The sequence below is a fragment of the Mytilus edulis genome, chromosome 9, assembly GCF_963676685.1.
Source record: "Mytilus edulis chromosome 9, xbMytEdul2.2, whole genome shotgun sequence".
Classification (NCBI taxonomy): domain Eukaryota; kingdom Metazoa; phylum Mollusca; class Bivalvia; order Mytilida; family Mytilidae; genus Mytilus; species Mytilus edulis.
The window spans coordinates 50422533-50479366 of record NC_092352.1 but is presented as its reverse complement, the minus strand read 5'-3'; the positions used below and the strand labels follow the sequence as shown (position 1 = coordinate 50479366).

General features: G+C 32.4%; 1 protein-coding gene across 1 annotated transcript; it reads left to right on the top strand.

The window, feature by feature from the left end:
* Positions 1-12275: 12275 nt before the first annotated feature.
* On the top strand, positions 12276-42062 carry LOC139490017 (NADPH oxidase 5-like). The gene is made up of 14 exons (XM_071276869.1): positions 12276-12361; positions 21679-21784; positions 22155-22305; positions 23234-23444; positions 25068-25456; positions 26674-26846; positions 31315-31506; positions 32396-32528; positions 33147-33320; positions 33835-33896; positions 34838-34894; positions 35777-35986; positions 36580-36849; positions 41541-42062. The coding sequence occupies exons 1-14, from the start codon at positions 12276-12278 to the stop codon at positions 41670-41672; spliced, it is 2346 nt and encodes a 781-aa protein (XP_071132970.1). The 3' UTR covers positions 41673-42062.
* Positions 42063-56834: the final 14772 nt, after the last annotated feature.

Below are 56834 nucleotides of genomic sequence, written 5' to 3'. Positions count from 1 at the left end.
GAAAAACGTGAAAGAAGAAGAAGAGAAAAAAATATTAATGAGAAAAAAAAAATAAAAAAAAAATAAATAAATAAACATGAATTATAATTGTAATGTATACAGTGTGCAATGCTTGGATTTCTATTGAGTAATGAAGCATTAACATCAAGGGTTAAAACATTTACTTTAAATAATATATTTCTGCACCAAACTAAATAAAAGACTATTTTGCTCATTACTGAGTATCGTTGATTCAAAAAGCAAATTGTGTGTGTCAACTTGGACAGGAAGAACTGAAACAGAATCTAATAGTTCACGTCTTAAACCATTGTATATTGGACAAGATAACAGCAAGTGATAATTTGTTTCTACATCACCACAACGACAATTGGGAGAGTCTACTAAATTACGAACGAATAGGTGAGAACTTAATGAACTGGAATCCATACTTAAGCGAGCATATAGAATTTGACCAAAACGATGTCCTAAATAATAATACGCTGGGGCCTTACTATTTTGTGTACTAATTTGGTTTTTGAATAATGATAGAGATTCACATTTTCTTGTGTTTAAGCTAAGAGTGTTCCATAGTTTAGTTGTTGCGTGGATGAACGATTCAGAATAGAGTATTTGCATCATTCACGTATCAGGATACATGTACGTGCACGGATCGACGTATACGTACCGAACAGATTTGTTTACAATAATGATTTTACCCAGATCTCAATCAAAATAAAATGCATTATATAATATTTTCATCGGGACCAGCTTTACTTAATTTATCCTTTCCTCATATACGTGTTATACAATACGTCGATACGATACGCCAGCAAATACTTGATTAATGCAAATGCTCTAATATAAACTAGTCTCGATCATCCAGCCGCTTTATTTTTCAAAGTAGAGCGTCTGGATGACAAGTGATATGAAAATGGTAATTTATGACATTCGGAATAGTATCGGCCTTTTTAGTTTGTTGTTAGAGATAATGTCCAAGACGAATAACCAAGAAGATGGTTATTAAATTCGGAAGAAATGCCATTACGATAATATTATTGAAAATCCCCGAATGTACCGAATGTTGTTTAAAGCTATTTATATATTTTTGTGACGACATGCAATTCATGGAAAACACCATACATCATGGCCGCGAAGGAAAACATCAGCACATCAAATCTTGGTAAGATTTTATAACAAACCACACTGTAACATATATTTCAATGCAATCTGATACACTGAGTATTTATATTCGTTCATGCATGTCTGTGCTTCGAACGAGTTTATAATTTTATAATTATACAATAAATGTCAACTTGTGGCCCGAGAACACAGTTATTTCGTAGTGCATTTCTTTTAGACAATAAATTCAAGTTAAAAAAATCGCACCTGCTCTTTCTCAAAAAGATTTTTACAGTGTAGTGTACTACCAGTGAGACAAATAATATCAAAATTATAGAAACTTCTACTAGCTCTAACTCAAAATATTCACAATTTTGTTTTAAGGGGGTGTAAAATTCAGTTTGACAGCTTCAGAAGTGATAAAATTTGACCTTTTTGAACTGGACCAAATGACTACTTAACAAAGATTCAGCACCCAAAATTTTTTGACATGTAAATACACCCCCCTACTTAATATTTCATGCATTTGATATCAAGAAATAAATTGGGAAAGTGTATCAAATAAAACATGCAAGTTATACACTGTTTACACTAAGGACTATATTCGTAACACACGAAAACCAAAGGACGATAACTGTGTCCTTGGACCTTGTGTGTTGACTGGGACCACTCAAATAGTCGTATACGCTATAATACATTTTGTGGTTGATGTGTAGTATCTGTAACATTATGAATACTTGATTGAAAAGGGCTATGACGCCGAAACGTTTCCTTCATTTAGAACTGTTGTATATCTAAATAAAGGAGCTTACATCTTGATATGTGTAAAAGAAAAAAGGGGGAGGGGAGGAGGGATACACAATGATGTACACATTCAAAGAAAAACAAAGAAAGTGCATCTAGAAGATGCCATTTTTTTTACATTATGTATACAAAATACAAAATAGTCAGATAAAGGCAACAGTGGTATACCGCTGTTCAAAACTCATAAATCTATGGACAAAAAACAAAATCGGGGTAACAAACTAAAACTGAGGGAAACGCATTAAATATTAGAGGAGAACAACGACACACCATTAAAATGTAACACACACAGCAACGGACTAAGCGTTAGACAATATCCGATGAGAATAACCAATATAACATCAAAACCAAATACATGAAATTGGGATAGAAAAGTACCGTGACACGTCTTATAGTCATGTGAATTCACACTCAGAAATAGGAGAAAAAAAACGACACAATGGAAACACAACGTAAAAATGTTACACACACAGAAACAAACTATGATATAACAATGGCTATTTTCCTGACTTGGTACAGGACATTTTTAAAGAAAAAAATTATTTTTTCAGCGATTTTTTTTTTTTAACAAATGCATTTAGCTTATACAATACAGATCAGTAAAAACTGGGACACGTTGTTATGAACAGTAATTTCGTTTTACTCATATTTCACTATCTAAAAATTGAACTATACTGTTAGTTTTTAAATTCTGGACTGGTCAATTTAAAATAGAAAAATGCATTTATTTGCACTTTTTCGTCATTTAGCATCAATGAAAGGAGGTGTTAATGAGGCAGCAACCGGTTAACCCAATGACATAAATTACCAAAAGTAGATATCATCATGATATAGAGTTAATCATGTATACTACAAAAAAAAAGAAGATAAAGGTACAAAAATGTCAACATTACACAAATAAGGAGATGCAGTATGAATACCAATGAGACAACTATCCACCAAAGTTCAAATGAAGTGGATGTGAGCAATTATAGGCCTTCAACAATGAGAAAAATCCACGCATTGATGAGATAGAGAATACAAACAGGGAATGTATCAAAGAGACACCAACCCAACCAAAGAGCATGAAACAGAATAATGCCACCAATGGGTCGTGTCTTCAACGCAGCGAGATAATCTTGCATCCCGAAGCGGGGTTCAGCTTGTCCCAGGACAATTGTTTATACAATATATTTGTATGATGTTTTTTTTTCAAACAATTTGTTTTTCATATAATGCTATGCTGTGATCATTAATCAATATGATTTTAATATTTACTTTCTTTTGTAGACAAACCAATGTTGATTTCTGGACACAGATTTTATGAGTAAAATATGAAGAATTAAAAAAATATGTAATATTCAGGATTTTCATTGTATCATAAACATGCTTCAATTCTACAAGAACAAGATTCAAACTGAATGATTTTTTTAATTACTGAAGCACCAAACAGTTTAAATAAATCACTGTACCAAAAATGTAGGCTAAACATTTTTTGACAGCAACCACAAAGTGAAAAATGTACACAGACGTATATTGACTAATAAAACAAAAATCAAGAAACACATTGTTGTAAGCTATGTCAGGGAAAATGGATTCAGTTTTTACGTCTGAATTGTATCCCATTTTCATGTTGCTCACTTTTATAGTTGACTATATGGTAGAGAGTTAAAACTTATCTCAATATCAAATGCCATGCATGCAGTGATTGCATTTGTGTATATCAATGTCATTTAAACTCTGCTAGGTTGTTGCCTCGATAGCAATCATACCATTTTCCTTAAAAGCTTATTTTTAATTTTTAAATAAAGGTTCCAAGGAGAAGTTATTGTTCTTGTGAAATTGTCCTTTATTGCATGCTAATACATGATGGATATTATATGAGTTGGAGAAGTAGAATACACCTTTGAGTTATTCTTTTTTTTTACAAGCCACCATGCACTACGGAATAAATCCCATTCAATCTTTTCCAGGTGCATGATTTAAACATGCAGTCAAAGAGTATATACACAATGTATATATTGAGTTTCATGAATGACTAGTTAAGTTCTGTATTTCTCTTTAGAAACGGGGTACACTGGTAAATTTCTATTGTGTGACGGTTGGTTCCTAAATATTTTCTTCCCAAAAGGATTGGGCGATTATTGGTGTAACAGCTAATAAACATTCAGACTGTTTTGTCGATTGAAATTTTAAGATCTGATCTTAAAATTTCAATCGACAAAACAGTCTGAATGTTTATTAGCTGTGACAGTTAATTCTGTGAATGAAAATTGAGTTGGCTCATTGTGTGATATCACTGATCTGCCAGTTATAATTAAGAGATTTTCTACATTGCAATTTGTATGAAATATTTTTCTCTACATAGACGTAACTTGATGTGTGCTTTTTTGTAAGGTAAGTGCATCAGATATCTGACAGAATATACAAAAAGGACAGCATAAATTATAACAGGATTTCCAGAAATGAAAATAATAGCTAAAACTAAGAAAAATGGATAAAACAAAGAATAGAGACTAACGGAGATAAAATATACGGACGGTTGGTTGCTTAATGTCCAGTGGCAAATATTTCATGCATGAATAAGACAATGATACAGTATACAGAATAGAGAAAAATGGTGTGCTATAATATGACAAATAGATAATAATGGTATTTTATAGTATGAAGATATAGCCCTTTCAGGATACAGGTCGGAGAAATTATGACTCGCTTAAAATAAAGGGTATATTGAATTGGGGCAGAATTATAGATTTAAGTACAACAGTCCACCTATGGACCCCTCTTTTAACGCGCAATGAGCGTGCATGGTATCCTCTATACATGAATAGTGGCGGATCCAGAACTTGTTATTGGGGTGTGGGTGAGGGCACTACACTCACTCATGCTACAGTGTTTCCCTATATAATCCAACTAAATTTTTTCTACAAAAAAAGACGGGCTAGATCCGCTTATGACTAGTGCCAGGCAGAAAATTTTAATATTATGGATCGAATTATTTTACATCCGTTTTTGTATCATATGTACAGTGTTTGTAACGAACAACTGCATAAGGCTAGCTTTTTTGAGCAGGCTGACAGATACTTGCCTACAATCGTGTTCCATAAACTATGTATACATTTAAGAGGTTTATGTCTGAACGTAGAAAAGGCGGGAGCCCGGACAAGTGTGTGTGATCAACACTTCATTTAAAGATAACACAAATGTTCAATAACACTTTTATAAATAAAGCCCACAGAGTGAGTCCTAGTTATTGTCTATATGATTGCTAGTTCGATCTTTCTTTTTCAGTTTTTAACCCATTTCTCTGACGTCAGTCTATTGTTCTAACAGTGGATTATTTTTCAAGAATCCACTGACCATCGTGTTAACTCTTATATCATAACTTTAAACTTTTAACTTGATATGATAACCCCTCAAAAACGAGTGACTAATGAAAGATTCGAACTCGCGCCGAGTATTTTCGACTGTGAAGTCTGTAGTCTATGCATGATATACCACTAGACCACGAGTGCTGACTTAAATTATTAATTTAAATATCACTCTTATAGCGTATATCTGTCAATGCATGTCAATAAACTTTCTATCTTTTTGTTATCTAATAAAATATATAAACACTATAAAACTAAGGAATCATAAATAGTACTTGTGAGTACAATTCATTGATAAAATAAACATCCATGTACACATTACACTTGTTACTTTTGACGTACACGGCCTTTCCCTTTTCATAATAGTAAATACTTACTTTTGGTTTTAGGATTATAATGATATCATCACTATGATCACTTAGTTTTTCTTTGTTTAGTTATAAATGGTACGATTAACTGAGTCGCTCGTTGATTATCGTTTACGAATCCACTACTTCTTATCAATTCTCTACTACAGAAAAAAATGTACATGATTTTTGTTTAGGAAAGCTCACCGTTAATTACTGTTTTTGATCGGGTTTTTTTTCTTCAGAAATTTAAACCAGAAAAGTAGTAAATTAAGTATTAGATAAAAATCATGACAAAAAAAATAAAACTTATGTGTAAAAGTACTTTTAATCAACGAAAAAAATGCCCGAAATCTGAATATTTATAAGAATTTTCACTATAGATTTTGTTTTTGCATGTTTATAAATCACTCAGACAAGAACTCTGAACACTGCAGGAATACGTGTGAAAACGTGTTTGAAGCTGTTTTGTATGTATTAAAATTGCCCATCAACAAGTTTTCCAACATATTAAGGTGCGCTACAAAAATGTCATGTACATATACTACGACACTGTTAACTGTTGTTTTTTTTTAAAATTATACTGGGGATAACGGAAGTGCTATTTATATATTTTTCTATATTTATGACTTTTGAAGTTATGTAGACTTACCTTCTAATTCTAAAAAAAAACCACACTACTCAGAACTATGTCTAATTCACTTTGACTACCTTAAAACAGAAAATATATCATAAAATAGTGATTGAAAGATTCATAACACTTTGAAAGGATAATTCAGACACGTGTTACACGGGGAGCATGTTTGTTTACAAATAATAATGTCACGTGATCGCGCAGACCTCACACCCTTACAATCCACTAATACATAACCCATTATCATGCAAACATGCAACGTGAATGTGATTGGTTATCAAATAATACCGAAATAATGCATGTAATGTTTAAGAAGAAATTAGTTCATCAAATAGATCGATTTTCACTTTAGACACGAATAGGTCGGGTTGACATTTCTGTCATCGGGGATAGTGTCGAGATAAATGGGATAAAACTGACAGTCAAAAAGGTCTAGAGAAGCACATCAGTAGAACCTTAACATTAATAAGTAATACTTACCAAAATTTCTCTAATTAATAAACTATATAACTGAAATTTCACAAAGATAACGGTAAACAATTTTGATGATGGTGGTGGTGCTGGTTAAATTGGCGCGAAATAATATTCTTACTCCTATTGCTTTACGTAAAAAAAAATGTATAGAATTGAATTTTACTAAAGTTGAAAAAAAAAACGTGAATATGCAAAAGCCTGGTAATATATTAATGATAAAGTGTGTATAAATTTCCGTAAACGAATTTAACCGTATACTTCACTAAGAATTACATTTGAGCGCAAGGAGATCTTTGTGAATCGTTTATTAACCCCGGTTGAACTCAGGGTCGTATTAACGGATTTTTTTGGCGTTGCTTTTAAATCATTTAGGCCATCTATTTTTATTACGGGTTTCCACATCTTTAAATCGGAATTATAGAAAAAATGGAATGTTGTTAGCAGAATCAAAACAGAAATGATGAACACTGCAACATTTTCAGCAAAACATAAATAGTATGGAGGATCTGTGTATTCACATTATTTGTAAAACTCTCCTTATTCCTGTGAAGCGTGTGCTTTACACATGTTACATCGAGGCTTTCTATGCTGATCATCGACGCCACAGTACTTCAACCAATCAGACAACGTTTATTTGGGGCATTCGACCTATTTGAACTCAGATTTTGGATTTTTTTTAATCGAAATTATAGAAAAATGGAATGTTGTTAGTACATATCTATGATACTAAAATTACGACGTCCAATGTGTCAGCCGTCATCGGGTAAAAACGACAAATCAAAGAATTCAACTCTATATATAACTAATATAGGACAATTGTGTAGATTAAAAATTACACCACTCCAGACCCTTTTGTTTTCCACATAATTAATATTGCCAATAATTAACAAGTTCCGGGTCTAATCCGATACCGATACCAATAGTATATTCACCTGTTAGCTTTTACCTTATCTGTACGTTCCGCATTTGACAGGCGCACCACCAAACGGTGTATTTAGGATTTTGCTATATACACGGGTCATAATCAAAGGGCTGACACTACTAAATTCAATCATTGTCAAATTGATCCCTATTGTAGCTTTATTCAGCAATCAGCAAGACTTTCTAAGATAACTAATATAGGACAATGCTGTTGATTAAAAAATACCCCATTCCTGGATAGCCTGGACCTTTTGTTTTCCAAATAATTAATATTTCCAATAATTGATAAGTTCCAGGTCGACGGGTTCAAACAGAAAGATTTGAAAGCAGAGAAAACTGTGTATCTTATAATCGACATGACTTTATCAGATGACAATACCAATTACTAAAATAAGCCTTAGGCATGCATAGTTATATACTTTAATTCAGTCACGGACCCACGATATCACGGGTGTGTACTTGTAAAATAGAAAAAGATGAATACTATTAGCTAAAGCAAGTTTAGATGGGGTTCTGTGTATTTACATTGTTTATACAACTCTCCTTACTGATGCCATATTTTGGAATTTCCGTGACCTAAATGGTTCGCGAAAATTAATATTTTTATATATAGTATAGTAATTATTGTTACGCCCCCTATAAATATCTGACCAGTTCGGTTAATCATCCAAGACGGCCCAAGAACACAGTTATTTCGTACTTGCATTTCTTTTAGACAATAAATTCAAATTAAAAACATCGCACCTGCTCTTTCTCAAAAATAATTTTACAGCGTAGTGTACTACCAGTGAGACAAAGAATATCAAAATTATAGAAAATTCTACAAGCTCTAACTCAAAATATTGACAATTCTGTGTTAAGGGGGTGTAAAATTCAGTTTGACAGCTTCAGACGTGATAAAATTTGACCTTTCTGAACTGGACCAAATCACTACTTACCATAAAGATTCAGCACCCAAATTTTTTTAATATGTAATAACATCCCCCTTCTTAATATTTCATGCATTTAATATCAAGAAATCAACTGGGAAAGAGTATTAAATAAAACATGCAAGTTATACACTGTTCACGATAGGGACTATATTCGTAAGACAACGAAAACCAAAGGACGATAACTGTGTCCTTGGACCAGACGCTATGTGTTGACTTGTGTAATATTATTTCTTTGTCTTGTAATATAATGATAATGCCTACTTCCAACTGAATCGGGCAATAAGTCTCTTAAATACTCTTGAGTTTTATTATTCAAAATTATGTGATAATGAATGAGTCTATGATTGCGTCGTCTTTCAGATATTTTTTCCATCTAGTTTCAACATATAAATTGTTTATACTGGTAAGTTTAGAGACTTGGATGGAGATTTTTCAAATAGGCACTCATACCACAACTTCTTATATCTAATTAAAGAGTACAAAACTGAAAAAAACAAAATCAAGACCCTCAAAAAGAATCAAACATGTATCATTTTGTTTAAAATTTAAAAACTATATGTACCTAAACTTTTCATGAATGAGGAAGAATCAATGAACTACAGTTTGATATCAAAGTAAACACACGTGATAACAACCACTTGATAACAACCTCATGCTGGGTCTCGGGTGAATATTTATCTTAATAACACTCTTACCGCATGTCTTTATTATCTAATATTTATAACCTTTTTTCAATGTATATTAAAACATTCTTACTTTATTTAAACAATACATCAAACGGTTATTTTTTCGTTGAAACAATAAAATTCTCTTATTGGTCCTTTAAATAAATGAAGGAAGCGATTTTCACTTTCTACTCTAAAAAATTGATAAATGTATTGCTGTCATAAATAAAACTGTACGTTATTCTTATCAGGGTATGACTTTTAAAGTTTAGTATTTTTTATTAATATTCATTTTTTCGTCGAAACAATAAAACGTCCTGTTATTGGTTCTTTGAATGATATAAGGAAGCGATTCCTACTTTCTATTCTATAACCTTGGGAAATATATTGCTGTGATGAAAAGCTTTCTTATTGTTTATACATGATATTTATTTTAAAAAAAATGATGTATATTTAAGCATTGAATTTCTTAAGTGATAAAAAAGACAGCAACCTTTAAAAAAAAAAGCAACTATTTCTACTTCAAAACCTGATAAAATTGTTGTACATAATAAAAAAAAAAAACTGTCAGTTTTTCCTTATAAACAATTATTTATATTTAAAAGTGTGTTTTCAATGTATTTATATTTAAACATTCATTCGTAATTTAAAAACACATCAATCGGTTATATATTGTTTGATGAGGGGAAAAAAACAATGTTCTCTTTTTGGTCCTTCAAATAAATGAAGGAAGCGATTTTTACTTTCTACTCTAAACATTTGAAAAATGTATTGCACTTTGCAGTCATATATAAAAACTGTCCTTTAATCTTTATCAGGGAATAATGTATTTATAGAGTGCTATTTATTATCAATTATATCTTTATTAGCTTATGTAATTCAAAAACATACTAACATTCTTTTTTTTCTTTTTTTCGTTGAAACAATATAACGACCTCTTATTGGTTCTTAATAATAATGGAATAATACAAGGAAGCATAGCTGTCTGCTGTAATAAAAAAAAAAAACTATCAGTTATTCTTATATCATAATATTTATAAAAAAAAAAATTTCAACGTATATTCAAACATTCTTACGTAATTTAAAAACACATCAATTGGTTATTGTTTGTTGCTGAAAAAACAGTGTTCTTTTATTGGTCCTTTAAATAAATGAAGGAAGCGATAATGTCTACATACTTATTTAAAATATTGAGAAATATATTATTGTCATAAAAAAGAAACTGTAAGTTATACATTCTATATGTACAACGTGTTTTTTCAAGGTAAATTGTATATGTATATAAACATTCTTACGTTGAAACATTATACTGCTTAGTTCTGATTGGTCCTTTAAATAAATAAAGGAAGCTAAAATTTCTACTTACTACTCCTGAAACTTGAGAAATATATTGCTGTCAGAAAAAAAAACCCACAACAATCGGTTATTTCTGATTTTCTGATTGAAACAATTACGTGTTCTCTTATTACTCCTAAAAACAATCAAGGATTCAGAAGCGATATCAACTTTCTATGCTAAAAACATTAGAAAAAGTATTGCTTTGAAATTCATACCTTATTTTTTTCAAATTATATTTAAATCCTTGTACGTAACACAAAACCACTTTAATAGGTAATATTCTTAAGGGGGAGGGTAACAATACTATATTATTGAAAAGACAAAAACGGAGTCATTTCTACTGACTAATTTAAAATATTGAGAAATATATTGCTGTCCAAAACAAATAATGAAGTAGTTGAAACTGTCGAATATTGAATAACAAATGCATGTAAAAAATCAGGATTGACATCAATGGGAATAAACTTAAACCATGTCAATGTTTGTACTTCTTTTGCATCAAGGCTACATTTTTACACCAGTCCTTCACTTTCGTAAAACTAATATATAAAAACTAACGTAGGTCCAGTAAGACTCCTCGCATACTATCCTCTCACCCAATCTCTCTCCATCACACACACTCTGTCTCCTCTCACATACTCTTCTCTCCTCTCCTCTCACATATACCCACTCTTTCCTCTCACACACTCTCTCTCTTTCCTCTCACACGTACCCACTCTCTCCTCTCAAACACACCCTCTCTTTCCTCTCACACATACTCACTCTTTCCTCTCACACATACTCACTCTCTTCTCTCACACATACACACACTCTGTCTGCTCTCACATACTCTTCTCTCCTCTCCTCTCCTCTCCTCTCACATATACCCACTCTTTCCTCTCACAGACTCTCTCTCTTTCCTCTCACACGTACCCACTCTCTCCTCTCAAACACACCCTCTCTTTCCTCTCACACATACTCACTCTTTCCTCTCACACATACACACACTCTGTCTCATATCACATTCTCTCTCTCCTCTCACATATACCCACTCTCTCCTCTCACACACTCTCTTTCCTCTCACACGTACCCACTCTCTCCTCTCACACATACTCACTCTCTTCTCTCTTACATACTCATTGTCTCCTCTCACTCACTCTCCTCTATCTTCTCACACATTCTCTCCTCTTCTTTCCATTTGCACACACACACTCTCTCTCTCCTCTCAGACACTCTTTGTCTCCTATCACACATTCTCTCTCCTCACACACAATGTCACTCCTCTCACACACAGTCATCTCCCCTACCACACACACACAGTCTCAACCTTTCGCCAAACCCTCAAAACTCCCAACTTTAGCCCAACCGTTATCTTTAGCCAACGCTTAACTTTAGCCAACGCTTAACCTTAGCCAAACCCTTGACTTTCGGCCCGCCCTGAATTCCACCCGACCTTAACCTACTTCACTATCACACTCTTAACTATCTCAACCCTTCGCATACCTATCCCTATATACCCTTTACTATACCTACACATAACCATACTTACCCGTAACTACCTAACCCTTAACCCTACTTATCCCTAACACCAATATTACACCCCAGAATTTACCCATGCCTGCAGGACACTTAACCCTTACTCCTATACATGACGCCAAATCCTTTCCAGTGAATGCTCTGTATATGACTATTTCCCATCCACATGAGAAATATCAATATAACACAGATTCAAAATGGCTATAGGTGTTCTACTCCTTCAGGGCTGTGGAAACCACAGTCCATCGGGGAGAACGCCACTGTCTACCATTGTCTGGGAAAGGTTGGTACTCGTCCCTTCAGTTGACCTTCATTAGGTATGAGTACAACACTAAATAAGAAAATCTATGCATTTTATTGCAATGAAAATATCATACTTCACCGGTCTTTAAACATTTTACAATTTGCAATATAAACCTGTATGAAGAACCAACTTTTTTGTTTTCATTTGCATATCACTTTTTTAATATTCTTGACCCTTTTTATTTTCAGTTATCTCAACAATTTCTTAGATTTTGTATGAACAAAAAATATTAAATGAGATAAAATAAAGGGTGCTAACTGTGACAATCCTTAAGTCATTGTTAATATATAAAACGTAACAAGTATACATGTACGCTAATTAACCGATTGCACAATGTATGTAATTATCAGTTTACTAGTATTCATAGTAATCACTGAACTGTAGAAATATCAACTGAACATTAAAATATCTTAAATTTTAATTTCTATTATAAGGATTTTTCTAATGATTAAAGTGGTTATATAACATTTTTTTTAATCTGACGCTCAAAAACCTTTGCGTTAAACGCAAACCTTTGCGATATAACGCACACCTTTGCGATATAACGCAATCCTTAATAGTTATCCCATAAGGACGCGGTGTGTCAGTGTAAGATCACCCCGATGGCCGGAGGCCAGAGGGTGATCTAACACTGACACACCAAGTCCGACTGGGATAATTATTTTACATCCCAGCTGTTTTAGATTAGACGAAAAACCATTTACAATTCATAAAAACAACCATAACAATATACTTTATATATTACTATATGATGTATACCCTTTTTGACCCCTAAACACGATGAGTAGATATCAAACAATGTCAACTCGCCCCACTTGCCAATCGGCCCACGATATATCGCCACTTTATAAAAATATCGTCCCAATCTTGTTTACCGACTTGCCCCACTTTGAAAAAGTGTAAAATCAAATTGAACAATCAGTCTGAAAACTCACAAATTAACGTAAAAGGTTAAAACCCCACTGAATAAAGGTTTGACAACTCGCCCCACTAATAAAAATATCTTGCTTTCTTTAAGTATGTCAAATTACTATTATTTCGTATCAAGTCGTCCTGGTGTAGTGGTATGTGTCGTGGCTTGATATGCTAAAGGTCTTGAGTTCGAATCCCAGCATATCTACTGGATTTTTTCTACGTGATAGATAGTCTGTTCCGTAAAATTAATTATAAGTTTTATAGTGGATTTGACATTCCCGCCAAAATGTTACAGAACAAAGGAAAGCATACATAACAAAGAAACTCAAACTAGGGTGATCTGGCAGGGGTGATCCGGCTCAGATCACCCCTGTTAGAACAAAGGAGCTGGGATGTAATTTGCGTTGTAACGCAAAACTTTGCGTTATAACGCAAACATTCTTTTTATCTTATTTCTTATTCAAGATCCAAAGGAAACCATAGTTATTAACGGAGGAGTCTGTATATATTAAAATCTATCACCTTTGTAGTAATTGCGTTAAACGCAAACATAGGAAGAAAAATAAAAAAAAATGTGTGGCGCTAATACGCTTCCGTCAAAAGTGTTATTTTTACAGATTCTTATCGAAATAATTTGAAGGCAAACAAAATAAAATATATGATATACACAATTTTTAACAGCGAAAGATGCAATAGGTTAAAACAGATATTTCATATTTTTGGATAATTTTGCGGGGTTTCGTGAGGTTTTTGTCGGGGCTTTCAACAAAAACTATGGTATCATTTACGAAACATCTCAAAACTTTCCAAAGATATGAGCTATCTATAACTTGTACTATTGATTTATCTAAAAACAAAATCATGTACCGGACTTTAAATATATTAAAATGCAATAAATGTGTAATCCCCAACCGTTACATGTAAGTGTTAATTCGGTTTCTTTAGTGCGGAGGTGTAAATAAAGCAACAAAAATGTGTTTTTGTAAAGCAATAATTATATACTATTTTTTTTTCTTTTTGAGTCGAAATAGAAAATAAAAAAAGGTTTGAGTACATGTATCAGTTATATAATTTAAAAGATTGTATCCGGACTTCTTTTACATTAAAGAGTATAAAATACAAGGAGTGTCGTCATGCTATCCGTTAAATTGTTCCAATGCGGATCCATACCAGTAGAGTGGGTATGAATTTTTAAAGTATAACACTGTAAACATTGCGGAACAAACGTCAATTTGACCATTTAAATGGTATAATAATTTAGCACAAATACCCGGATTAAGAAATCAAATAATTTGGAAAGATATATGATATGACGGGTTACGGGTATTGATATATGTGGTCAATTAATCACATTCGGTGTATAAATATGACACTTACGTGTTGTAATGATTTCGTTGTGGAAAAATCAAAATAGATACCGAAATATGCATCAATTACATTAAATATATACGTCAAAATTCCAATGTATATTAATAACAATGAAGTCATTTGAATAAACGTTCATATAAAAACGTATGGTCATTTGTTATTAGATTATCTTGTAAGTTTATGATGAACGGGATTACACGTGTTAGGCCGCTTACGATCTCAGAATTAACTGAAAGTACATGCATAGATATTGGTGATACGTATAACTCGAGGTAAATTAAATGTTTAAATTTGAATATCTACTTTTTATAATTAATTGTTAATGATCTGCTCTTGATCGTGAATATGCATTAAATATTTTGCTACTGTACATAAGAAATAAATATTTGTATTTAACTGAAAGTGCACTAACGCAAAGAGATTGGAGATTCTTAGACCTGCATGTATGTTTCCCTTAAATGCCTTAATTCTGTAATTAATTGAAATGTGTGTTCGATGCTAAAATTCATGACATACAAATGTATTTGCCACTAGACATTAAGAAAGATATCATTAATTTTGATTTCGCTTAAAGTACACACATAGTGTTTGGAGTACTTATAACTCTATATGTTATGTTTTTTTTTATTAATTCTAATTAATTGTTCATATGATTATGTTCTTGATCCTGGATAAGTAAAGTATGCAAATTCGCCATTAGACATTCAGAAAGTAATGATTTTATACATCTTGAAGTACACATTTAGATGTTAGAGATACGTATACCTCTATGTAATGTTTCCTTTCAAATATCGTTATTCTATCAATTGAAATTTGATTTTGATGCTAAAAAATGAATGTCATATTTGCCATTGGACATTAAGAAAATTATGATTTTATTTTACTTAAATTATACACATACATATTCAACATATTTACTCCTCGACGTAATACTGTTACGATAATTAACGGTTCATATGTTCTAAGACTTGGTCATGAATATGCATGAAATATTTGCCACTAAACATTTAGAAAGCAATAATATTAATGAATGTTTCAATCTAAAAACCTGAATTATGTTATTGCTTGATAATCTGTTCTCGATCCTAAAAATGCATGAAAGATTTGCCACTGCCCATTTAGAAAGCAGTAATTTTATTTATCTGAAAGAAAGCGCATACTAGTTATATTATGCGTGAAATATTTGCCACTATATACACGTAGTTATATTACTTCTGTAATTAATTGTTGACCTGCTTTTCGATTTTGATTATGTATTTGCCATTGGATATTTACATTTCTCCTGTTATAAATTGTTAGTCTGTTCTCGGTCCTGAATGTGCATTAGTTATTTGCCACTGGACATTACGAAGACAATAATCAGTCATTTTTATTTTTTTATTTTTTTTATTTTAAGCATTTAAAGTATGAGAGTAGACAATACATAAAATATAATCATTGCAAAAGCATTGATTATTGCTTTCGTAATGTCCAGTTGCAAATACGAATATAAAGGCAGCATTCTTTCTTGATATAATAGTATAAATTTGTTTGATGAAACCAAAAATTTCTTGTTTTCATAATGAAGTCTTATGTACAGTGCACCAATTTTATTTCTGGATTGTTTGAAATGTGAATATACTAGAATGTTTGATATGAATTGTATCCTCCATTCAATCAACTATTGTACTAATAATGTCTTATGTTACTCTGCTTCCATATTGACCAAACGATAATGTGAATATCTCTTTTTCTGTGAGGGGTTAATTTTGAGGTCCTCTTCGTGGTCCGCATTTAGGTTGTGACGTTTTCTTTTTTTTAAATCAAGAGACAACTAATCAAGTTTCATCAACTGAACCTTAAAGTGCCGGGTGTAAACAGTCTCGCTTTTCGTCTTGTTTTTTTTATGTACGTAGAAATGGTTGTTTTACATTGTCTTCAATTACATTCCTTATTTAGCATGTAAAAATAAAGTCAACAGTAGTATACCGGTGTTCCAAAGTCACAAATCGGTATAATTTTCGAGTTAATGCTAACTTTGAAAACTTCAACTTTTGAACGGTGACGAGGTCAAAATATATCATCAACTTTTAATTTTAATATATATACTTGTAACTATGTAACTATGATTTGTAAAGTAAATGATAAACTTATATTAAAAATGTTTAGGGTAACCGTGGAATGTCAAATATTTAAGGAATCATTTTTTTTGACAAGTAGGAGGCAAAATGAACTGTATGAGACAAACAACTACAACTAGTATAGAATAATTGGTTTTATTCATTGTTGAAGCCCATACGGTGAACTATTATAGTTGTTGAATTGTGTCATTTGTTCTCTTGTGGAGAGTTGTCTAATTAAAAAAAAATCAAACCACATCTTCTTATTTTTATATGTCTGTCTGATATTGACATTTTATCTAAAAAAAAAATTAAAACAACACTTTATAACGCATCTGAAACGCATTTTTGGAATGACTAACATCAAGAACACCAGAAGCCGAATATTGGAAAGTCGGGGACAAAATGCTTGATAGGAATTTCACAAATACAACTTTTTTTTTAGATTTGAGAATTATCTCAAACGTTAAATAAATGTATTATTCATGTTAAGTAACTGCTATTTTCACAAGTATATACGAGTCTTGTCACTGATTACCAAAGGAGTAGGTCCGGTAAGGGCCGATTTTGGCCTCAAATTTCAGGTTCATCTGAAGAAAGATTTTGAACACTTTTTGAACACTTACATTTGTAAGTGTCTACTTTAGTAGAATCAATTAGTACGTGCGATAGATTTTAACTGATTTAGTCACTAAAACCGCTCCAATTCAAGCCTAAATATGAAAAATCTATCAAATATGCCAAAATATGTCACTTTGCAGATGTTTTTTGTCTAGTGGCTAATATATGTAATTTATTATCATCAAATACAGTTTCCACTTACATGTTAAGAATGAACACAAATGCGGCCACTTTCATTTCAAACGGAAATCGTCTAAAAATTAATCAAATGCAAACATTTCGAGGATTTTAGTAATTTAGAATGACTTAATGATGCAAGTACCCGATATATTTGCATTGTATTGTCAAAAACAGCCCATATCTATGTAGCAGAAGTATTCTACTTTCAAATGAATAGCTAAAAGTTTACATTTTAACAATTTTGTAAAACTGCTATATTTTGGGGTCAAAAACGGGTCTTACTGGACCTACTCCTTTGACTAGAATGATATAGAGACTTGCCTCGAAAACGGCAAACTCGGTCATCTTTTCGACTCAATTAATATCGGTGATAAATATCATAATTCTATGATTTGTGAACCTTCAAAGATTTTTTTAACAAGATTGTTGCAAAAACAAAGACTTTTCTTTCTTTCACTTCTACAATTTTGCGGCCATCATCAATGAACTGATTATTTTGACACTTTTCGATTTACCTGGGCATAGATTGCTCCAGACCGTTTGGCTGTGCAGTATGCATAAATACAGAGCAATATCAAGTCACAATAGTGATGCATACTTAAAAAAAATATCAGTTTAAAGTACACATTTTCATAACGATAATAAAACTTTGACCAACTCGCTTATCCCGGTTTGTCTGTTCTGTAGATTTGTTCTCGTCATGAATGCGCATGAAATATTTGCAACTGGACATTTATCAAGTAGCAATCAACCAAATACACAAAAATGCATGCATTCATAACTCTGTTTGACAAGCATAAGTTTTTACAGCAACAATTTGAACATTACAAATCTTCGATTCATTAGTCTAAGGGCAATTTATCCAGATGTGTTCACCTTTTCACAAATCAGCGTACAAATAACCAATTACAAACATATTGTACTAGGGTTTAATTATTGTAAATTGTAATTAGCTGTAACAAGGATCCTTTTAAAGAAAATACGTTTATTACAGAAATTTTTTAATTACTGTGTTTTGACTCCGGTGTACAAATGTACATGTATACAATTTTCCATCACGTTGCCTTCTGTGTGGACGGACATTATAGAAATTGGTCTAATAAAAATTAATGATTGTGTAAAATCAAGCTTACATTAACGATCGGTGCATTTTCTTGGGGGGAAATACATGTAGTAGTTTGATATTCGGAAAACAGTTTTATATTGTCCCTTCATTTCACTGATTGAAAGCTTGGTTTAATTATTTTCTCAATCCTGCAGTTTTGGTGTATAATTATTCTCTACTCTGTAAAACTGTAAAACTCCAACCAGACTCTTGTTTAATTTAAATGAGGAACCATGTTCAGATTTGATTGGCTCTCGTATTACAGAAAAACGTCTCAAATAAAATATGACTTTTGTACTTGTACATTATATGAGGGTCTGTATGGGCTTTACAGAATAGCTTAAAAGGAGAGAGAAAAGACAACTTAACATGCCTAAGAATATGAAGAAGTAGTCTAAGAGACCTTCTGTAGTTTGTATTTATTTTTATTTTGTCGTCATAAAACCTGTTCTGGTCGGTGTCTTCCTGGCACTGTATAGTGTGAGGTATCTTTTTAAGTCGTTATAACTTCTGCTCTCTTCAATGTCTCCCTGACCATGTAATACTCTCAGTTCGATCAAAAAAATTTAACGGTAGTATTAATGATAATTATGTTTACTTTCAATTACAAATAAAAGACTTAAAGCTATAAAACGATTTAAACTTTAAATCAAACAGATGTTAAAGTTAATTAACAAAGTTCGTTTATATATATATTTTTTTAATTTAAAATAATGAAAACATTGATAGATAATAAATCCGATATAAACATAAATTAAAGGTACAATGCATACAGCTACTAGTACTGTACATGTATGAAAAGACTTGAGACCCGTTTAGTCGATCTTCATAAAGAAAAATGAAAGAAATTCCGAAATTATGTGTCCAATATTTCATATCTAAAATGAAAACCGTTAATTACATGTATAAACCCATAGATGAGGATAACGACAATTCTTCTGATGAAAGGTAGGCAAATTAAATTTCAGTTTTTCAAAGTACGAACTGAAACCAGTATTAGATTTTTAGGAAAACCAATCGTTAATTGCCTTAAAGTACCGTTTAGATATGCTCAAAACCTCATGCGAAAAATCGAAGATGTAAATGCAAGTCTTTCATGGACATTTCAAAAAATATTTATTGATTGATATGATATGTGCTTAACTTCCATTGGCAAATAGTTCATGCATATTCAGTAGTAAAAGTTGATTATAAAGTAATCTATATTGAAGGCAGTCATCTTACAATAGTTTTTGGATTTAACATCCCAGTTCTGACCGGACGAGGCTGCGTACTTTTACATCACGAACAGCAAAACAGACGCTATATTTGGCAAAGGGCTTTTACAATCGACCGGAGGACTGAAGACCTATTAAGTGATCATATTTATTTTCTCATGCTTTGGAGTAGGACAATAGATAAAACAGTAAAAAAGGAAAGAGTTAACGAAAGATCAAATTTGTTTTTAAATAACAATACATTACACACTCAATATTGGTGGACAATAAATTTTTATCTGAAGGCTTAAATTCAATTTATATAATTAATTAAATGGGCATTTACAAATAAGGACTATATTGAGCATTCATACAAAAAACGTTTAGGCTTCATATTGACACGTTCAGTGGAATGGAAATAGTTGGGCTTTCTTTAAAAGTACACGATTTAGCGCCCTTTAGCAACTAGACAAGTCATGGTTATGTATTGTAGTTCAGTGACAATGTATGGGCGCGTTATTTATTGACACATCGGACACGTTTGAGGTGATGGACAGGTTTCTGGGTGTTTCATATATATTCCAGTACCATTATTTTACAGAACTTGAAAGAACATGTACCTCCGAAGTATGCTAGTAATATGAAATAAGGAATAAAATTGAGAATGGAAATGGGGAATGTGTCAAAGAGACAACAACCCGACCAAATAAAAAACAACAGCAGAGGATCACCAACAGGTCTTCAATGTAGCGAGAAATTCCCGCACCCGGAGGCGTCCCTCAGCTGGCCCCTAAACAAATATATAAGGAACACTGCATTATGTAGCACTTTTGTGTTTTACTATAATAATTTCATCGTAAATATACTGGACAGGTACACAGAAGTTTGTACCACACAATACAAGTTTGTATAAATGTACCCCACAATACATGTAGAAGTACAAATCCAGTACAAGAAAATTACAGTACAGTAATAGCGGTTAAGTGTGAGCATATTTTGATTAAATTGAGTATCTCAATAGGGTCCCATATGATCATATATGCTAGCTTCATGATACATGATCTATTATATATATTATGACTGAATAAATGTACTTTAAAAAATAAAATTAACAGACTAAAAATGAAAAAAAAAATAATCAATCAAAACAAAAGGAGTAGGTCCGGTAAGGACCGATTTTGGCCTCAAATTTCAGATTCATCTGACGGAAGATTTTGACCACTTTTTAAACACTTAAGTGTCTATTTCATATGATGCAATTAATTTATGTGAAAGATTATAACTTATTTAGTCATTAAAAACGATCCGATTCTGGCTCAAATATGAAAAATCTACCAAATATGTGAAAAACTGTCACTTTTCAGATGGTTTTTGTCAAAAACGAAAGTGGCCGCATCCGTGTTCATCCTCAATCTTTATATATGTTATGTATTATCATTATATACAACTTCCATTTCAATATTTTGGATGAACACGAATGCGGCCACTTTCGTTTTACACGGAAACCGTCTAAAATTTAACTAAAATGCTGGAATTGTGAAGATTTCAGTAATTTAGCATGAATTAATGGTGCTAGTTCTCAATAGATGTGCATTGTATTGGCAAAAAGAGCCCATATTTATGTAGCAGAACCTTTCTACTATCCAATAAATGACTAAAAGTTTACATTTTAACAATTTTGTAAAACTGCTATATTTTGGGGCCAAAAAGGGGTCTTACTGGACCTACTCCTTTCAGCGGAGACGGCAGTTCTATCAAATTGGTAAATGAGGAGATATTTTGTTTACATTAACCAAAAATTTAATTTTTCAGCGAAGATGAACGGTGGGTCAAATTGGTAAACAAGGAATTTCAAAAGTTTGCAGAGAATGGAAGACTCTGTACTGAAAATTTTAAGAAAGCATTACGACTTAAAAAGGTAAACGCACGAACCAATTTGTTTTATATCGTATTTGATTGAAGGTGTTGAAAAACTAAAAAAAACATTTATGTTAACGCTGTGCGCGAAACAAAATAGAATCAGACAAGAATACATACCCCCTCCCCCTTGGAGTTAAATTGTTGCTCCATAAAGAGTATACAGAAAAAAGACCAAGCATCTAGACCCTTATGTAAACTCGCACGAGAGCACGTCTATATACAATGTAATGTATGTATACAATGTAGCAAAATGTGTTTTGTGTCTCTTTTTGTTGCCATCATAGTTTCGTTTGAATTAATTTAGTTTTTATATTTGTTTGTGTTTGTTTAATTACTTGTGTTTATGTTTTTTGTATTTTTTGCTGTAGTCATTTTTTGGTGAGAGGTTCTTTGCACTGTTTGACACTGATGGCAGCGGGGATATTGAGTGTGAAGAGTTAATTAACGGACTACGCATGCTCAAGAATGGAACACTAACGCAAAAATTAAAATTTCTCTTTGATGTTTTTGACGCAGATGGTAAATATTTGTTGAATAAGCAAAATTAAAATATATTTAAAGAAAATATTTTAGGGAAGAAAAAAAATCAACATAAAACCATTTTATTGATGATTCCAAACTTCTTTTTATTTCATTTTGTCACATGTGCAAATAACCCCGAGGACGAAGGTTGAATCTAAGTCATTTCGTACCTGTAAATGCAAACTCGCGCTTAACCTACTCGTACCTTTACAAGTCGTTCGTTACTAACTCATATTCAATTTTAAATCACAAAGTATATACACATTTTTTTATTACAATGAACTAGACGATGTGGAAATTTACTGCAGACTTGATCGCACCTGCCACCTGTTAAAATAGCATATAGCATGTCTGTCATATTCACTGTGGCTTTGTCTTTCCCTTCCATCAGATTCTTCTTCTTTTGTTTTTAGAATTTTTACGTAATAAATCAAATTATTTTTTTTACACTTTAAGATATGGGGAAAATCTGGATTCATATAATGTTTTATTTGGTAATATTTCATAGCGGGTTGCTATCTTCTCATCGATAAAATACGCTTCTGGTTGAAGTTGATGTACTAGTACATTGTATTTAAACGATGTAAACGTGCATGTGTGTGGCTGAATGGACGCGAGAAGATTATCTCGTCTTTTAAGGGGCGGATCCAGCCATTTTTGTCAAGCATGCGACTTCTGTCGAAGAAAGCCTGACACAAGTTTAACAATCCGGTTTACTTCTTAAACGCTTAATATTTCAGAGGATAGAAGACTTTGATCCTTCATTCTTTGTATATGATGATTTAGGGATCAGAATAGTTTAGGAATAAACCATAACCTCCCCCTTGAAGTTAAATTGTCGTTCCTTTATCCGAAATGCATGTTATAAATTGCGTTGTGTTTGTTGTTGTTTTTTTATAGTCACCAATTATTTTAAACATTTTAGGAAGTGGTACAGTGGACAAGTACGAAATGCGGATGGTTTTGAAATCATGTACGGAAGAAAGCTCACTGACTTTGTGCAACGAAGATATAGATGAGTTGACCTCGGTCTTGTTTGAAGACGCGGATGTTGATAACAGCGGTGAAATAACTTTTGATGAATTTCAATCGTCCCTTGAAAAACATCCGGGTATGATTGATGATATGACGTTGAGGTAAATGATTAATTTTGAGGTCGAGAATAGATTGGACTTGCGATATGCATTCTTACAATTCGCCTTTTCAGAATCTAAAGGATTATGGGTATACTAATCTCATTGTTCTTACACCAAAATGAAAATAAAGTTACAAATGCACGTCATTGGTTGAATTTGTATTGTGTATTACGTTTTAAACCAATCACAACGTTTTGGTGTACGCTTTAGGGAATATTACCCAGAATGTTTTAGATTCTTCAACGGCGAACATGGTGTCTTTTGCTGAGCAAAACAATATTTTTTCAAAATAAGTAACATTCTCAACTTAATTTATACAACAAAACATAAATAATATTACAGTTATATGTAGCCAAAATTAATAAAATGCCGACATATTAAGGTCTAGATTTTCAATCAAGTTATCACAAATTGATGAGGAATGCAGATAACTAATGTGGATTTTCATTTAAAAGAAACACATTTGTAAGATTTTAACTGATAATTATTATTATTCCATATTGGTATTATTTTAGTAGGTTTCTCTATATGAATTAGATTTTGAATAAAAAAGCTGAGAAAGTGTTATTCACCGCGCTAAACGTCACGCGCTTTTACATGCAACGTTATGGTAAAATGTTTCATGTAAAAAAAAATGGTATATGTTTGTCATTAGATACATTTTCTTCTCTCGGACTATGGAATAAAACAATTACTGTCTTTTGTTTCGGTAAATATGGGGTTTTATTGACTTTTGAAAAACTGATATTCACTTCGGCCGTCGGCCTCAGTGAATATCATTTTTTTTCAAAAGTAAATAAAACCGCATATTTACCTCATCAAAAGACAGTAATTGTATATTATTTCTACAAGCTGAGATCATCTTTGTTTGTTTTCTAAAGTTTTAAATTGGCATTTTAAGGGAAGGTTACTCTGAAATATTGCATTTTCGATGAAAAAACGCTCGGTGACCCTCTTTTTTCTTTTGATATTTTCATAGCAAAATTTTAAAAACTATCTCTCCGTGTTTTTTTTTTTTTTTACAATTCTATCATTTAGCTCAGCTTTTAATCACATAGTGATGTTTTTTCCTGGATAATCCATACAACATGTGTCATTTTGTCACAACCTGTAGCTTGGGAAAATTATTATATTTTTGACATATCACAATATATACCACGTTTTGGTAAAGTATGAAAAAATAGTATTATTTAATTTATACGCCCATACCAAATTAAATAATCTAATATTCCTTTTTATGCATTATTCAACTATACAAAGTCATGTACGCAACGAAAAGATACAAACAAGCATTTTAAATTTTATGTTAGACATAAGTTAGATATGAAAGAAAACAGACACACACAACAATTGGGTATCGTATCACCTTCAACAATGAGAAACCCCTTTAGCCATTGCATGACAAGATATAAAACAATTTAAAAGATAAAACCACCGGACTTATTTTTGCTGAGACATTAAACGAAAAATGAAAAAATGGCGGACAATAATTTAAAACAACTCTTCTTTAATTTAATGAATCGAGTTTGATTAAATTAATATCATTTTCGTAATAAAGATAAAAAGTTTGTTAAAGTTAAACGATGTTATAACATTAACTTTTCTTTTTTTCTTTTAATATAGTGCTACACATTGGTTCGACATTCGAAAGAGTAACACATGTTCCCAAGGTGCTCGATATTGTTCTAAAGTTTATTGGGAACACAATACTTCAAAAATAGTGTTCATTATACTCTACATAATTGCAAATTTAGGACTTGGTGCTTTTGCTGGCTGGAATCACAATAAATCAAACGGGTTTTTAATTACAGCGAGAGTCTGTGGAATGAATTTAAATTTTAACTGTACTCTTGTTCACGTTCTAATGTTGAGACAGACAATAAATATCGTGAGATCAACGAGAATTGGACGTTATCTTCCATTAGATGAACATTCAGTATTTCACCAGTTCGTGGGAGCTATGATTGGTGTTTATGCAGTTTTTCATACAATAGGACATATTGGGAATGCAAGTGAGTAAAGTGTAACACTCTGTCCCTCCCAACCACTAAAAAACAAACAAACAAACAAATAAAATTAAGTTACCATGAAACTATCTGAAAAGTAATACACAATAAAACTTAGACACTTCACGAGAAAAACGTTAACCAGAATAGTCGACGGTCCTGTATTAAGGATTAATGATCGAGTTGAATTCTCGGAACATTACAAAATCTCGCAAATTGAAACACAGGTATTTATTCGAATTGAAAAGTACCTTATCAAATGGCAAAATCAAAAGTTCAAACACGTCAAACGACTAGTAAACATCGGTCATATTTCAAACCATTTACCATTTTTTAGTCACCGAATTCTTAAAAACGAGAAGTTTTATTTATACGAAAATGGAAGACAAGAAAGATAAAATTTAAAACTATTCCCATTAATGGAATAAAACAACTATAAGCTATATGTATATATAAAAAGTAAAATCACAAAAATAATGAACTCAGAGGAAAATCCAATCGGAAAGTCCATAATCTCATGGTAAATTCAAATGACAAAACACATAAAAAACGAATGGACAAGAACTGTCAGATTCCTGACTTGGTACAGGCATTTTCAAATGTAGAAAATGGTGGATTAAACCTGGTTTTATAGCGCTAGCGCTAAACTTCTCACCTTGTTAACAGTTTCATCAAATTCCGTTATATTCACAATGATGCGTGAACTAAACAGACATAATAAATAATATAGTCAAACTATGGGTACAACAGTCATCATCGTGTTGACGTCAGAAAATAATATACGTCCCACATTTTTGTCGTTCAATGTTTAAGTACGTCTGATCCAGTGACACCTCCACGACAGATGTTATACATCGGATCACCAGTGATGTTGATACAAGGCTGAAAACACATTCTGTATATATAATTCGTCTATATATCAGTCCAACAATGTTAGATATGTCAATTTGCGTAAGTTATTTGTTTGCTCTTCCCTGGCCGGGATTCAAACTCATTCTACTGAGATATCGTGGCTTCGAATCGCCTTGCACTATGTCCGAAGCTCTAGACCACTCGAAAACCTAGCCTCTAAAATAATAAAGTTTTCGATTGCCGGTGCTCTGTAGATAGTTGTATAATTTATTTACGGTCACAATACTTGTCTTCTTATTAGATTATAATTAATATAAATGACGAAAGTACACAGTAATTAAAAATGGTCAATGATTTTGTCCCTTTTGTAGTCTTATTATCAAACGATAGTGTTGCCTTGCTAGCATGGAGGATACTTTTGACAGATATCACAACGTTTGGGTTGATAAATGGAACAGCCTTCATTACTGGGTGGATATTATTGGTTATCCTCCTTATCATGTGTGTTTTGTCGTACCCATCTGTCAGGTCTAGGATATATCAAGTGAGTCGCCATTATATACATGTATCTATATTAGGAAATCCCTCCTTCAAAGGTGCACTTTGTTGCGAATATACATTCTTAAAAAATACAATACCACTGTATTGCGGATTTTGTCGTTATAATATAAAAGAAAAACACTCGCACGACATTTCGATATACATTAAAATCAGAATGACTCTATCCATTGCTGCATAAGACGTTTGACTGCTAAAGATATAATGTATACGTTCTAGGCAATATGAGTTGTCTTTCTTCTTTTGAACAACTTGAATATATAACACTCAATTTAAAATCCAATTATCTAGTTGATTGTGCAAAGAATGAACAACTTTGAAAAATAAGATGATTAATATCTGCGTAAATAAAAGTAAAACTTTGCAACTCAATTGAGTACTTCATTAAATTATATAGCTGGCAGAGGATTCTACTTAAAACAGTTTAATTCGAGGGCAAATTATGTTCCACATCAATTTAAAAAAAAATGAGTGTCGCATGACGAGGCGAACACAAGTCGGTGGAGAGATCTAGAGCACGTTAATGAACAACATAGCATTAATGTTAAAGTACAGATGTATGTTAATCGTAGTTTTTGTAATACATATCACACGGCCGACACTCGGCTAACCGAGAGATAGGTCGGTTAATCTATATTGAGTATGCGGCTATATCGGCGGTTGGTCTGTTAATCGGGTTGGTTATACGTCTGTTAAGAGTAAAACGCACAATTTTACTATTAAAATCTATTTAATATACAGATTTTAGGTACATTATAAGAATCAAATCAAAAAAAGAAAAGTGTCTGACAAAATGATATATATCATAGAACATTTTCCAACTGTAAAAACATTTCATAGTCTGCGCAGTTTTCAGTAAAACTAAAAGGCGTCGCGCAAGTATGTAGTATTTATGCTGTATTTATGCTTATACGCATAGCAATTTTTGTAATGAAAGGCGACAAAAACAATTTTAGATATCATTTAAAGGACACAAAATCGTACTTTGGTTCTAAAATATAAATTGAAATTAGTAAATATTTCATAATTGTAATATAACGTGAGTAATACCATGTTTTAGTGACCATTATGGGAATAAAGTCTGTTAATGGGTTGGACAATTGAAATTGTGTCAGTTAAGAGTTATTTAGCCACGACAATAGTTGTGCTACCTTTATATTTTCCCTTTGAAAAAGTGAAGAATGAGATGCTCTTGAGTAAAAAAAATGACAATACGCTGCAACAGTATCCTTCTAGTAAGAATATTTTAATTTGACTTCCTTTTCATTTTATTAAGGGGTTTGTCACTTCAATATATGGATATGGATTGCCTGCTGGAATATGCATGAATCTATTATTAACGTTTTCTTCAGCCTTAATTTTTGTGTCTGTTCAAAGTAGCACGTTCTCAAATCCGTCCGAAAGTGTCTTTTTAATACAACACAGGGTACATATAACATGTTGTCGTTCTCATATGTACATGATATTTGTCACTGGACGTTAAACTCTAAATCGTCAACATCATCCGATTGGTTCTTTTCTTCTATTACTGAATCATCTGTTGTTTACAAATCAGTCTAAAGAAGTAAATGAAAAGGAGCGAATGCAGCTACATTTGGTTATCTTAAGTTTTAATTCATTTTATTCCGTTTAGTTCCTTTCTACATAAGTGCAGAGGAGAACTGCAGTTGTCCGCATGTAAACTTTTAGCATTTATTACCAATATGAGTACATAGCAATCCGTTACTGTTTCAACACCCAGGGGTGTTTCATGTCTTTATTCTCAAACAGTTATTATTTTTTTCTATCTTTTTTATGCCCCACCTACGCTAGTAGAGGGGCATTATGTTTTCTGGTCTGTGCGTCCGTCCGTCCGTCCGTTCGTCCGTCTGTCCCGCTTCAGGTTAAAGTTTTTGGTCAAGGTAGTTTTTGATGAAGTTGAAGTCCAATCGACTTCAAACTTGGTACACATGTTCCCTATGATATGATCTTTCTAATTTTAATGCCAAATTAGAGATATTACTCCAATTTCACGGTCCAATGAACATAGAAAATGATAGTGCGAGTGGGGCATTCTTGTACTGAGGACACATTCTTGTTTATTAATGCATCACTTCCTACTGTCCTTATTTATTATTCTATATATTCTGTGTTTCCATCCAGATTCTCGTGTATACAATGAGGGTCTGGATTGGGGGTGTTGTTTATTTCTATATTCTTTAAATTGTCTGTTACTTTTCTCTACATTTTATTTTATCTTACTCATTATTATTTCTTTATTCTTTATATATGCTAGCATCCCAATATATTTTACTTACTGATGTTTAGTTACATTACGACGTTTATCTCTGATTTATATACTGGTTAATACCAATTTAGATACAAATTAGTGTCATTCATGACAACCTAAAAAGAATCCACATGATATATGCGACCATTCTTGGGTGAAATCAATATGTGTAGATTATAACATGCCCTTTTCTATATTAGCCCTGGTATCATCCCGAGACTCCCATATCGGCCTCGAGGCTTTAGCCGAGGGCCGATATGGGTCGAGGGATGATACCAGGGCAAATATGGAAAACTATGTTATAGTCTTTAAGCTATTTATCACATATTTAAGTGTTGCAGAAAAGAGGGAAAAAAGGTCAATTATAACAATTTAATGAAACATAACAGGTAAATCTTAAAAATTTATCCGTATCCGTAACAAATATGTGATAAGATATAAATATTAACACATAGCTGAGAGGGTGATAGAGCAGATTGGGTCCTGAGAAAACATTGTCATCCGCGGCGAAGCCAAGGTTGTCAATGTTTTTTTCGAGGGATACCGATCTGCTCTATCACCCTCTCAGCTATGTGATATTTGATTTATTATAATGAATGTCCTATCATCATTTTCTTTAACAGATGAGTTTTATTATAAAGTATTTTCTATGTAGTCACGTACTTGACAGCGTAACGGGTATTTGAAAAATCATCAGAAGTGAAGTAAATAGACAATAGTAGTGCATTGACTTGACATATAAACGATACAAGGATTAGGCCCGAAACGGGAAAAAAAGCTCTGCTATCAAGAAAAAAAATATTTTCAATTGTTGTTATTTTGTTATTGTTATTTATTTTATTTAAATTTTGGGTAAATACCCCTTTCAAAAGGCCTCATATCTGGCTGAGAAATATACATCACAATGAACATGATAAAATGTGCATCACCAGTTGAAACCCATCGATGGTGAACGAATGCATTTAATATCAACAATAAGCATAACACACACTGATTTATAGGTTTTAAAGTAAAAATATTAACAAGTGAAATACGTTTTTCCAACAATTGTAAAAGAAATAAGTTGAGTCGTTCCACGCTTCGTTGTATAGTAAATTAGAACTTTAAGCATTGTCTATAAAATAACTTGATGTAGATTCAATTCATTGTCGTTTAAACTGCCGATTTTTGATTGCTCTAGCCGAGAGGGTGACATTCCAAAAAATTGTCACCCGCTCAGCCATGTGATAGAGTAAATTAACACCTTCGTATTAGGCAATCAAAATATGGCATTTTAACATGATGTATAATAATACTTTAATAATACACTTTTTTATATCAGTTTTCAATATTCATGGCCTAAATTCATTGTTCATGTCAGTGTTTCCGTATATATTATGTTTCATTGCTCATGTGTTGTTTCCGTATATTTTAGCCACTCGTCTTGAGCCTACCCATTTGATCCGATAACACCCCATACAGCAATAAAATTATACGTTTATTGCCATTCATAACTCTTAACAGACCAATTAACAGACCGGGTTTTATACATCCGACCCATTAACAGACCAGGTTTTAAATAAAGATTGATTTATGTCACCAAAGTACAAATTTTTGTGTAGATTTTTCACACAATGATATCAATTTGGTTGACAAACATAATGCCTGTCTTTGTTCGATGTTCAAAATATCGTATATAAGTAAATTCAACCAACGTGTCTTTTTGTGTACATTTTGTGTGTGTAAAATGTGTATAAATTTATTGATGAGTAACACGCCTTTTCATTTTATAGATCGTACATCGAAGCTAGAAAAATGATAATTACACCACTGGATTCAGTACATTGAATTGTTTTGTTAGACATGAATTATTTTTATGATAAGCATATATTTAAAAAGTTATACAATGAAACCTGCAGAATTTCCAATGATTTCCTCGATAACACCTGATTAACAGACCTTAGCCAACCCGATTAACAGACCCACCTCCGATATAGCCACATACTCAATATAGATTAACCGACCAATCTCTCGGTTAGCCGATTGTCGGCCGTGTATCAGAACTAATTAAAACTGACATATTCCGAAGCATACATTCTTACGTAAAATATTGCCGACGGAAAGACGCTTGTTTACTGTTTCTAAAGGTCATATAATTAAACTTCTTTTCCTAGAATACAGACTGTATAATTATATGATATTTCAGGTATTTTTCTACCTCCATTTTCTGTGTATACCATTTTGGATTCTGTTGATAATCCACTGTAAGCATTTTTGGATGTGGATTTTGGTACCAGGTACTATATTCCTAATAGAACAGATCTATAGAGTCAAGTGGATAAAACAGCTTCGTTACGGTGTAACATATATAGAGAAAGTTACGTTACTGCCTTGTGGGGTAAGTGTATAAAATGCCTTGTAAGTGTAGTTAAGGTGGTACCTAACACTACAGGGAGATACAGTAACTCTGTAAAGTCAGCTAAACGTTTTAATTACGTTGTGTTGTAAAAGAAATATTAAGCTTCTCAATGATCACAATTGGTGTTTGTCAAATTGCTAAATAACCAGTGTATTTTTTTCTGACAAAACGATTGGTTCAAAATTTTTTAAATGTTTAAATTTTTTATTAAAGTCTCAAAGTAAATACTTTGACAAAATTTTATGAAAATTAAACGAGCCTAATTAATTTTAGTGAAAGTGTTGGGTACCACCTTAAGACATCACACAGTTACTGCCGTGTGTTGATTATAACGTTTAGCAAGTAGCGTACATTTAACTGCCTTTTATTGTAAGATCACAAAGTAATGCAAGTGCTTCGTGGTGAAAATTTCAAAAACTTGGGTTACTACCTAGGTAGGAACGTTAAAGTAAATGCGTGTTTGTCGGGAGATGTAGATGCGAACAAATAATTTGTTGCTGATTGATGGAGCTAACAATGGCTACAGCATTTCAAAGTGTAGATGTAACCTCATCTTAAACGGATGTCGTGGAAATGGTTTAAAGTTACATTTAACACTGCTCTGATAACTATGGTAGTTTTCAAGAGGTATATTAACAACAAACCGGGAAACGAAAATTATTTATTGTCGTGTGGGATGTATAAATTCTCTGCTACGTCCGGTATGTTTTTGTTAGATACTTTGATGCTTTGTATCGCTGAATAAGTAGATTCGTATATATGTATATAAAATCACTTTTTAATATGACAAACATTGCAGATTTATTTTTTATATGTATCTTACTATGAACGTATTTTAAACCATTAACGTATTGCATATATTTTATAGGTTACACATCTTGAGATATCGAGACCTAAGATATTCGACTTCCAGCCTGGTGACTACATGTATTTACAGATTCCTGACATTTCACCGTATGAGTTCCACCCCTTCACGATCAGCAGTGCGCCAGAAATGAAAGGTATTTCCTTAATTAAATCTGAATCAATAATAGTCCAAATATCTGTCAAAAACAAGGACGAGCGACCATCCTTAGTGGGGTATTCAACACTTTGTCTACACTAGATTTGTCTCACTGAATTTAAAAGAAAATCTTAACAAAACATTTGTGTTTGAAAGATTTGGGTGTTGACAGAGAATTGAAATATCTTATTATTTGGTTATAATTGATAATTTTTAACATTGCTATTCTTGAAAGATGGAAACACGAACACTATTAAAAAAATGCATGGCCTTTTTCTGATTGTCACGTATCTTATTGACATAAAGAGATCAAATATTAAAGTCAAATCTTATAATTTAATTCTGAATCAATGGCAACAGAAAAACAATCATAAAACGCTAATGAAGTCACACGGTCACATGACACAATTTTATCTATGGGCTGATAGACAAAAAACTTTCAGGCAAACTAAAGACGTGTCACATTCAACATTAAAGTATTTAGAATATGACACACGACTACACTGAGGCAGTATCCGACTACACTGAGGCAGTATCTGACTTTATAGAAACAATAAACCAGAAAATAACAATATTCTAACATGCTTATTAATGAGTGCCTTTCTTAAATTTCCAGACAGACTATGGTTACACGTGCGTACAACAGGAAATTGGACAAAAGATCTGTACCAATACCTATCTAGGTACGATCCAGGAGAGGAATGTGAGGTTGAGGCTGAGACGCCTATGATGACGACATTGCAAATGAAACGAAAAGAACAGCAGCCTAATAGACGAAAGTCGATTATAGGTCTGCATTAAAAATGTGTCTATATCAAAATTTGAAAAAAAGAGATTTCTTAAATATATCGTTTATGATGAGATACTGGGGTTAATTATAAATGTGTGCTGTTACAAAGGACTGTTTTGTTGAATCGTTTTTTTACAAGAATTTGGCAGCTTCGTCACAAAATGATATTCATAAATGTACAAAATGTATAGTTCACATGGGCTATTCGTATCGGCAATTTGATTTTATAACTGACTATGCGGTGTGGGCTATGCTAATTGTTTAAGGTCGTACGGTAACCTATAGTTGTTAATATCTGTGTCATTTTGGTCTCTTGTGGAGAGTTATTGCATTGGCAATCATACCACATCTTCTTTTCTTATAAATAAATAAGTTCTGACGAAGGAAAAAAACATACCCCACCCCCATTTGAAGTTAAATAGCTGCTCCATATCATATCTTATATTTTGTTCTTACCCATAAATTATATTTTAAAAATAACATCATTTGACCTTCAAACCTTCATCTGTTTCAGATAGATTAAATGGTCTAATGACAAACATAAGAAGAAGAGGAACAATCGGGAGTTTAGACGGGGTACGTATATAAACCACGGGGTCACAGTAATTAGACTTATCAGTGACGCTAGGATAAACAAAAAGTCAAAAGGGTCAAATAAAATCGAAGAGTATAGGAATACATAAGTGCTGACTACCGGCCGGCTGATATACTTTTCACGCGGAAATCTCCATCAGCAATGCCATCGACCGTGTGGTTATCAATAAACTCAGTGTAGGTGTCCTAGGATTAAAATTGTGTACTATAGACTAGCACTTCGTCTTGATAGCGGTCGACTGAAGATATTTTTTATATTTTTTTTATTTAGCGTTGACTTTTATTACAATAGAAGGTAGATTTCACGGAAAGACAACGTTAAAAATCGAACATTTGGATATGCATGTAAACATATTGCTCTATATATGCGTTTATAAATACCGATTAAAACAATATTAACATGGTAACCCCCGCCAATGGAGGATTTGAAGAGATTTTTTTAAGTTATTTTATTCATTATTTACAAGCTTAGATGGATGCTTTCAGTTATCGACAAGGTTTGAAATAAATCATGCAAAATGAATGATATGTGTCTAACAGCATACAATCTATGAGGTGTGTACTTAGCTACCAGGTGAGCGATACAATTATTGTCGGGGAGACAACCATACATTCACAAGCGACAAAACGCATAGGTATTAGTTACTATACATGTAGGTCATCGTACGATCTCCAACTTCGAAAGCCTAGTATACTACATAGCAAGCTGTAACAGAAATCGACAAGACACAATGTAAAACAATTAAACGTGAAAAAAAGTATGATTGCCAATGAGACAACTCTCTACAGAGACCATATGACAAAGAATTTATCAACTATAGGTCACCGTAAGGCCTTTAACAATATGTAAACCCATACCCGCAGCAATTATCTGTAATATTTACATTTTTGAAGCATTTATTCAATCTGGAAGTATTTTGTAGGAAGAAATAGCAAGGCTAAAGAGAATTAAAATGAAAATAAAATCCGTCAAAATAAGAGTAAGTATATAACGTATGACTATCAATGGATATCCTTGTTTTAAATAGGTTCGCTTGATTATAAAGGGCAATATTCTTTTCTTTCTGCTGAAGTATAAGATAAACTGATTAAATACACATATGGATATTGTACTACTGTTCATCTATTACATTGTAATATAAATACAATTGAACGGCTTTTAATTCCCATTATTTGACAGTCACATATTTATCATTGCTTTCTCACATTGATAACCCCCTTCCATATTGTATGTTAGATGCACAAACCACATTGAATTTACTTCAAACAAAACACTTTTACATAATGCTTTTTTCAGTACAATATCTTTTTTAAAACCAGAATTAAAGGATTTCATTCGTAATTACTGGACTTGTACATTTGTACCATGTCAACTGGAATCCTATTGCAATAATTTAACACAATAAGATATCGATGCAACCATGTTATCCTTTACGAATGTAGTTTGTCTTTGTCTGAAATCCAATTGGTTTGAATTATAGGACTCTTTTAATCCACTCGTTATAACACCATTAGTGTGTTTTTAGAACCACACACTTTATTAATTTCATGAACAATGAATATATATATATGAATCATTTGTAAAAATGAATGCAAACAAAATTAAAAAAAAATTGTATCGGAAAATACTTTCACCAAAAACTTTGCACACCATATGCTATAGAAAATAAATATGTGATCCTTCAACACCAATAATACTCTTTTTTAAATAAAAAACAATTATTATCTGAATTTGTGAGTTATTGGAATCCGTTGCTTAAAAAGCACAACTCTCAAAAACAATCGAAAAAATTTCACCAATCAAAACTCATCTTTTTATTCTTCTTAAATGTTCTTATTATCAATACAATTTATATTACTAGTGTTTCCTAGATGGACCATTCGGAACAGCATCACGTGAAGCCTTGACTACAGAACACGCCATTTTGATTGGTGCAGGAATTGGCGTCACACCAATGGCTTCCATTTTACAAAGCATTATTCATCAGATTAAACGAAACAAACGGAAGTGTCCCAAATGTACACATTGTTGGTATGACGATAATCAAGAAAATATGTTAAAGATGAAAAAGGTAAACTTCAGATTGCGCATGTATGATATATGTTTCATAAAATCCTACTCCTCCTTCAAAGGAGCACAAACACAATTTCATGTTGAGCGGGGATATTCAGCCAACTGAAGTGTCCAAATGATATGATAGTTAAGAGAATATGATAGAGGGGAACACTTGCCTACAAATTTCTTTAGTATCTAGATATTCATTGTAAATTTAAACTTTGTTTGATATAGTTTTTTAAGTTCGATAAGGTTTATAAAATGTTTGAAATGGCGTTTAACATTGTTTAATAAAACTGCAAGATAACATTTCAAGTCTTTCAAGCTTTTCAAGCTATTCCAAAAGTAAAGTCTGATGGATGTTATTTTTTCCTTATAGGTTCCTTTGTTATTCTGTGGTTAACATGTTGTTATGTACTATCATATTTGTTATATGTATGGTATGTATATTGGCGTTTGTTTCCAGCTCAGTGTTTATGTTGTTGCATTGTTTTCCTCTTGTAGATGGCGTTTCCCTCGGTTTTGGTTTGTGACCCGGATTTGTGTTCGCGTAATCTATGTATGGCTATTGAACAGCGGTAAACTTATAATTGTTGCCTTTATTTATAGGTAGATTTTATTTGGATAAATAGAGATCAACGTTGTTTTGAATGGTTTGTACGTGTTTTAAACAACTTAGAAGTGGAACAGTCTTTAGCAGGCTGGGAAGAAGACAAATTTGTTGACCTACATCTTTATATGACCTCTGCAGTAAAAAAGACGCATATGGAAGGGGTTGGTTTACAACTGGCGTTGGATTTGGTACATAAAAAGGAGCGAAAAGATTTTTTCACTGGATTAAAAACAAAAACTCAGGCAGGGCGACCTGACTGGGACAAGGCAAGTACTTGAAGTATATTATGAGACAGATCAAGATTATTCAGACCCCCTTACGGCTGAATAAAAATATTTTTGTTTGTTTGACTGATTTATACTGCCGATAGCCCTAACTGTTTTACGGACTATCCTCTGCCAAACGATCCTGGATCCTCACAGATAGTATAGCTAGATGATTTAGGAAATGTTTAATTAAGTCTTTCCACTTTTCTGTGGAAAGACTTATTGTTTTTGTTCTGATTATTATTAAGTCTTTCCACTTTTCTGTGGAAAGACTTATTGTTTTTCTTCTGATTATTATTTTTTTTTTTTTTTCCGCCAAATTTTGTTCTTGCGCAAAATGTTTGTTTCGCAATATGTCGCTTAGATATTTCTCATATGGTATCGTATAGTTTATGCGCTTTTAAATTTCACCCTGCTAAGGCGAACCATTTTCTATGTAAGAGTTATCTCCCATTTCACTGTTTATCCTCTGTGTGCATCTCCTCCGTAACAAAAAAAGATAGCGACAAAATTCTTTTTACAAATTGTTCGTTACATCCTCAGTAATTTTTGGCGTATTTGGATCGAAGCGATTCGATGAAATTTTATAGGAGTTATCTACCTTTACAAAATAAATTTGTCGGTATGTTTATTTAACTCATAAACAGTTAACCGTATAACCCTGGAATGTTTTTATTTGAGTCCCCTAGGTCCTTACTTAGAAAATGAGGTCAAGGTCAAAGGTCAAGGTCAAGTTCTCAATTGTGACTTTTGCTTGTTTTTGCATTTTCTCTGACACTTTGAGAGATACATATAAAAGAACAAGTGCAAAATGTCAGCTTTATTGTAGTGAAGATATGCTACATTTAGTCTTATACAATTAAATGGCATCTTATAGGAGTTGATGCCCCTGAAATGTCTTGATATGAGGTTATTTAATAATAACTTCAATTAAATTCATTATAAAGACATTTGACCTCATACAAAAGGTTAAGTGACAAATGACCTTGAAAAATGGCTACCGGAAGTGACCTTGGGAAAACCGGAAGTAGCTTTTTTTGCAATTTTTTCACATAAAAGTACTCAGAATCCATATATTTTGTCATAAAGATACATGAACAGATAACTAAAGACTAAAAATGACTTCCAACAAACCGGAAGTGGCCAATTATCTCCCATTCTACATTCAAAAGTATATATAAACTATATATTTTTGGAATCAGTGTGAAAGAAGCTATCATATGAGACCGGATGTGACATTCATTTCACCGGAAGTAGCATATTATCTCCCTTATATCACTGAAAAAGATAATTAAACCATTATTTATCACATCAGTATGAAGAAACTACCTTCTTATCCAAATTTCTTTGGTGTGGAAAGACTTTCAATTGTTCTCTGAACAATTGGTTTTTAATTATTATTATTATTATTTTTTTTTTCTTCCGCCAAATTTTGTTCTTGCGCAAAATGTTTGTTTCGCAATATGTCGCTTAGATATTTCTCATATGGTATCGTATAGTTTATGCGCTTTTAAATTTCACCCTGCTAAGGCGAACCATTTTCTATGTAAGAGTTATCTCCCTTTTCACTGTTTATCCTCTGTGTGCATCTCCTTCGTAACAAAATAAGAAAGCGACAAAATTCTTTTTACAAACTGTTCGTTACATCTTCAGTAATTTTTGGCGTATTTGGATCGAAGCGATTTGATGAAATTTTAAAGGAGTTATCTACCTTTACGGAATAAATTTGTCGGTATGTTTTCTAAACTCCTAAACCGTTAACCGTATAACCCTGGAATGTTTTTATTTGAGTCCCCTGGGTCCTAACTTAGAAAATTAGGTCAAGGTCAAAGGTCAAGGTCATATTTTAGATTTTTATAAGTTTTTCATTTCCATATAATTCTTGAACGGTTATAGATACAAAAAAATTAAGCAGTGAAAAATGCTTGGTACTTTAAGGGGCAACTTTTTTACATTATGACTATATTGATTTTACCATCATATAAGGGACATAACTCCCATCGATGGTTTTTAAAAAGCCATTTTTAGGCAAAACTCTTAAACAAAAGGTCCTTGACCCATAGGGTCTTTTGCAATGACCTTGACGAAGGTCACAAGGTCAAAGGTCAAGGTCATCAAATTATGTGGTTTTGGCACTATTTAAACAGTTATATGAGTGTTTGAATTTCAACCAACCAACCAATCAATCAATCAATCAATCAATCAATCAATCAATCAATCAATCAATCAATCAATCAATGTTTCCGTTTCATGTGTTTGATACGGGATTCAAGGTTTCTTTTTTTCCGCTTGTTTTAATTGAGCCTATCAAACGTGTTTAACCAACATGTTTAACCAACATGTTTAACCAACGTGTTTAACCAACATGTTTAACCAACATGTTTAACCAACGTGTTTAACCAACGTGTTTAACCAACCAACCAACCAACCAACCAACCAACCAACCAATCAATCAATCAATGCATGTTTCCGTTTCATATGTAAATACGGGATCCAAGATGGTTTTTTTTCGCTTGTTTAAATTGAGCCTATCAAACGTGTTTAACCAGCCAACGTGTTTAACCAACATGTTTAACCAACGTGTTTAACCAACCAACCAATCAACCAATCAATGCATGTTTCCGTTTCATGTGTTAAATACGGGATCCAAGATGTTTTTTTTTCGCTTGTTTAAATTGAGCCTATCTAACGTGTTTAACCAGCCAACGTGTTTAACCAACGTGTTTAACCAACATGTTGAACCAACCAACCAACCAACCAACCAACCAACCTATCAACCAACCAACCAATCAACCAACCAACCAATCAACCAACCAACCAATCAACCAACCAACCAATCAACCAATCAATGCATGTTTTCGTTTCATGTGTTAAATACGGGATCCAAGATGGTTTTTTTTCGCTTGTTAAAATTGAGCCTATCAAACGTGTTGAAAGTACGTGTTTAAACTACGTGTTTAACCAGCATGTTTAACCAACGTGTTTAATCAACCAACCAACCAACCAACCAATAAATCAATGCATGTTTCCGTTTCATATGTTAAATACGGGATCCAAGATGGTTTTTTTTTCGCTTGTTTAAATTGAGCCTATCAAACGTGTTTAACCAGCCAACGTGTTTAACCAACGTGTTTAACCAACATGTTTAACCAACGTGTTTAACCAACCAACCAACCAATCAATGCATGTTTCCGTTTCATTTGTTAAATACGGGATCCAAGATGTTTTTTTTCGCTTGTTTAAATTGAGCCTTTCCAACGTGTTTAACCAGTCAACGTGTTTAACCAACGTGTTCAACAAACATGTTTAACTTACGTGTTTAACCAACCAACCAACCAACAAACCAACCAATCAATCACTTAATGTATGTTTCCGTGTCATGCGTTTAATACGGGATGCAAGGTCTCTTGAGGTCTTTTTCCCCTTGTTCTAAGTGACCCTATCAAACGTGTTTAATCAACCAACCAACAAACCAACCAACCAACCAATCAATCAACCAACTAATCAATCAATCAATATGTATGACTGTTTATTTATGACAGTTTATTGAAGGAACAAACTCTCAATTATTCAAGAAAATTTTTATTTTATTATTGTTCTTACGCCTCTTCTGAAAAAAAAATCCACATATTCTCTGAAACTACAAGTCCAATCGACCTGAAAATTTGCAGTCAGCAGGGCATACATGTACTGAAGGTTCATAAAAAAACTTTTTGCAGATATCTCTCAAGACTTTTCCTAGAAAAAAGAAATGGCAATGCAGTAAAAATCGCTTGCTAGGTCCGTCAATCTCAGTAAAAACCTACAATAAAATGTCCGCTCCGAGATTGAAATACTAATCTGTGTTACAAACAGGTGCTGAAAAATGGACATTATCAAAAAATAATCATTAAATGTGTTTTAAAGTTACACCGGATCGATTAAATCCAAAACATGCACTGCTGGTGAACTGTGATCAAAATGTCAATTTCCTACAATGACAAAAGAAATTACATTGTGTACATTCCATCTCTAGACTTGTTGTCTGTTCAAGGTCCCGACCTAAAATGAAATTAAAAGACTAAGTTTTTCTTAATATAAACCCGCGTCACGTGATGTCTCCTCAATCTTGCGCGCGCGCTGTATCTAAAATAAAAGAAAAACTTTCCAAACTAAACATGACACTTCTCCGGTAACATAATAATATAGACCCCATACCAAAGCAAACAAACAAACAAATAAACAAATACCCCCCCCCCCCTTTTTCCAAATCAATCAATAAAAAAAAAATCAATTATCCATTCATCAGAGGGGAAAGACTGCCTAACAATTGTTTTCAAAACAATTGCTTTATATTTATAATAATAAATTGTTTAAAAATATATTCTGTGTATGTAGAGATAGATGTTTTTGATTGAAGTTAAACATACTTTTTATTTGAAGAAAAAAAAACGACCCTATGCAGGCCTCTACCCCAATACAAATTGGTTAAGTTATAAATCTGTACCAGAAGTCAAAATATAAATGAAACACTGAAAGCAAAAGGCACACACAGTTAACTTTAAACGAAATTGTTGTAAATCATTGAAACTATGAATGTACATTAATCTTATTATCACGACAAAAATGATAAAAAACATAACATACAAGACAAATTCATGTATTCTTTCAAGTTATAAATGAGTTTAACTGAACTGTTCATTCTATTGCAGCTTTTTGGAAAGTTTTCTGGACAAAATAAAGGAAAGAAAAAGGTTTTCTTCTGTGGACCAAAAGTAATGTCAGATACTCTTAAGAAAGTTTGTGAAAAATATTCATTTGCTTTTGCAAAAGAAAATTTCTGATGAAATACATGTATAACGATAACTCACAGCGGTGCCCCTACGAAAGGAAAATATGTAGAGCAAACAGACATTATAACTACTAAGTAGTTGAACAAAAAGTTGGATTATATCTAAGAATGGAATACTGTAAATTGTAATTTTATTTACAATGTAGGTGTAAAAGGCTATTGTGTAAAACAACTTACAATGATTAACCAATCGGTTTGGTACTCGTGTATAGCTTTGCATACTGTTTACGGGAGTACCACTGGGTGAAAGCACGGACAACAAGAATTAGGGAGATAACTGACATTAGTCGTTATGTATATGTTTTGTGACTGTATTGCATTGTTTTACATGCATGTTAATTGTATGCATGTACTGTATTATGATAAAATATTTTCTTATTTATTTATCTTATATATCTATGGACTCCTTTTGCACATCAAAAGAGGGACGAAAGATACCAAAGGGACAGTCAAACTCATAAATCTAAAATAAACTGACAACGCCAAGGCTAAAAATGAAAAAGAAAAACAGAAAAACAATAGTACACATGACACAACATAGAAAACTAAAGAATACACAAAACGAACCCCACCAAAAACTAGAAGTGATATCAGGTGCTCCGGAAGGGTAAGCAGATCCTGCTCCACATATGGCACTCGTCGTGTTGTTAATGTGATAACAAATCCGGTAACTTGTACTACTGTGAGTTTTATTTAAATAAAAATCACAGTTTACAAGTTAAATAGTAATGGGTTTGTAAGTTTACAAGTTTACAAGTTAAATAGTAATGGGTTTGTAAGTGTTGTTTATTCTTTAGTTTTTTATGTTGTGTCGTGTGTGCTGTTGTTTGTTTGTCTTTTTCATTTTTAGCCATGGCGTTGTCAGTTTGTTTTAGATTTATGAGTTTGACTGTCCCTTTGGTATCTTTCGTCCCTCTTTTGTAATAGTCGTGGTTTTATCATGCATATTATTAAGCATTTTCGACACGTATGACACAGTTTCACAAATAACGTCAATATGAAGCATTAATTTATGATAGGAGTCAACCATCTCGAATATTTATATAATCATGTTCGACATCTTCCTTCTTCATATATTACTGCTGTATAGCCATTGTAATCTTTGTAAAATCATATTTGCACTCAATCAGAATCGATATTTGTCAAGTTACATTTTCAAGATTGCGTATATATCGAATGAAACTAAATCTCTGCACCATAAAAACTTACAACCACATAGGCAAAACAAAACCAACGGATGTCAAAAATGCGCCACACGAATTCAACCATAAAACGAATATTGAATCATGTTCCACTGAAGGGGTCATTAGTTCTTACCATCCATTTTTAAAACAAGGCAAACAATCTAGGAACACGATTAGTTAAAAAACGAAGAAAGAAACGAGACAACTGCAGGACCCCCCAAAAAAACATATACACATATACAAACTGTTACCACACCCTTAACCTATGACAGTTGATAGTATAAACATCAATTTAAACCAAGGGTAATATCAGGTTCTCGAACAGTAAAAATAACCTTATTAGCATTGCATGGATACTCGTTGTATTTTCAGATTTGAAAAGATGAGAATCGCCTTTTTTGTGTAATGACGTTAGGTTTACATCGAGGTGTGGATATTGAATACTTTGATAGGGAAATGTTTGAACGAACAGTGAAAAAGTCCAGTATATACGTTGTCAAAACACCGAGTAAACTTTTGAAAATGGGTCTTTGTATTGAATTATCGAAAATATTGCACCAATAATCTACAGGCATAATTTCATTTCTTAACTGTTTGTACATTAAAAAAAAGGATACTCCATTATTGACCAAATGACCATAGAAGTTAGCAACAATAGCTCACCGTACGGCAGTCAGAACAACATCTATCCAACATACATTGTTGTTTTAAAATGTTTTGAAAAAATATGTAAGGAGAACTATCTTTTCTTGGAAAATTAAAATGTTATACGCTTTACTTAGAATTGGAATTATATCAATAAACTGCACTGTGATATGGTCACGTTGGTCTTTTCCTATCGGTAGTAAAGTTCTCACTGTGCCATAGTCGAATGTCCGTCTTGTCTATACAGGATGTACAAGAAAATGCATGCAACCACAATCGGTCTTAGTGGGTACGTTTAATCCAGTGGATGTGTTAAGAAAGTGCCACACTCTGTGCACGATAATTGCAACAATTTTTTGAGGTCGATGCCACGGGTGGTGGAGATTTATCTCCCAGAGGGTATCAGCAGCCCAGTAGTCAGCATTTCTGTGTTGATTTGAGTTATCATTGATATGTTCATTATTATAGATTAAGTTATAGATAATGCATATTTTAAGGTTTTTCTTGTCGTAGAACACACCGAGGGGTGTCAGGATCAGACTTGGGGTAATTGTAATTGTAATCGTTAATCAGCTGTAATTGATTACAATTTTTCAAGTAATCATTGTAATCATTAATCAGCCCAAAATCTGATTCCATGTAATTTAATTTAATCAATTACTTTTCAAAATGCCCTGTAATCCTGATTACATTTTGATTACATTCTGATTACAATGAAAAAAATCTTGAACTGTGTTTATGGTCAATAAATGAACCTTTTTGTTATTCTTATTTAATAAATATTTAACAAGTTAAGATAGTTTGGTTTACTTTATCAAGCATGTGAATTGATTTGTATACTTCAGTAAAAATAAAATATTACAATATTAAAAAGTCATCATTAGCCTAAGAAGGCCTTAGTAAAAGATATTGTACATATATTCACAATTTAAAGATGTACATATAATAAAAAAATATATATATTTAAGCAATTTTATACTTTTCTTTAACCCTGATTTATATTTTTTTTGTTAATATTGTGATAATTGTCAACTTTGAATTGAAAGGTAGGAAACCAATTAAGGTTTATTTTTATTGCAATTTCCAATTGAGTATACATGTATATAGCTGTAGGCCAATATATTTGATAAAAGATTAGTCAAACATGAGAAAATTTATCTAATTAGCACAAACTAAATTAAAAGTTGAACACATATCTTGTTTAAAATAAGCAAATGTTTGTATGTACTTGGACTGGACATGTAAAATGCATTGACTCATAGTACTTGTATTTTGTTTCCAATTTGTTAAAACAATTCTATTAAATTTTTATATAATTTTTATCTGGTAACTTTATTTCATCCATATTTTAACTTCCAAAAACTGCACCTTGAAATACATATGAAGTCTGGAAGAGGTCAGAAGACAAACAACAAACTCTTTATAAAGCCATATTCAATTGAAGTCAAAATAATTCAAAGATCAATGATGATAAAGTCTAATGGGTGACACAATGTTCATGTATGTCTTTAGTGAACTTTTGTGGTTTATTAAATAGATGAAGTTTGAAGTTATCATTTTAAAATATATAAAACAAAATCCTTTTTAAAAAGAATTATAGTTATATATAAAAACGTTAAATCATTCACATCATTCAAAATGTTTTTGTTTTTTTCAATTCATTGTAATCAGATGTAATCGTGATTACTTTGCCAATGTAATCATTAATTAAATCAGACACTTTCAGAAATGATGTAATCATTAATTTAATTTAATCGTACAAATGACAAAGTAATTGTAATTTAATCAATTACATTGAAAGTAATCAGACCCATCTCTGGTCAGGATTAATCAAATGAAAGACCGACCGTAGGTTTCTTTTACATCTATCATCGATTGAACTTTTAAAAATAAATTTCCAAATCGGCAACAAAAAACGACGAATAAAATTTTTGAAGTAAATTATAGATTGCATTTTTATCAAGGAAAATAATGACCTCACACAGGTCATTATATTATGCCTTTGAGCATATTTCATTGAAACATGGTATCGTCCTGGTTGATTCTGAAAAAGAATGACCTGTCGTTCTGAAAGAAAATAACTCCATATAGGTATATAATTGTTAACAAAACTTTGAATTTTAAGGCTGTTCTACCTCAGGAGTAGATTACCTTTGCTGTAATTGGCAAAACTTTTAGGAATTGTTGGTCCTCAATGCTCTTCAACTTCGTACTTTATTTGGCCTTTTAAGCATTTTTTGGATTCGAGCGTCACTGATGAGTCTTTTGTAGACGAAACGCGCCTCTGGCGTAAATATTACATTTTATACCTGTTATCTATGATGAGTTTATTTGCGGGGTTTGTATGAGGCCTGTTGCAAGGCAAAATGTCTATCTTATATACCTTCATTTTCCGAACTTCGTCGACCTTCATACCGGACGGCCTCTATTAACTGAATTACCTATTGTGTTTACTGTTAATTTATTCTCTTCCTGAATAGTCCGGCGGCTACAAGCATGAAAGTTTGTACCAAATATTATGATAATAGTATGTTAAAAACACCTTTTTACACACTAGCCTTCGATATTGGGCTGATTTAAGTATGATGTCCGCCATTTTGGATTTTACCGGAAGTGAGACACTTTTTTTCAAATGCCTCCTTATCTGAAATAAAAGAGTAATAGTTGAGGAAGGTCTATGCCAAATCGCATGCTTGTAGCAGGATGTGCACAATTCGTCTGAAATATGCTTGTAGCCGGCGTACTAGAACAACAATGAACATATTTGTCACTGGACGTTAAGCAACCATCAATCAATTATGGAAAATGTGAGAGGACGAACACCATACTTTTCAAATTAATCTCATCGGTCGATTCTGAGAGGGTTGATTGCAATTGATAAAGATGATTCTGACAGTTTTTTGTGTACTTCCGCTTTTTAAATAACCTTGGAGTTCGGTATTTTTGTTCAAAATTTTTATTTACGCACAGAAATTTCAACATCGCAAATAACATATCTTTACCGAAAGGATATTGCTGTGTATTTATACAACATGAACATATAAACAAACGAACGACATCGTTAGCATGCATACTTAACAATAATGGGAAAGATCAAAGGAATATTTTCTCTCTGGAGATAATCGACAATATCTGCTGTAAACGAGGAATTCAAATTCAATGGTACGAAATTATTGATTAGAAAGGTCATTGAAAGTGGTGACAAGGAAATCTACAGTCTTATTAGTTCGTCATTTACATACTTTTGTGTACGCCTATTTGCTCAAAATAATATATTATGAGTGAAAGAATTATAAGCAAAGCCCTTTGAAGAGCATAAAACTCAATTCATTAAAGTGATTTTTCTATAACAATGCAACTTTGTAATTCATAATATGACAAAAATAAAGCAATCGTTTTTCCAATTTATTAGAAAGTTTTGATGTGTTGTAATATCTACAATCTGCAGCATCGTCCGTATTTGCTTTGTATTTGTCAGTCAGATTTGTGCACCAAGAAAACACTGCTTTCAATATAGTTAAATATCATTGAATGTTATAATATACATTTAGGTTTAAAGTGCTGTTCTACTGCCCCTCTGGTATCTTTCGTCCCTCTTCTACTCCTGCTATTTCATATTTAAAAAAAGTAGTAAATTACATTTATACCAAGTATTAGTCTTGCATTGAGTCCGAAAAGGTTGTTAAAAAGACACCAAATTAGTTAAAAGCAGAATCGTTTCAATTCAATTCATATAGTTTACATTCAAGGTGCATTTTCCACAGAAGATTGTGATTTTTATCAACGGCTTTCTTTTGTTTACCAGAGCGGCCGGTTCATCACTGTTACCAGTTTTGAATTTTATCCTCCGAGTACCGAGGAAGCTTATTCAAGTTATGGCCTAGCATGCTCCTCGTTCACTCTAATTTTCCTTAGGGGAACTTTTGTTACTTCTGTTACCAGAAGAACACTTACTTGCCAATATTAAAAATGCCGGTGGTTTGTATCGTCTAGCCAGACCTCGTTTACTGTTTTTCCCTGAGGCCGATTTTACTCCACTTAAGATTTCTTTAATTATTTAGTTTTAAGGCGTTGCGGATTGATCGTCTATGAGACAACTCAATCGTACAAACAACGCTGGTATTATCATCCTACATGTCTAAAGGTAGCAGTACAAACTTCAACAATGAGCAAAACATTTACCATAAGCGGCGGGTTTTATTCCACACATTAGTTCTTGAATTATTATAATCTTTAATTAATACAACATATGATATCATTATGGTTAAATGACCATTTTTTCAATTATCTCCAGTACCTGTTGAATGCTGCATTATTCCTGATAAAATGTTTTTTTTTTTATGGGGTTCATGTTGCTGAGTCTTTAGTCATCGATGTTGTGTGTTGAGTACTATTGTGTGTTTGTCATTTCCTTTTTAGCCATGACGCTTATTTTCGCCTTATAAGTTTTAGAGTCCCTCTGGTAAAGTCCGCCTCTCTTCTACACAAAGTTCTGGAACGACATCGTTAATTTGTTTTTCTACCCGAAACAATTAATATTGCACGTATTGTGCGTAGGTGTTTATCGGTTGTTTTTTCTTTACGTTTTTTTCTGTCCATTTAAAATTTGTCAAGAGTAAATTTATAGCTTGGATCGATCTGCACGGGACTTTTAAACTTTTGTGATACGGTCTGGACACTTTGATTGACCTCTGTTTGTCATTTTCTTTTCTGTCTTTTTAAAATAAGAAATAATGATGTTTGCAATTTATATTTACACATACCATGTTTATTAATTAGCAAATAATAAATGTGTTACTTGTGGTCATAGTTTTATACGCCGTTAATTAACCCAGCTCTCCGCCCCTTATTTTCCATCCCGTTTGAAAGTAACCTTTGTGGAACCCAAACCCTACTCCCTCATTTACTCATTTTTCTGTATATATATTTTTCTAAGCGTTTACTTAAATCAAATGGATACTTATATTTCGAGGGTTTGTATCATGATACAAACCCTCGAAATATTGTGTTTGTTTATATATTGATTAAGATTATAACACAATGTTGACTGCCGACCCCTATTTTTGACTTCGTCGCCTATTGTGTCCGTTTGTTTTGTTCTCATATTGTAGTCTCGAATGTGACATTTGTATTCTATTTGTTTGATGGATACGAGCATTTTATTTTGCCATTTGACCTTTCGTTTAAATTGTTTCCTTGCATTTCAGCATTTTTGTTGTTTCAATTTTTAGATATTCAGAAACCAGGATTCCTGCCTGGTCAGTAAAATTGCTCTATTGTGTTCGCTGTGACCATAGCATTTTGACTTATTGTCAATTTGCATGAAGGGTAAGACAAAGAGAAGCCTATCATTTCGACACAATGTTCTTTCTTCTATTAGAGTTTTTATTATTCCCTCAGGTTTTGCCAAGATTTGCATATATATTGTTCGATTCGCTCGTTTATGTTATAACGTATTATATTATAAGGAAAGAAATCTATGCATAACTGAAAAATCATTACACTAGGGTTTTCGATATCACAAACTAGTCAAAATATTTACTAAATTTTATCAACGGTACAAGGACACGGCCGACACTCGGCTAACCGAGAGATTGGTCAGTTAATTTATATTGAGTATGCGGCTATATGGGCGATTGGTCTGTTAATCGGGTTGGTTATACGTCTGTTAAGAGTAAAACGTTTAATTTAATGTTAAACTCTATTAAATATACAGATTTTTGGCATGTTATAAGAACCAAATCAAAAAAAGAAAAGTGTCTGACAAAATGATATCTATCATAGAACATTTTGCACTTGTAAAAACATTTCTTAGTCTGCGCAGTTTTCAGTAAAACTAAAAGGCGTCTCGCAAGTATGTAGTATTTATGCTTATACGCATAGCAATTTTTTTTAATAAAAGGCGAAACAAACAAATTTAGATATTATTTAAAGGACAAAAAATAGTACTGTGGTTCTAAAAAATAAATTGACATTAGTAAATATTTCATAATTGTAAAATAACGTGAACAATACCACGTTTTAGTGAAAATTATGGGAATAAAGTCTGTTAATGGGTTGGACAATTGAAATTGTGTCAGTTAAGAGTTATTTAGCCACGATATAAATTTCGCTACCTTTATATTTTCCCCTTGAAAAATTAAAGAATGAGATGTTCCTGAGTAAACAAAAATGACAATACGGTGCCACAGTATCCCAGAAAGAGCATTTTTATTTTGACTTTCTTTGCATCTTATTGAAAGGTGTGTCACTTCAATATAGCGTGATATGGATTTGCCTCTGGAATATGCATGAATTTTTTATTGACTTTTTCAATCAGCCTTAATTTTTGTGTCTGTTCGAAGTAGCACGTTCTCAACTCCGACTGAAAATGTCTTTCTAATACAAAACAGGGTACATATAACGTGTTCTCGTTCACATAAGAACATGATATTTGTCACTGGACGTTAAACCCTAATTCGTCAGCATCATCCAATTGGTTCTTTTCTTCTATTACTTAATCATATGTTGTTTACAAATCACTCTAAAGAAGTAAACGGATGCAGCTACATTTGGTTACTTTAAGTTTCAATAATTTTATTCCGTTTAGTTCCTTTCTATATAAGTGCAGAGGAGTACTACAGTTGTCTATGGTGGCCGGTGAAGTCCATTTCGCGTTTTCGCGATTTCGCCTTTCATATTATATAGGGCGAAAACGCTAAAACGCAAAATGGCATTAACCTGCCACCATAGTTGTCCGCATGTAAACTTCTAGAATTTGTCACCAATATAAGTACAACGCAATCCGTTACTGTTTCAACAGCAATCGGTGTTTCATGTGTGTATTCTTAAACAAGTATTATTTTTCTCTCATTTTTAGCAATGTATCACTCTCTACTGTCCTTATATATTATTCTATATTCTACGTTTCCATCCAGATTCTCGTGTATACCATGAGGGTCCGGATTGGGGGTATTGTTTATTTCTGTATTCTTTAAATTGTTATGTCATTTTTTTCTACATTTTATTTATCTTACTCATTATTCTTTCTTTATTTTTCATATTTTGTCATCTCAATATATTTTACTTACTGATGTTTAGTTACATTACGACGTTTATCTCTGATTTATAAACTGGTTACCAATGTAGATGACAAATTTGTGTCATTCATGACAATTAAACAGAATCAACATGATATATGCGATCATTCTTGGATAAAATTAATATTACTTGAATATTACACTTTTGAAACCATTTTTATCAATTTTCAATTTCATGTGTTGTTTCCGTATATGTTATGTTTCATTGCTCATGTGTTGTTTTCGTATAATTTAGTCGTTCGTATTGAGCCTACTCATTTGATCCGATAACACACCATATAGCAATAAAATTATACTTTTATTGCCATTCATAACTCTTAACAGACCAATTAACAGACCGGGTTTTATACATCCGACCCATTAACAGACCAGGTTTTAAATAAAGATTGATTTATTTCACCAAAATACAGATTTTCGTGTAGATTTTTCACACAATGATATCAATATGGTAAACAAACATAATGCCTTTTTTTTCGATGTTCAAAATATTGAATGCAAGTAAATCTAACCAATGTGTCTTTTTGTGTACATTTTATGTGTGTAAAATGTGTATAAATTTATTGATGAGTAACCCGCCTTTTCATTTTATAGATCGTACATCGAAGCTAGAAAAATAATAATTACACCACTGAATTCAGTACATTGAATTGTTTTGTTAGACATGAATACTTTTTATGATGAAAATATATTTAGAAAGTTATACAATGAAACATGCTGAACTTTCAATGATTTTCTCGATAACACCTGATTAACAGACTTTAGCCAACCCGATTAACAGACCAACCGCCGATATAGCCGCATACTCAATATAGATTAACCGACCAATCTCTCGGTTAGCCGAGTGTCGGCCGTGAAGGATATTATTCGTAAATAAAATCAACATGCAAACATCTTATACGTTCAGGTATTACACATTCAATCTTTTATGGTAATATTCTTAACAGAGCAACAACATGCTGACATCTGATACGTTCAGGTATTACAAATTCAATCTTTTATGGTAATATTCTTAACAGAGCAACAACATGCTGGCATTCACATCAAAAGTTAACAAAAACTTTAATCAGACGTTTTAAGAAGGGATGTAGTTTAAAGATTCTGTCGTCAGGTCATGAAAGATAGCATATTTTGGCTTTTATATTGATTCACTTATAGGGTCTTTGCATCGGGAATAAACACATTTACCCTTAGGCCAGTTGTTGGCTGGATATTTTCTTCTCATATGTTTTTTTTATTATGTTATGATAGTATGATACTAAAACCCTAACGAAAGGTAGTGTGCTTAATATTCATATGATGAAGACATAATCCTTCAATCTGTTTCATTGAGGTCTGAAGCTGGCATGTCAGTACATTGTAACTGCTAGTAGTCCTTTGTTACTTTAGGTATCACCGTCATTTTGTTATCTTTCGCTACCTATTTTGACAGCGGACTCTGACTTCTTGTAAACTCGGTGTTAATGTGCGTTTTGCTGTGTGCATGTTTTTCTTCATTAGCTAGAGGTAAAGTAGATATCTCACAAAACATATTTGATCCAGCCGCAATTGTTGTGCCTGTCCCAAGTCAAGAGCCTCTGACCCTTTGTTAGTCGTGTAAGAATTTTTTATTCTAGTTCATTTACATATTTCGGAGTTTAGTATAACGTCCATTATCACTGAACAGGTACACATTCTTGTTTAGGGCAAGCTTAAGATTTTCTAACTTTTTTGAAGACCAAATGGAGACCTTTCGGATGTTTTCTGTTTTTTGGGTGGAGTTGTTGTCTCTTTGACACATTTCCTATTTCCATTATCAATTTTGCATTAGATGTTCATGGATCATGAAAGTTTGGTGGGGTTCCTGGCCTGACACCTTTCTACCAATTAGTTGCCGAGAACATTTATTTCACAATGGGTTGAAAAATGTGAGAATAGGGGGGAAATAGAGAATAACAATTCAGATACCTTTCTTCAGCATGTAAATGTTTTCAATTTGTTAAAAAAACGAGAACACAGATTATCCAATTTCCCTCTTTCCATTACTGTAATTTTTGTTTACAATAATGATTCTTTTAGAACTTTTATAATTGAAAGAATTACAATTTTTTTAACTTTTCTATCTAAAGGCTGAACAATCGATAATTGTTTGCATTGCTGTGAATTTTTGAGGTAACAGTTTGCAGTTATGCTTCTCTTGGATCTTTTATTATTAAAAAGGTTAATCAACCATCAATGCTGTCGGTATAAAACAAACCCGTCAACTCATGTTTACTCCAGGCTATTTTCGTCTACCACTAAGGCAAATAGGTAAGTCGACAATAATTTACTGTATACACAATAAATCTTTTTTTTCACGGCTATTGAATTATCTATAGATATTTCGGTATGAAGAAATGATGAAAAAACAGAGAAAGAGGTAATAACAGAGAGAAAGAGGTAATAACAGAGAGAAAGAGATTATATGACATGAAAAAATATTCACAGCAATTTATATTTTTATTCATGTCTTTATTACACAAAAGTCTTTTGTTAAATATAATTTTGAAAAGCCTGTGACTCCTTGGCTGGGTGCTGTTGAAAGGATGGTGTAAAATCCTGACGTCTTCGGGTATGTAAACATCCTTAGTTTCGGATTTGTTTTTAAAGCGTTCTGATCAATGGGAAAACAAAATACCGCTCATAGTTCAACACATTTTTAGTGATCTTTTCTCTTTAATAGAATCACAAAACAATCTACAATTATGTTCTGAGCTATTTTGTTCTTGGTGCATGTACGGGTATACCTTTATATCTCATTTTATTCATCGACACAAAATGCAAATATCCATCTCAAACAAAGTGAGAATTATAAAAAAAAAATACAAATGTAAAAACTAGGAGGTGAATAGCATTTAAAAAAAGTGAAATAGAGCCGAAATATACGTACCAGAGGTACATTAAAACTCATATTTTTAAGTTGAAAATAAACTGACAACGCCATGGCCAAAAAAGAAAAACAGACAATTACTTGCACACAAAACACAACATAGAAAAACTAGACTAAGCAACACGAACCCCAACAAAAAATGTAGGTGATAACATCATGTACATGTGTTCCGGAAGGGTAAGCAGATCCTGATCCAGATCGAGCGCTCATTGTGTTGCTTATAGGGGTTAATTCAGTAAAAAAATCTCCAATTAACTTTAATGATAATCTATGTATGGAATTAAATTTATACCTGATTTACCTTTATAAATTAGAAACTTTCATAAATCATTCATAGAAGTACAAATGTAGCCCTATATTTTCCAACAATAAAAACATAAGGTCATGCGGCATTTTTGGGCATTCACATGACCTTGGTTACAAACAATGTAGATTCGAACTGAATTCCTATACTGACCACCATTACTTTTTAACCCTGTAGTAAAAAAAAATAGTACATTCAGCATTTATTTTTTTATTTTTTGATGTTTTGATCCATCTACCAAAAAATATTTATTACAAACATTATCCACCAATCAGAAGAGCACATGACTTCAGTTTTATACTGAAAGCTCTCCCCCAAATAGGCGGTCCCTGATGACATATGTTTATTTACTGAATTTACCTCTATATCAATATAAAAGATAATTACAGTTTCATTTTTTATAATTTTTGTAGAATATTTGTATGAAGATGGCACGTTTCTCTCTATTATCATTGATTGTAAGTAAATTTACAAGCTTACATTTCTTTTTAAAACAAAGAATTGAGCATTTTCATTTAATTTATTGATGATATTAGTCATTGATTTTTGGTGTCAATCGCAAACATAAGTACTTAGTCTATTTCAAATAATGTTTTGGTAAGTTTTAAGTGGTCAAGGAGGTCGGAGTTCCCAGTGAAAAACTACCAACCTTCAACAGAAACAACTGTAAATCTTTGTCAATTTAGATTGAAACCCCATTGTTGACAGGTTATTGTCTGTGATACTGTGCATAACCTACTTAGACAGCTCAGCCAACATATAGGAAACCTTCTATCCAAAACTTCAGAAAAAGATTACGTCGATCAAAAATTACTTGACCCGCAGCTTTATCTTTATGTTTACTGTTTCATTTTATGACAAGAAAATCCGATCTACAGTACATTTATTTTGTGTATGCAGAAAATTGGACCGTTTCATATAGGATTACGTCATACAACTATATGAAGATTCCTTTCTATAAACTTTATAGTATTTTAAGAGCATTGGAAAAACATGTTTTTAATAATTCAATCATTGTTTTTGCATCCACAAAAAAATATTGTATAACTTCGAAGTTACTATAACAGGTCATCAGAGAGTGAGCATAGACGTTACTATGTTAATCACAATCTCAAAAGAATTTTCGTATGGCATTAAAATCCACATCTTATTTCTATTTTCAGGTGTGTTGTATTTTTCTCTCCTCGTCGTCATCAGGTACATATGTTTCTGTCCAAGCAACATATTAAAGTGGTTTGGAACACATATGGTAGTTAACTCTTAATTAAGTTATTTAGTTATGTTAGTTAAAATCAACCAAACGTTTCAATCACAAAATATAAGTGAAGAGAAATTAGGCTTTTTAATGATCAAAATTAGTGTTTGTCAAACAGATATGTACATGTATTCAATGAAATTTTTATGTAAATCATGTGGCTCAAATTTCCCGAAATTTCTATATTCAGGTCAACAGGTCAAAATAAATACTTAATTTCAGAAACATTACACGAGCCTAATCCATTTAAGTCAAATTGTTCTGTATCTTCGCTACAAGTCGCAATTTTATCATGTGGTGGAAAAGAATCTCAAATGTGTCATTTCTTATTTTCTTGATTGATTTTGACTGGAAGGGATAGACGGCATGAGCTTATCGATGCTAAGATTCTATCAAACGACAAAGAAGATAACAAAATAACACTGAAGAAATAACATAAGCGCTAACAGAACAGAAACCGATTGCATCGATATTCAAAGTGCCTCTCACTATATTTATTAACACTCAGTCGAAATATCCCATTCGGAAAAAGAACGAAATCATTAAAATTCAATAGCCTACGACTACTTTCGTATCTTTAGATCTTAGACATTGATAACTTTGTTTCCTGATGTTAACTATCCATTTTCAGATGATGACGTTCCCTTGTCACCATCGTTTGGTGTTTACATATCTCAACTTCTTCGATTCGCACGTGTATATAGTAATGTATTTGATTTTTATGAAAGAAATCGTTGTATTACTGAAAATTATTGCACCAGGGTTTTCGATATCATAAACTCGGTCACAAAAATTCACTAAATGTTAACATCGGTACATGGATTTCATTCGTAAATATTCATCAACGTGTAGACATATTACATGACATGAATATCAATTATATGGTAACCTTTATAAATTTTATGTTGACATGTAACCTTAGCCGTTTTTTGGCACTACTTTTTGGAATTTTGGGTCCTCAATGCTCTTCAACTTTGTACTTGTTTGGCTTTATAACTACTTTGATTTGAGCGTCACTGATGAGTCTTACGTAGATGACACGCTCGTCCGGCGTATTAAATTATAATCTTGGTACCTTTGATAACTGTATACCCTCAGGTATTTCACATCCAATCTTTTATGGTAATATTCTATCGAAACACGTATAAGTCGTCATTTACATCACAAGTTAACTAAACCTTTAAACAGGGATATAGTTACGACAGTGTAGTCAATTAATTAATGATGTGAATGATGGTATTTTTGGGACTGAATATTGATTCACTCGTTGAGTCTTTGCATCGGAAATTAAAAAAAAATTACTCCAAAACGAGTTGTTAACAAGTTGCGGTCTATTTTTATCGGTTGATTTCAGTTATAGAGTGAAACGTACATGTAACGTGTTTTACGAATATTATAATGATATGCTTACAAAACAAATGTGCACAGTACCCATTTACTCTGTTATTGTGCCACTAAATTCAGGATGAAATAAAACCTTCCATCCTGCAAGTAGAATTAACCAAAAAAATATATAATCTTTTTGAAAATTGTTTACCTATTGATAATTGTATGTCTCCAACCCAAAAACACAAAGTAAAATATATCCTTAACCCTTGAAGCTCCATTATAGAACAGTCACTTGGAGTGAGTGTAGAAGTCGCACATTTATTTCCATATATTTTTTATATATTTTAATTTCTTAAAGATTTGTTATGTCTTTGCTATACAATGTGTTTTTTTTTAATGTTTTCATGAACTGATATGTTTATATCACAATTGAGATATTATGACATGGATGAA

Excerpts from the sequence above, each read along its gene's own strand:
- LOC139490017 (XM_071276869.1), top strand. The coding sequence starts at position 12,276 with ATGGCTATAGGTGTTCTACTCCTTCAGGGCTGTGGAAACCACAGTCCA. Across the intron at positions 21,785-22,154 it reads AAGCATTACGACTTAAAAAG|TCATTTTTTGGTGAGAGGTT; the intron begins GTAAACGCACGA and ends TTTTTGCTGTAG. Across the intron at positions 23,445-25,067 it reads ATTGATGATATGACGTTGAG|TGCTACACATTGGTTCGACA; the intron begins GTAAATGATTAA and ends CTTTTAATATAG.